The sequence below is a fragment of the Lolium perenne genome, chromosome 2 (genome assembly GCF_019359855.2).
Source record: "Lolium perenne isolate Kyuss_39 chromosome 2, Kyuss_2.0, whole genome shotgun sequence".
NCBI classification, from domain to species: domain Eukaryota; kingdom Viridiplantae; phylum Streptophyta; class Magnoliopsida; order Poales; family Poaceae; genus Lolium; species Lolium perenne.
The window spans coordinates 13,141,022-13,213,110 of NC_067245.2; the positions used below are offsets into that span (position 1 = coordinate 13,141,022).

At 42.5% G+C, this 72,089-nt stretch overlaps 2 protein-coding genes and 2 long non-coding RNA genes across 4 annotated transcripts; 3 read left to right on the forward strand and 1 right to left on the reverse strand.

Annotated features, from left to right (window-relative positions):
- The first annotated feature begins 9,877 nt into the window (after positions 1 to 9,877).
- On the forward strand, positions 9,878 to 13,623 carry LOC127331216 (uncharacterized). The gene is made up of 8 exons (XM_051357289.2): positions 9,878 to 10,024; positions 10,146 to 10,262; positions 10,361 to 10,438; positions 11,187 to 11,312; positions 11,410 to 11,514; positions 11,585 to 11,731; positions 12,169 to 12,295; positions 13,163 to 13,623. The coding sequence occupies exons 1-8, from the start codon at positions 9,914 to 9,916 to the stop codon at positions 13,375 to 13,377; spliced, it is 1,026 nt and encodes a 341-aa protein (XP_051213249.2). The 5' UTR covers positions 9,878 to 9,913; the 3' UTR covers positions 13,378 to 13,623.
- Positions 13,624 to 17,886: 4,263 nt separating this feature from the next.
- Positions 17,887 to 19,073, reverse strand: LOC127331218 (uncharacterized). The gene is made up of 3 exons (XR_007869668.2): positions 18,634 to 19,073; positions 18,228 to 18,502; positions 17,887 to 18,134 (listed from the first exon to the last, which is right to left on the reverse strand). It is a non-coding gene; the product is annotated as an uncharacterized lncRNA (long non-coding RNA).
- Positions 19,074 to 38,367: 19,294 nt separating this feature from the next.
- Positions 38,368 to 39,359, forward strand: LOC127331219 (uncharacterized). The gene is made up of 3 exons (XR_007869669.2): positions 38,368 to 38,940; positions 39,076 to 39,149; positions 39,254 to 39,359. It is a non-coding gene; the product is annotated as an uncharacterized lncRNA (long non-coding RNA).
- A 15,581-nt stretch (positions 39,360 to 54,940) lies between these two features.
- On the forward strand, positions 54,941 to 57,618 carry LOC139835123 (uncharacterized). The gene is made up of 7 exons (XM_071825097.1): positions 54,941 to 55,084; positions 55,210 to 55,326; positions 55,425 to 55,502; positions 56,258 to 56,383; positions 56,481 to 56,585; positions 56,658 to 56,804; positions 57,460 to 57,618. The coding sequence occupies exons 1-7, from the start codon at positions 54,977 to 54,979 to the stop codon at positions 57,616 to 57,618; spliced, it is 840 nt and encodes a 279-aa protein (XP_071681198.1). The 5' UTR covers positions 54,941 to 54,976.
- The last annotated feature ends 14,471 nt before the right edge of the window (positions 57,619 to 72,089 follow it).

The window sequence follows — 72,089 nt, forward strand, 5'->3', positions numbered from 1 at the left end:
CAGAGATAATTTTGTAGAATCAAATGGATAATGTGTGTTTGATAAAAAAAAGTTCAACTCTGCTAAAATAACAAGACCGAGTTTGAGATACAAATCATGAAATGAATTGAACACTATAAAGTTTTAATAAATAATTACTGAACAGATTCTTCAGAACCGAACAAAGCAGGAATCAATCATAAGTGTGAACTCACATAGGAAATTGGAGCAGACCCCTCGACACTGATCGTTGGTGTAACCCAGACGCTTGACGAACAACAAGACCTAGTCGATATGGATAACTCCTTTGAGTGGCACGCGGTCATCAGCAATGTCAAGGGATCTGGGAGGTTCCACCTGCTATACGGGCGTGGGATGGGCCTTGTAGTCCTGGCAGATGACGGTCTGGTCTTCACGGTCATCCCTTCCACCGCATCGATCGGCTGCATAGCCGTCTATGATTTCGTCTGTTTGATTTTTCCGCTATAATAAAATCGATTCACCTCGGTTAGCATCCTGGCATGCCTCATGCCATCTAGGCCCTGGTCTAGGTTAGCATCTTGACACCCTAGCTAGCTCTAGAGCTAACAAACACAGAGACAAGCGACAGACGATTGCTAGTATGAGATATTTGGATTCGCTTACCATGAACAGAGAGGAAAAAACGTCATTTGGATACACTTACCATGAACAGAGGATGAGATATCCTCACGCCATGGGAATCAACCTTCTTATATTTTTTTTGAAACTAACCTGCTAATAATCGGCTTTGACGGACTTCTTAGTGTCCTTACATTGTTCACAAAACTTACAGTGGAAGTTCCCCGACATGGCGCTCCCTCCCGACCCTGCGTTCCTGAGGTGCATGGACAACGGGTAATTGTCCGCCTCTAGCCACTTGACCTGCTCCCGGTGGTGGACGACCTGGCTATTCTCCTCGTATTCCAGGCATCACCGTTGATGCTCTACTACCGCCCTCTTCAGGATTGAGTTCTCCTCCATGGAGGTTCCTAGTAAGGGCTTGTTTGGTAGTGGAGTATTAGTGGGGATTAGTGGGAATAATCCCTTAGGGGATTGGTGAATCCCAACCCATCACCCGATCCCCACTAATCCATACTCCTAAAAACTGCTATTTGGTTGCCAGGAATTCGTGCACAAGGGAAAACCGATAAAACAATAAAAACCACCATACATTAGAAAGGTCAATTTTTTAATAGACGTGTGAACTCTAAGAAATATTTGAGCTTTAGCATACAATAAAACCAAAGAGTCACACACATGGTAACACAACCTGAATAAGTACATCTCGGATGATTGCCAGGCAAACGAGCTAAAGTTGCAAGAATTGAACAACAGCAAATGGATAGTGCTTGGTACTCCAAATTGCAAGATTAACATTGTTTATGAATATCAATGATAGCATCTTAACTCGAAGTGATCGCCTAAAACATAAATAAGATCAGAGACAATACATTAGTACTCCCAATTTTTTTTAAAGGAAATTACAAGCTACTAACAGTTCTACCAAAGGGAACCCACGTTTTACGACACCGAAAAATTATGGAATAGTTTCTTATAATGACAACCACCACTAGGATATTGACCAAATAATAGGACATCAAGCACAGTCTTCACTAAAGCCTGACATTATGGCTACTTTAGTTCAACTTATGCAAAATGTGCAGTCATCAATTCCGGCAACTAGTGAGGTACTCTCTAATCCAGACAGGTCTGTCGTCACTTATACATGACACATCTACAATTTCTAACATGGAAATATGTAAAATCAAACATTGACTTATATCTTATTATTCCATCAGATGGGTAATCTTCAGACCTGAAATTACCTTAAACCTGTAATGAATTTAAACCTACCATCGCCACCCCCACTCCCTAATCAAGAACCTAATTATGCTATGTCATCATCGGTAGCTGGACACAATTTGCTCACGTAGATGGACCAGCAATAGTATCGACTAGAGCAGTATTATGCACCTCAAAACAACTATGATTCGGTAGGAACATTTAGCCAATCAAACCTCCAGGCCGGCAATACTAACTTGCCAGTCCCTCCCCTGCCCCAAGTCAATGTTGGTCCTTTGCCGGCAAACAAGTAGATGGGGGCAAACCCAAATTTCTCTTCTTAGGTACAACAACAATAACAACAATAAAATGTCGCTTCTAGTTCTTCTCAAGCTCCTAGCTCACCAACAAGAAGTATCCATTATCAAATTTTATGCCCCTAGTAATTAACCTTGAATTTACTAGTCGCACATGACTTGAACGAATTCAGGTTGTCACATACATGTATTTGAAACCTGGGATCATTCTTGTTTAGATAATGGATACCTTTTTTTTTGCTGAGCTAGGAGCTTGGGAAGAACCAGAAGCATCATTTTGTTGTTGTTGTTGTTGTACCCGAGAAGATAAATTTGGGTTTGCCCCCATCTAGTTATTTGTTGGCAAAGGACCGTCATTGACTGGGGGCGGTGGAGAGACTGGGAAGTTAGTATAGCTGGCCTGGAGGTTTGAATGGCTAACTCTGCCTACCGAACCATAGTTGTTTTGAGGCGCATAATACTGCTCTGGTAAATACTGTTGTTGGTTCATTTTGCGTGGGTAAACTATGTCCACGTACCGATAATGACATAGCAGAATTAGGTGCATGAGTAGGGAGTGGGGGTGGTAGGTTTAAAGTCATTAGGTTTAACATCAATTCAGGGCTGAAGATTACCCATCTTCTCAAATAATAAGATAGAAGTCATTGTTTGATTTTTCATATTACCATGTTATAAATTGTAGATTTGTCATGTATAAGTGATGACAAATATGTCTTGATTCACGAGTACACGACTAATCATCAAAATTGCTAAGTGCACATTTGGCATAAGTTGAGCTAAAGTAGCCATAATGTCAGGCTTTAGTGAAGATTGTGCTTGATGTCCTAATATTTGGTTAGCATCCTAGTGGTGGTTGTCATTAGAAGAAACCATTCCATAATTTCTCTGTGTCGTAAACGTAGTTTCCCTTTAGAACTGTTAATATCTTGTGGGTGCCTTTAAAAAAATTGCGAGTACAATGTATTGGCTCTGATCTTTATTTATGTTTCAGGCGGGCACTTCGAGCTAAGATGCTATAGTTGCTAATCAGAGACAAAGTTATTCTTGCAATCTGGAGTACCAAACCAATATCCATTTGATGTTGTTCAATTCTTGCAACTTTAGCTCGTTTGCCTGCAAAACATCTAAGATGTACTCCTTCAGATATGTCTCAGAGTTCACATCTGTATTAAAAACTCAAATATGTCTTAGAGTTCACATCTCTATTAAAAATTGAATCTTTTCTACTGTATGTTGGTTTGCATTGTTTTATTCAGTTTTTCCTTGTGCACCAATCCCTGCCAACCAAATGGAAGTTTTTAGTAGTAGGGATTAGTGCTTAGTGAGTATCTGGCGATGGGTCGAGATTCACCCAATCCCCTAGAAAATTATTCCAACTAATCCCCACTAATACTTCACTAACAAACAAGCCCTTATTGAGAGCAGGTCAATGTAGGTGGGGATGAGGATGCACCGAGTTGGACATTTGTATGGTATTTATTTGTTAGTTGTATGGCTAGGCACACAAATATCAGAAGGAGGGATCGAGAGGTGGCAAAAATTTTGAGAGGAAGCGGACAAAAAATATAAGAGCATCTCCAGTCGTGTCCCCCAAAGCGTCCCCCAAAGGTTTTTGGGGTGCCGGACATTTAAATGGCCACAGTCACGCGCACCAAAGGACTTTTCCACCCGGCGCTGCCCAATACTCTGCCTGGCGCCCCGGGGCCATTCCCTCTCCACAGGGGACGCTCCGGACGCGCCGTACAAAGGGAGTGGCGGGCCCGACGCATCATTGACCCATTGAAATTTAATCAGTCTCCCGCCACGTTGCACCTCTCCCGCCACATCGCGCCCTCACGCCACTTCCCGCCGCCAGCTGCACATTTGTCTACCATGCCAAAAGATTTCACCCCCTCCCGCTGATTTGTTTCTCCCTCCAGCCGCGGATACTCTCTCCCTCCCTCCGTCGATACTCTCTCCTAGCCATGGCGCTGATAGGCCCCAAAAAGCTAGCCAAGAAATCGACCACCAAGCCACAGAGAAGTGGCGGTTGACGCGTATTTCCACGTCGAATGGGAAACATGGTGCCTTTGATCTGGATGCGCCACTCGTAACATCGGCAAGGAGTCCTATCGGCAACAAGGATGCCAAGGCCGCCTTGGCGGACACAACAACGACCGAGAAGACACATTCGTCGATCACCAAGTGCCTCGCCGAAGTCTCCTCGACCCTGCTCATCCGTGACAAAAAGGATGACGAAAGGTGGGCGACGCTGCTCAAAAGGAAAGAAGAGAAGAAGGAGCTCAAGAAATGCAAAAAGAGGACTTCTCCCTGTTGACCGCGTCGACAGTTGGAATGGATCCCCGAGCGGCGCACAACTTCTACAAAGGCATGATTCTCGATGAGATATACGCCAAAATGGTGGCGGCCGAGGCAGTGGCAACAACCCCACCCCCGGAGGCAGCGGCGGCACCAGTAGGCTCGTTGGCGATTGCGTCTGCTATTACACATGCGTCAGCATTGGCGTCGGCCTCGGCATTGGTGGCGGAGCAGTCAGCCCGGGCAGAGCACGAAGGGCCTACGTCGACTCAGGATGCACCGTCGACGTCGCCGAACCCCTTCTTCTAAATTATGTTCAATTTGCACCACCGGTCTGTAATTTGATCGCATCCAGTATTTTAATCGCGGCTACTTTGATCGCGACGACTTCATTGTGAACAATCTCTTTTGAATGTGAACCATTTGCATTTATGTTTGGGGGTGGTTTTAGGGCATGCGGCTGGAATCGGACGCGCCCCAAATGCGGCAAGAGCCGGCGGTGTCCCCCATTCGCTAAATCCGGCGCGTTTTGGAGGACGCTTTGGGAGACGTGACTAGAGATGCTCTAATATTGTTAAGATAAGGGTAAGTGCATATATTCTGAGATAGTTTTAGGAAATTTATTGGCGGTGGTATTTGATATGTAAATAGGAAGAAGTGTGACGCCATGTGAGGTGTGATACCACAACGACTTTCACCTTAATAGTAAAGACTAGTAAGGCCATATATAATGCACCGTAATCCCAGCCAATGGACCGTTACGTTTAAGATGGGTTGGTGCTATAAAGTGCCAATAGGTTGCGCCTTGGATTTCCGTGCACGATTAGGGTCCAAAAACTTTGTTTGGTAAGGGGCCATTGTATAGTACCACTAGAGTTTTCATGATAAGTATTTTCAGGATATATATCTTCATAATTACCTATTTGTTTGCATGAATATCAAATAGTTTAATGGAATTTAATCATTTCATATGAAACTATTAAAACTATCTGTGATAGTGTGCATGGTATTATTAGTATACAAATTGAAATTCTTGGAGATCCGTTTGCATGCAAACCGAAACAACTCTGGTAGTTTCCTAACGCAACACATGTGGATTTTCGATGATTGCCTACTAGGCGACGATGGATTATTAGCGGTTCATGGAGCTTTCCACATGTGACATAGCATTAAGTGTAGATAATTGGGTGTTAATTAAGCAATAATTGCATTCTTTTTAATTAGGATAACAATCATGGGTCATATGAGAAATACAATGTATGTACATGCCCTGCAAAAGACTAACATCAGAAGTCAACAATAAAATGTACTCACATCATACATTTGTTTATCACATTATAACATTGTGTGTATATCTTTGGCAGTTTTATGTTTACCCTGATGGGAGTACATGTATTCTCTAAAGAAGATGTATTGCTCTATGTTGAGGAAATGAAGATTAATGGATGTGATACATATGGACAATGCGACACAAACTGTCAAGATAATGTGTATTTCTTACCATCACTTGTTCCGCTACATAACTAACAATTTATATCTTAAATGATTTGAGATGCTCCAATTAATTTGTATTTTATATTGTAGATTCTAGCCTTGGTGGAGTTCAACTCATTTGTGTTGCCACAAGGATGGGTCAAAGAGATGGTATGCAGAAAAATAAGAGAGGGGAGAAGGAATGCTCCGGTATACATAAAAATGAAAACTAAATATTCCCTCCGTTTTGTATATAAGGCCACTAAGTATTTCAAGCCAAAACTTTGAATAAAAAGTAAGTTATATAACACCAAAAACATATCATTGGAAACATCTTTCAAATATGAATCCAATGGTATACTTTTGGTGACATATAATTCATATTATGTTAGTAAAATTGATAGCCAAAGTTTTACCTCGAAAAGCGTTGTGGACTTATATAATATAAAAACGGAGGGACTACCTTTGTTTCTATAAATTTTGTTTGAATCTTCTAATCATTATTATTGTGCAATACTATACGGATCCTGTTAGCCAATATGTCTTTCGTACGCTGACTGTCAGCTTTCTTGGAACTAGGAAAGCCACAAAAAACATCAGTTTATTCAAAAGACAAGTGTCCACCACTTGAACTCTTTTGAAAAAAATCTGTTGATCTGGTAATTGTGAGCCTCCATTTTATGTATATACTAGTAATATACTTACGACAATACCTCTTCCTAGAGTTATGTTTTCTTTAGACTTACTTGACTTAGCATAATATGAAATGTAGTCTTTTTCTTGTTCGCATTTATAACTCGCAATCAGTGAAATTAAAAGAATGTTCCATGGGAACATGCATATTTGAGAAAAACTATCACATCTTATAAAAATGAATAGGACAGGGACGCCCACGTGTATGTAGAATCGCTGCGTCGTAGACATTAGGGTTTAGAGAATGATTGCAAGTGAGCCAAGATGCCATCATGGTGTTTTGGGTAGGATAGCCTAGTCCCATGTGGGTCAGTTAACACTTACCTGGGAAATAGATTATCTCGTTCCGTATTGAATCATGTGGTGATGTGCATACTTCCTGTTTTTGCTTGCCCGATTTGGACTGCTGTAATTGACATTAATTATTTTGAGGGAAAAGTGTGCTTCTCTTCTACTCAACAGATCTTTGATATGCAACATTTTTCTTCTTATGTTCAGCATGAGGGGCATGGTTCCTGACCTTGCAGCAAGCTAGCTTCATGCACAGCTGTTGGTGCTACCAGAATCCCATCAAATGGCGTCGGTTCCGATTAGTTTTTCCACGCATGTAGAATGCAAAGTTAATTTGGTGTCTTCTGTTATGTTATGTGTTGCTTAGGTAACACATGATATATTGTTTGTTTTTAAATTTCTGTTGATCAGCTATTGCTCCTGCAGGCTGAAAAGATTTGTTCAATCGAAGCCAAACAGGTGGGTGTTCACTTAGAAATGGCAATCTTTACCACAGAAATGGTTTCAGTTGTTCACTGCTAGCAATAATGTGTATTTACAGGCTAAAAGATTGCCGTTCCTGTTTTACAGCTAGGAGCAATTATGTGATAAACGATGCATCTTCAGTTGCAAGGTTTCAACTTAACCTAGAATTTCCGAGCATTAGTGCTCATATGCCAATCTTAGTCCATGTGTGTAAATCAGCTGGGTTGAAGTTTGTGTGCTGTGTGACCCTGAAAAAAAATCCCTTGAGGATTCCATGCATAGTTTGGATAGTGGAGTTTGCACAGTTTTACTGGAATGACATACATGTCCTAACTCCTCCTTACCTGTTCTAAATAATAGTATCCCAGTGTTGTTGTACTAAAATTAGTATTTGCTAACTGTGAAGTACTTTTTCATCTATTTGAATGTTTAATTTACCTACATCCGTTGAATATGGTTTGCTCCTTGTACTTAAGTTTTTCTGTATCGGCATGAACTTTGAAATCACTTTGAGCCTCCAAGACATGTTTTATCTGCATGAACTTGTTTATTTGGTTCAGCTACCATCTTTACTCTGGACTGTGTTAGTGTGTTTACAATATGATACTAACTAGTGCCTTGTTTCTGCTTGTTAGCAATGTCAGTCCGTATGGAATCTTCATCTGTTATCATTTCTAGGGAAAAAACATGAGTACTGCCATGTTTACAGTTGAAACTCTCCTTTATTTTGTTGCCAAACTAAGAGGCCTTGTCAGCAACCATTGTGTTTTTATCAGTTCAAATTTGGCTTGGTGGCGTCTATTTGGAGTGTTTGCTTTGCTGACCATGCTTTGTTCTCCTTGTTCAAGGATAATATGGAGGACTAAACGACAGTCAGGGTAGCTGGACCATGTAGCCCGTCTGGCCCTAGGCTTTGATTTCTTCGCCCCTGGCCCTTGCTGCCATGTGATGGGCCTGATGGCAGAGGTGGCCTTCTTCTTTGACTCTCATGGGTTTTGGTAAGTTTGTGGTTTCGGGCCTCGAGCCGCTGACCCGAACTGGACTATATATTGAACTGTTTAGTGGCATGCCATGCATCAGGTGAGGTTGTTGTATAGGAGTGATGTGTACCCATTTCGTGGTACGGAAAGGTGACCACTTATTGAAATGTACAGAGTGGCATAATCTGGCTGTTTATTGCAACACAGCCTGTGGTGTTGTTATGGATGTGTGTGTCAGCAGAGCTTGTTTGTGTCGATTTAGCATTTTTATTGGCAGTGCTTGGGTTTAGTATTGTGTGATGATCTCCAATGGAAATTTGATTAGGCTGGTTAGTTTAGGTTCGGCTAGCTCACATGGTTTTGTAGCTATGCAATCTGGACGTGATGTAGCATGCTCGCCTCCACTGAATCTGCTTGTATGCACTCCTAGTGATCATTCAGCTATGTAGCAGTTCTGTACTTACTATAAATCATTTGTCTTTGTATATGGCAAATGCAATGCATGGCCTGTGGTGTTCTTATGGATTGCCAGTCTTATATATCAGCAGAGCTTCTTTTGTTGAAGAGCTGTAGAAATTTGCTCCAAGAACTTAATTGATTGTGTGTGTATGTGCAGGCACGGGAGGGTGACGTCCCAGGAGGCTTGGCCTCGTGTAGACTCCGCCGTGTGTCTTGGTGACTCTGGCTGCTGCTTTGCTCCGTCTTCTTGTGTTTATGCGCTGCTGCTGTGTTAACATAGTACTACCTCTGTTCGGTATTGATCGATGTTGGCACAGTATGATACGTATGTACACATTGGCGAGCTTTGTGTCAATTAAATGCGATCGGAGGGAGTAGGAGTGTTTTCATCAAGGCTAGCTCGTAATATTCAGTCGATTCCAGAACCTGCAATTTGTGTAATAGTTTCATCTAATCTTAAGTTGCATCAGTTGTCTTTAATCAAACATGTGGCTGGCTGGCTAGTTTGGCACATATAGTGTAGTCACTTTTATTCATCATTGTTTGGAAAAAATATATCAAAAAATCTGTGATGGTCATGTCAAAATTCGGACGCTCTTGGTAACTATTATTATTAGGTAATCAATCAATCTATTAATTAGGCTAACAAGTAGTTTGATTTTCTTAAAGAAAGTCGGCGTCTACCGTCTAGTTTGGAGAGAGAGAAATCTGGAATTCTGGATAGAGATCAGAGCTAGGTACGCATGCAAATGCTCATCGGAAGGCGGGAAACGAGATAGCGATATACTACAAAGTTAACAGGACCCGCGTTCCTATTACAAACCAGAATTTGGTTCTTCTGCCGAGTTAAGGAGCCCTTCTTTTTTTTGGAAAGGTGGGTAGGTTGATATTCGGCCTCTTTATTTTTGGTAAGAAACGCATGTCGATAGATTGCCTCACTCACACCCTTCCAATTTTGACCACCACAATAAATTGCCTGTGCATAGCTAGATAGATCGCCTCACTCAAACCCTTCCAATTTTGACCACCACAATAAATGAAATAGCTGTACATAAATTCCCTTGCTCCTCTATTTATATCTAGACTAGAGAGGGTTTAGGCTGACAGATAGAAGGGAGACAGTTTAGAGGGACTGATCGATCACAGACTGAGAGAATGAATGTCAAGAAGAACGAGGAAGAAGGTGTGGAGCACCGACCAGACTGGCTCCCCGATGGCTGGGTTATGGAGGTCAAACATGGTGAGGATGGGCTCCCTACCAGGTATGCCAACCTTGTATTCACCTGAGATAGATTACTTTTAACACCTGAACATTCTCTATACATGTTTTTTTTCTTCTGTTCTTCTGTTCTGTTTTTCAGATATGTAATTTACTTTTTCTTTCCAGTATTTCGTTTCTCCCGTGTCAGGGTCCGGATTCAGGATGAAGGCGGAGGTCCTGAACTATCTCTTCTCTGAGATGGATGAGCATTGGATACAATCTAAGAAGTCCGCTGCACTGGATGTATGTTTTTCTTAGTCTGGTGGTGAAGTCATTCTGTATTTCTGTTTTACATATAACCATGACCCTTGTGTGGATCACTCTGTTGTGGTAATATGCAGAAGGTGAACGAATGGCTTCCAAAGGGGTGGTTGGATGAGATTAGAGCTGGGGGTGAGAACATGGATAAGATGTTCAAGGTAATATTTTTTCTTCCTTTAAAATATCTTGTAGTACTATATCTGTTCCTCAATGAATGATTTTCTAGAAAGCACATAATCACTTTATTAATTTAACTACTAAGGCCATCTACAACTCGCGCAAGGGGGTATGGGGCTTAGCGTGGGCGCCAAGGTCGCAATCCCAGCCGTTTGAAATGGGTTGCCGCTATAAATTGCAAGTAGGTTGCGCCCTGGATTGCCGCGCAGGTCCAAAAACTTTATTTGGTAAGGTTCCAATGTATAGTACCATTAGAGTTTTCATGAGAAGTATTCTCGGAATATATATCTTCATGATTACCTATTTGGTTGCATGAACATCTAATCCATTTGACTTTTATCATGTCATATGGAAAATTATGAAAACTCATCTTTGATGGTATTCATGGTATAATTAGTGTACAAAGTGAAACTCCAGGACAACAGTTGCATTCAAACCGAAAAACTCTTGTAATTTCCTAACTCAATGCGTGTTGATTGTCTATAATTGCCTCTGGGGCGAGGAACGATTATCAACGGTTCATTCAGCTTTCCACATGTGAGAGCATTAAGTGTAGATGATTGGATGTGAATTAAGCAAGCATTATATGTTTTACTAGGCTAACAATCAAGGGTCATATGAGAAATAGAACGTATGTACAGTAAAAGACTAACATCAAATGTCAACAATAAATTTACTCATATCATACTTTTTTATCTGATTATAACATTGTGTGTATATTTTCCGCAGTTTTATGTCCACCCTGCAATGGGAGTACGTGTATTCTCTAAAGAAGATGTACTACTCTCTGTTGAGGAAATGAAGATCACTGAATGTGTTACAGATGGACAATGCGACACAAACTCTCAAGATAATGTGTATTTCTTACCATCACTATTTCCGCTACATAACTAAAAATTTATATCTTAAATGATTTGATACTCTGAAACTAATTTGTATTGTTATATTGTAGATTCTAGCCTTGCTGGAGTTCAACCTACCTGAGTTGCCACAAGGATGGGTCAAAGAGATAGTATACAGAAGAACAAGGACAAGGACGGGAATAAAGAAATATCTGGTATAGATAAAAAATGACAACTAAAAACCTTCGTTTTTGTTTGAATCTTCTAATCGCTGTTATTGTGCAGTACTATACGGATCCTGTTACCCAATATGTCTTCCGTACTCTGAAGGCTGCAATTAGATTTCTTGAAACGGGGGAAGTCACAAAACGTAAATTTATTCAAAAGACAAGTGTCCATGACTTGTACTCTTTTGAAAAATCTGCTGATCTGGTAAAATGAGCCTCCATTTTATATACTAGTAATTATCCTTACGCCAGTACCTCTTCCTAGATTTTTGTTTTGTTTAGACTTGCTTGACTTGGCAGAATATGAAATGTAGTATTTTTCTTTTCCGCGTTTATGACTCACAATTCGTGAAAATAAAAGAATATTACATGGGAACATGCATGTTTGATACAAACTATCACATCTTATAAAAATTGAATATATCCTTCAGTATGTATCACTTCATTTGCAAGTAATAAGGTATTGCAAAAGTAGGCGAAAGGTAAATCTTTTTCACATTTATTTCATGCAATTATCTTTTGTGCTATTTTCGGAATCAGTACACGCCTAGGCCATTTCAGATATTTCTGTTAACAAAATAATTTCTTTACAGATATTTGATACTTCATATAATGCATATGTTTAACTGACTATTTTCGTAGCATGAGAGTTTGCACAAGAGACTAGCAAATATTTTGAAGTATGCTAAAACACGTGCAAGTTCACCAAAACCAAGAGGGCCAGCACAAAGGGAGAAAATAAACTGCAATGGCCAAACATCATATAGCAGTAAGTTCCTCATTATCGGTGATATATCATAGTACCCTTTTTTATCCCTACATATGTTGCTCATATTCTCTTCCTTAGGTTCTTCCATCATGGGTAGTCCTGGTTAATACTTTTCTTGCATTACAAGGATATAGAGAAATTACCCTGTGATGTCAGAACATAGACGTCCAGTAACAAAGCAAATACCTCAAGCACACTACTGTACTTGTTAAATTTAACCATCTTCTTTATGTGTGAATGTGTTGCCTAAAGGTTCGATTGTTTGTTTTTTATAATCTATCTCATGGTATCCATTAGTACACTAGTCTAGTTTACATTCATTGCTCACCCGACTTTATGTAATCAAATATGAGCCTTTTAAAGTTACCCAATGCCTCTGTATGCCATTTTTCTAAACTTTCGATAAATATTTGATGTAAAGATATTATCTTCATGTCAAGTGTACAACTTGTACGTGCAGTTTTTTTCCCAACCAAATGTTGATCTTTCTATCCATTCGGCTCTATTTGGTTTCAAGTACATACAATCATCCATGTGCTTAGTTTTAATAAAGGAAGCCGTATGCATCACTTGATGCGAGGCTGGGGAATCCCCATTTTGAAAGAAAAAAAATGTGCTTAGTTTTGAGCAGTAGCAAAACATGGTATGATTTCTCTTGAAAACACTATTGGCTGAATCTGTAAATCTTCCAAGACCACTTTAACACCAATGTAATATTAGCCTTCTATCCATCTACCTAATACTAGTGCATACAGCTTGTGTGTGATTCATTTGGAAAATTGTGTGTGCAACTCTGTGGTAGGCCTAGTTGATCCAAGATCAATTTGTATGGCCTCCATAATAACTTATATTTTTATGCTGGTATAGGCGAGGACAGAGACACCGACGACGACACCTCTACAGGCTCGGACTCACCAAATGAGCACCAAAACATCAAGAACAAAACAATAAAGAATAAAAGGGGAGAATCAACAAGCTGGTCCGAGACTATCAAGCGTCCAAGAGGGAAACTTGTGAAAACAAACAGATCAAACACAACGAAGGTTAGCACCAAAAGAGAAGTCAAACAACATACGGGCTAATCAAGCAAGGAATGGCAGGACATGAAGCCATCGAGGGCAAAAACTATAGAAATCACTGGTTTTTGTATCAAATAGTAATATTTAGCCAGCATTTTGTTCCATTTTGCTTGCACAACTTCATTATACTTTAGACTAAAGAGTTCTATAATCTCTGTTGGGTTGTCCGAGGCTCGAACTGAAGGCATCAACTATATAGCAATAGCCATTATGTCCTAGGGCAGGAGACCCGCCGAGAGTCCTCGCACATGCCGCAATTCCAAATTACTAGTGGATTGAGTCTTGTTCTTTTTTGAATGGTATTGAGTTTTTTTTTTTTTTGGAAGAAGGTTCGATGATCAATTGGTCACCATCATCATTTAATAATCGAGCAAACGTCACGGCAAGAAATTGCAAACAGTTGGGTGAAGATGTCTTGAGAAATCGTGGCATGCGGCAAAGCTATGTGTTCCAAAGCTGGCGGCGCGCCTGTGGTCGCGTGCAGCTGGTCTTGCCCGCTCGAGTCTCCGTTCTCAGAACCTTTTAATACATCGGGAGCACTGAATTATGGAAGTCCGGCTCCCTAGTGCACGTGGTGTGTTCGTGAACCGTTTTCTTCTCGCTATGGCAATTTTAAGGGCGATCTAGGCTTTACCGTGGCGGCGGCGATGGCCGCATCTCTGGTGCTTTGCGAGGCTCCGTTTATGTCAATGTCCTGCTTGCATCTGACCTAGCCAAGTGCATGCAGTATATGTGTCGTATTTCTAGACCACGGGTTCTAGTACAGTCGAGTGTTTTGCCTAAGGGAAATGCTTGAGATCGGGCGACCGATCCCGCGCGCCGATCGCTCGTCCCAACTCGATCGCGCATGTAGTGCTCCCTCTCTCGCACGTTCTTTTTAGCGGACCCCACCTCTCCCCAACCCTGTGCTTTGACCCTTTGACGCTCAAGCAGGTCCACTTGCTCGGTCCTTTTCAGCTGAAATAACACGCATTATGGCATGAGCAGTACGACTAGGCATGCATGCAAAGCAGTTTCTTGTTTCGTTGGCCTCTACCATTACTATTTGGTTGCATGAATTCTTTTTTATCTACACGTGCATGCAATATTTTTTATAACCGATGTGTCACACATATCTACCATACTACTACCTATGTACGGGTTTAATTGAAGATGGCATCAGAATGTAACTCAGCTACTACATGTACACTCTCGCGCCAATATAATCAGACCGGAGCTCTGAGCAAAACTTCCTAAAACGGATTATATTATGGAACGGAGTGATACTTTTGTTTAGTTTATTATAGACTTTGGAGAGATGTACCAATAGAGATGTACCGACGAGCTGGAATCGTCGCCGACGAGATTGATACTCCAACACAATGAAGTCTGGATGATGCACATTTTCTATCACTGGCGCAAAGACCACCTAAATACTCGCCTCTTTGTGCACCACTTTTACGTAGTAATCATTTGTGACTTTCTATAAAAAAAAATAGTTGGTGTTTTTATTGTAATTTAATCTGTAGCAAATTAATTGTTGCTTCGCCACTTTGCATATTTTCAAAAACATATGGATTTTTGTTGTAATCATTTGTGACTTTTGTAAAATGAGTTGATGATTTTTGTTGTAATTCAATATGTATAAAATTAATTATTGCTTGGCCACTTTTGCATATTTGGAAACATATGGATTTTTGTTGTAATTATTTGTGACTTTTGTAAAGAGAGCTGGGGGATGATTTTTGTTGTAATTCAATCTGTAGATTAATTGTTGCTTGACGATTTTTATATTTTTTGCAAACATGTAGAACTTTTATTGTAATAGTTTGCGACTTTTGTAAAAGTATTTAGTGATTTTTGTTGTAATTCAATCTATAGAAAATTAATTGTTAATTGGCCACTTTGCGTTTTCTGCAAATATATGGATTTTTTGTTGTAATAGACTATTGTTTATGTTGTAATCATTACAGGTTTTTGTTAAAATTATTGACAATTTTAACTGTAAATCAAATTGCAATAAAAATGTTGCTTAACCACTTTTTGTAGCTTTGCTTTTTTATAATTCCTTGCGATGATTTGTTGTAATATTTTATTTTTTATAGATGTGGTGATGGATCTTGTTGTAATACTCACTAGATCATGAAAGCGCGCGTTGCAGCGCCCGTCCATCTCGAGAAAATAATAGCGTAAGCTATTTTAGAATAATTGGGTGCGGATCTTGTAAAAAAATGTACATTTAAGTTAAACATGCAAATATTCTACATTGATGCTACACAGAGCTTGTTTCACTGTTTACAACAACTGTTAAAGACTGGAAATACCATTCAGTCAAACAAAACCGAGGACTGAGTTGAAGTCCTTCCTGGTTGCTCCACATCCTTCTAAATTTTCTTGGTTGTCATGTCAAGTTTGTTCCCGCGCTTGCTCCAGGTAAATCAGCTTTAGAAAAGAACAATTAAATTTTGACAGGTTATTCCAGAACATAGCTCTATGAATTTGAGTCTATGTGAAACCTTGGTTGCATGTCAATGGAACCGGGGGGCTTTTTTTGCCCCTTTTGATCTAAAAAAAAAATGATAAATATCATGTACTGTGTATACAAAAATCTGAAGTCTAGGAAAGACAGTAAGTACACACAATTTTTCCTTGTATAGTAGTTGGACAGCAAATGAGACTTCTGGTCTGGAGGGAGACTACATAAAACGATACCAAGTCACCAGCACCCACCTTTTCTTACAATGCTTGTGCGCACAAGCAACAAGCAACACACACACATGCGCATTGTATGCTATCGTTATCAGTAGTGAACACAAGTTTGCTGCCAGCTAGGTTTCAGAAAGCAAGAATTTAGACACAGACAACATTTTTTTGTAAAACGGAAAAGGAACCAATGTAATTGTATGTTCTGCAAAAGGAAACCTATTGATTTCATGGCCTCTAGTATTTTGTTCTCGCCAAAATAGCAATTTTCAGGAAAAAAAATCCAGCTCCTCTTGAGTATATATGAATTAAGCTCTAAGAGAAGTCACATCATATTACAAGCCAGCTTGAAGGCTGAAGCGAAAATACAACACGAGATGAAAAAAAATTGCAGCTCCTCTTGAGTATATATGAATTGAGCTCTAACAGAAGTCACATCATATTACAAGCCCACTTGAAGGCTGAAGCGAAAGGACAACACAAGATGAAAAATTGAACCCTTATTTTAAGTCAGGGCTGAGATCATTTTCCAAAAATTAGACAGAACCGCTGGAACTCGGGCCGCTGCGGTGTGAGACACCCGTTCGCTGCGGCACTGCTACTTGGCGGCGGAGCAGTGAAGGCGGGCGGCGCGGGCAGGGCCTGCTCGGCCCAGATCTGGCCCAGGCGGGGCCCACATGGGCTGGGCGGGCTGCCTGCGTTTTCGGCGCGCCGGCGGTGCTCCCTGGCGGCGGAGATGGTGCGGCGGCGGTGGATGGGTGGCGGGAGGCCGGCCTGCTGCAGCTTGGTAGTAGGGCTTTACGGGCCAGTTTGGGCCCGGTCGGGCCAGTTCGGGCCTGGTTTGCCCTCGTTGCCATGTCTGGTCGGCGACCGCGAAAGCGGTGGAGGTAGTTCCCTCCCTCCCGGTTGTGGTACCGCTACCCCCATCCCTGATGCTTGTCGTCTCTCCCTCTAGGCCCTGTCCCGGTGACTATAGTGCGACGGCGAGGGTGACTACAAGACCGTGGTGGCGTGTGCTGGTTGGTGGCATGTTTGGTGGAGCACGTCGGGGCGTTCAGGGTGGTGGGTTTGGTGGTCAGGAGAAATCCGTGTCGGCATGTCCGACTCCGACGCGGCGACGCCTGCGGGTGCCGCCTTCCTTCCTGAAGGGCGTCGGATGTATTCCTCCCCAATCCCTTCCGCGTACCGGGGGAAACCCTAGGCCTAGTCCGGGCAACAACGGCGTCGGCGTCGTCGTTCCCTTGTTGAAGGTGCTGCTTGGTATGTGGTGTCTCGGCGTGCTAGGAGCGTGGTTGTACTTCTCCGGAGGGCGCAACGGTTACGGAGTCATCCTCGTTTTCGTCAATCTGCCTGTGTCGGCATTAGTTTCTTTTTCGTTTCTTTGTCTTTTCGTTTGGGCTCGGTTGTGCTGCGGCCCCAGCTGTTTCATTATATCGGTTGGTTGCTATATTAATATAGCGGGGCGAAAGCCCATTTTGAGGAGGAGAGATCATTTTCCAATGTAAATAAAAAAAATTGTGGACTGAGCTGATGGATTTATTCAATCTCTTAAATTATTGTCCTGGTGCAGCTCAAAGTTATGCTGTTTTTAAACAAGAAAATGTCAAAGAAAAATCATTGTCCCTAGATGAATGTAGCATACATGTAACATGATCACATGAATTCAGCTAATATTTTCATAAAATAATGAACGTATAGCCTTATACCAAGTAGCATAGCCCATCAATTAATCATAAAGATAGAACCATATCTTCTTGTAGTGATCATGAATACCACGCACGCTTATGCATTAATAATCTTATCAAATTACGTAACTTAGTTTTTGCCATTCCAAAGCAATATGTCAAAACATGAATGGTTATGTTACACCAAATGCTTATGCAGCTTCTAAAACTGGGCAGCAATGTGCTATGTAGACAAAAGAAACTTTTCTCATAGATATATGCCATATGAACTGATGTAGAACTATATACAGGATATCAGACCATTATCAAACGGATTGAAAGGAAGTAGCAACACTAAGGTCCACATGGTCTACTGGGTAATGTTGTCGTAATGAAGATTGCCGACACCTTCTCCTGTCAGACCCCAAGACGAATGAATCCACAACCAGATTGAAAACCAAAAAGTCACAATTCTAACTAATAGTAGATGTGTGGTCGTTGATTTACCTTAATAATGGCGAGGTGAGCAGATGGGATCTGGCGCTTGACCTGCATCATCTTCCTATGGAGTAAGTACTCTGGAGCGCCATGAAGCTGGAGGTGTCCACGCCCATCCCTGATCCTGTCGATACAGCGTACATAAATAAAGAGAATAAATAGCAATATGGATCAAACCTATCGGATTGGGAAGACAGATCGAGGTGAGGAATCGCAAAAGGGGAATCGAATGGCCGCTGCATCTTGAGGCCATCATGCCAAATCCATCTCCAATTGGACAAATCCTGAAACAATAACATATCAACTAAGATGGCTGAGTAACATTGGTTGATGAGGAGGGGCAGGGTGAAAGATCATATGGAAGCCGTGGCCCGTGGGCACGCACCATATATAGAGGGGGCAACAAGTAACATACCTTAACTCCTAGTAACAGTAACGGGAGGGAGACGGACGATCTTCATCACCATTACTTCGCCGCTTTTCATCTTGCGAATTTTATTTCGAGCGAGGTATCGCGATTTTGTTGCTTTGCACTGCAGCGAAGGAGGAGCAGCGGAAGAGACGGCGGCCTGACGGAAGGAGAAAGGCGCAGAAAACTAAGTTGGGCTAGAAAATCATCCGAGAGCGTAGCTACAGGCCAAAAAATAAGTTTTTAGTGTGGTGGCCCATCACAAATCAGCAGCTTCGACATTAAATCGGCCCGTTTAACCGGAAGTTGTCTAACTCGATCCCCGGAGAAGCAGCCCAATAATGACGAGCCGGACGGGAAGTGCGGGACGGAACGGTAAAACAGTTCGGGACCAAGTGACGATCTGAGACGTCCAGTAGCAAGATCCGACGGTTGAGAATGTCAAATGGCTGTGGTTGGTCCTAGCTAGGCTAGTTATAGTGTTAACTAATTTGAACACAAATATGCACTTAGATGACATTTTTGTTGTAAATATCGAAAAAATTCAGCACCATCCACCGACTAAGGCACCGTTCGGTGCGCGGGAATTTCGTAGGAATTTTACGGGCCTCGATTCCTCTGGAAACTTTTCCTGCAGCTGTGTTCGCTTCGCAGGATTCGATCAAGACTATTCCGTGGGAAAGTCTCGCTCACCTGTGCTTTTCAAGGGAAAAATAACATCTACCCAAACCAAAGGAAACGCTTAGAGAAACACTATGTCCGTCCGCTCCGTCTCCGTCCCGCCCGTTTCCGTCTACCTCTCGCCCAATCTCCCGCCAAATCCCATGGACGACCTGATGGGGTTCGTTGCATAGAAAACAAAAAATTTCCTACCGCAAAGACGAATAAATCCAAGATCTAATCAATGGAAAAGCCAAGATCTAATCTATGAGATCTGAACAACGAGATGGAGATGAGACTAACCCTCGAAGATTCCAAAGCCTACGAGATTAATCTCGTTGTTGGTGTAGACGATCGTCTCGGTGCTGCAATCCGGCAGCACTTCCGTACTCGGTCGCGCGTACGGTGTCGATGAAGCCCCTTCCTTTCCCCGTTCCAGCGGGCAGCGGAGGTGTGGTAGATCTCCACGGAATCCCAGCAGCACGACGGCGTGGTGGTGGTGGTCGAGAAGAATTACTGCAGTGCTTCGCCTAAGCATGAGCAGTATATGGAGGAGGAAGAGAGGGGGGCGACTAGGGTTTGTGGATGGGTGTGGTGGCCGGCCACCCCCTCCCCTCTTTATATAGGGGGAGGGGTCGGCCTAGGGTTCCCCCTTGGCCCCACCTATCCCTTGGCCGGTGCATGAGGGGTGACTTTTCTTCCCCCTCAAGCCTTCCCCTTATCTCTTCATTTAAACACTTTATTTTAGAGATAGATCTTATCTCTAGATTTAAACCATTTAAATTTAGAGATAGATATTATCTCTAATGGGTAGGATGGGCTAGGCCCACATGTCATAGTGGGCAGGCCCCACCATGCCATGTGGCGCCTATGTGGCCTCTCCCGGGGTGGTGGGCCCACTGGTGGCCCTCTAGAACCTTCTAGAAGCTCCGATCAAAACACCGGACTTTTTCCCGAACCCCAGAAAATGACTTCCCTTATATGAATCTTATTCTCCGGACCATTCTGGACCTCCTCGCGATGTCCTGGATCCCATCCGAGACTCCGAACAAAAACTTCGGACTCCATATCATATTCCGAATCTACTTATGCGATATCGAACCTTAAGCGCATCACCCTACGGTTCGCGAACTATGCAGACATGGTCGAGACTCCTCTCCGAGCAATAATCAATAGTGGGATCTGGAGATCCATAATGGCTCCCACATATTCAACGATGACTTTAGTGATTGATTGAACCATTTACATACAATGCCAATTCCCTTTGTCACACGATATTTTACTTGTCCGAGGTTTGATCATCAATATCTCCATACCTTGTTCAACCTCGTTACCGACAAGTACTCTTTACTCGTACCGTGGTATGTCATCTCTTATGATCCAATCATATGCTTGCAAGCTAATCGGACGACATTCCACCGAGAGGGCCCAGAGTATATCTATCCATCATCAGGATGGACACATCCCACTATTGATCCATATGCCTCAACTCACACTTTCCGAATACTTAATCCCATCTTTATAACCACCCATTTACGCAATGGCGTTTGATGTAATCAAAGTACCCTTCCGGTGTAAGTGATTTACATGATCTCATGGTCGAAGGACTAAGGCAACTATGTATCGAAAGCTTATAGCAAATTAAACTTAATGACTTGATCTTATGCTACGCTCATTTGGGTGTGTGTCCATTATATCATTCAACCAATGACATAACCTTGTTATTAATAACATCCAATGTTCATGATCACGAAACCATGATCATCCATCAATCAACAAGCTAGTTATACAAGAGGCTTACTAGGGACTCCTTGTTGTTTACATAACACACATGTATCAATGTTTCGGTTAATACAATTATAGCATGGTATGCAAACATTTATCATAAACACAAAGATATTATAATAACCACCTTATTATTGCCTCTTGGGCATATCTCCAACAGTCTCCCACTTGCACTAGAGTCAATAATCTAGATTACATTGTAAGGTACCTAACACCCATGGCATTCTGATGTTGGTCATGCTTTGCCTTAGGGAGAGCTTTAGTCAACGGATCTGCAACATTCAGATCTGTGTGTACTTTGCAAATTTATACTTCACCATCTTTGATGTACTCGCGAATCGAATGAAAACGCAGCTTGATATGCTTTAGCTTCTTGTGTGACCTTGGTTCCTTTGCATTGGCGATGGCACCAATGCACTAGGAACCACACCAAGTTCAACAATGAACCTCTTCATCCATACCGCTTCCGATGAAGCCTCTGAAGCCGCTATATATTCAGATTCTGTTGAAGATTTTGCCACCGTGCACTGCTTGGAACTCCTCCAGCTTACTGCCGCACCATTCAATATAAACACATACCCAGACTGAGACTTAGAGTCATCAGGATCGGTGTTCCAACTTGCATCGGTGTAACTGGTTAAAGCGAGCTCTAGGTCACTGCCATAACAAAGAAACATATCATTAGTCCTTTTCAAGTACTTCAGGATATTCGTGACCGTTGTCCAGTGTTCCATTCCTGGATCACTTTGATATCTGTTGGTCAAACTAACAGCATGTGTGATATCCGGTCTAGTACACAGCATGGCATACATGATAGAGCCTACTGCCAAGGCATAGGGGATCTTGTTCATCCTCTCTCTTTCATCTGCCGTAGCCGGACCTTCAGTCTTACTCAAGACCTTACCTGGCAACATAGGCAAAAACCCTTTCTTGCTTTCATCCATTCTAAACTTCTTTAGAATCTTGTCCGGCACTGCGCTACTCTGATCTACGAGAGAAGGTTCATCAACCTCGTCGAGTTCTACTTTCCTTCCAGTCACTTCTTTCGTGAGAAACTCCTTCTCAAGAAAGGATCCGTTCTTGGCAACAAAGATTTTGTCTTCGGATCTGTGATAGAAAGTGTACCCAATTGTTTCTTTAGGGTATCCTATGAAGACGCATTTCTCCTCTTTGGGTTCTCGCTTCTCAGGATGTAACTTCTTTACATAAGCTTCGCAACCCCAAACTTTAAGGAATGACAGCTTAGGTTTCTTCCCAGACCATAATTCATACGGTGTCGTTTCAACGGATTTAGATGGTGCCCTATTTAAAGTGAATGTGGTTGTCTCTAATGCATAACCCAAAACGATAACGGCAAATCGGTAAGAGACATCATAGACCGAACCATATCTAAGAGAGTTCGATTACGACGTTCGGACACACCATTGCGTTGTGGTGTTCCCGGCGGTGTCAACTGTGAAAGTATTCCGCATTTCTTTAAATGCATGCCAAACTCATAACTCAGATATTCGCCTCCGCGATCAGAACGCAGAAACTTAATCTTCTTGTTACGTTGATTTTCTACTTCACTTTGGAATTCCTTGAATTTCTCGAAAGTCTCGGACTTATGTTTCATAAAGTAAATATACCCATATCTACTCAGATCATCCGTGAAGGTTAGAACATAGCGATAACCACCACGCGATGCTACACTCATTGGTCCGCACACATCGGTATGTATGATTTCCAATAAGTCTATAGCTCGCTCCATTGTACCAGAAAATGGAGTCTTAGTCATTTTTCCCATTAGACATGCTTCGCATATGTCAAGTGACTCAAAGTCAAGTGACTCAAGAAGTCCATCGGAATGGAGTTTCTTCATGCGCTTCACTCCAATATGACCAAGACGACAGTGCCACATATAAGTAGAATTATCATTCAATTTAATTCGCTTAGCATCAATGTTATGAACATGTGTATCACTACTATCAAGATTTAACAAAAATAAACCATTCATCTCAGGTGCATGGCCATAAAAGACATTACTCATATAAATCGAACAACCATTATTCTCAGACTTAAACGAATAACTGTCTTGCATTAAACAAGATCTAGATATAATGTTCATGCTCAACGCAGGTACCAAATAACAATTATTGAGGTTTAAAATTAATCCCGAAGGTAGATGTAGAGGGATCGTGCCGACGGCGATCACATCGACCTTGGATCCATTTCCAACGCACATCATCACCTCATCCCTCGTCAGGCTTCGTTTATTCCGCAGTTCCTGTTTCGAGTTACAACCAGTATCAAATACCCAGACACTACTACGAGAACCAGTAAGATAGACATCAATAACATGTATATCAAATATACCTTTCTTCTTGACGTGGCCGCTCTTCAGATCGGCCAAGTATTTGGAGCAATTACGCTTCCAGTGCCCCTTCCCCTGGCAATAATAGAACATAGTCTCAGGCTTAGGACCAGCCTTAGGCTTCTCAGGAGGCGCCGCAACTTTCTTGCCGCCCTTCTTGAAGTTTCCCTTGTTAGGCTTGCCCTGCTTCTTGAAACTAGTGGTCTTGTTGACCATCAACACTTGGTTCTCCTTCCATATCTCTACTTTAGCAGATTTCAACATGGAGAAGAGTTCAGGTAAATCTTTGTTCATGTTCTGCATGTTGTAGTTCATCACGAAGTTCTTGTAACTTGGTGGCAGTGATTGAAGGACACGATGAATACCCAGCTGGTTACGGATCATCATCCCCAAGTCACTGAGCTTCTTCGCGTGTCCGGACATGGCGAACACGTGCTCACTAACGGAGCTGCCCTCTTCAATCATACAGCCAAAGAACTGTTTCGAGGCCTCATAGCTCTCCACGGCCGCATAAGTTTCAAAGATAACCTTGAGATCACGCATCATCTCACAAGGGTCGTGGTGCTCAAAACGCTTTTGGAGCTCTGCCTCTAGTTCCTCATTAGCAGTAAGTTCCTCATTATCGGTGATATATGGTAGTGCTTTTCCATACATATGTTTCTCATATTCTCTTCTTTAGGTTCTTCCATCCTGAGTAGTCCTAGTTAATACTTTTCTTCTATTACGAGGATATATAGAAATTACCCTGTGTCCGTTAACAACAAATACATCAAGCACACTACTGCACTTTATATATATATATAACCATCTGCTTTATGTGTGACTGTGTTTGATTATTTGTCTCAAGATATCCATTAGTGCACTAGTCTAGTATGCATCATTTCTCACCCGACTTTTATGTAATTAAATATGAGCCTTTTAAAATTACAAAATGCCTTTGTATGCCATTTTTTCTAAACATCCAACAATTATTTGATGTAAAGATATTATCTTCATGTGAAGTGTACAAATTATACGTACAGTTAACTTCCCAACCAAATGTTGATCTTTCTGTCCATTCGGCTCTTTTCGATATGATATTTAATGTACATACAATCATCCATGTGTTTAGTTTTGAGCAGTACCAAAACATGGCATGTTTCTCTTGAAAATACCATTGTGGCTGAATCCGTAAATCTTCCAAAACCACTTTAACATCGATGTAATATTACCCTTCTATCCATCTACCTAATATATACTAGTGCATGCAACTTGTGTTTTGTTTTTTTGGAAAAGGAGAATGAAATAAAGATCAACAAGATTCTTTTGACAATTATAAAGTGTGCAAGTCCATGACAGGCTTAGTTGATTAAATATGATATTTACATTCGTATTAACTTATATGTTTTTATGCTGGTATAGCCGAGGACAGGAACACCGACAGCGACACCACTACAGGCTCTGTCTCACCAAATGATCACCCAAACATCAAGAACAAAACAATGAAGACTCAAACGGGACAATCAAGCTACTTCAAGACTATCAAGCGTCCAAGAGGGAGACTTTTGAAAACAAATGGATGGACCACAACGAAGGCTAGGACTAAAAGAGAGGCCAAACAACATACCAACTAATCAAGCAAGGAATGGCAGGACATGAAGCGACCGAGGGCACAAACTATAGAAATCACTGGATTGGGTAGCAAGTAATATTTAGACAGCATTTTGTTCCATTTTGCTTTTACAACTTTTAAACTAAAGTGCCATAATCTCTGTTGGATTGTGCGAGGCTCGAACTTAAGGCAGAAGCTATATAGCAATTGTTATGTTCTGGGACATGCAGGATATCCCCGTGACACATAGTGAATCCATGCTGCTATTCTGGACTAGTGGATTGACTCATGTTTGAAGTTTTGATCATCATTAATTAATTATCAAGCAGAAGTCACGGCAAGTAGTCAAGCGGCTGGTTGAACGGAAGATGTCTTGAGAAAATCGTGTAGTGTTCCAAAGCTGGTCGTGCGCCTCTTGTGACGTTCAGCCGGTCTTGGCCTTAATACAACACGGCACTCAATAATCGAGATGGGCACGTGGACCCTTAGCACGTTGAAAATTCAACATCTCAGAGATTCGAATGTTGAACATTCATGCATTCAAAATAATAATTGTAACTCCTTATGGAGGTCGAATGGCCATGCCTTGGGGTCGGAGTGGAGTAGGCAGTCCTATGTCTTCCTTATTCCATCTACGTGCGCCAAGCATGCCGCGAGTGAGCCGAGTGGTGGTCATGAGCAAGCCGAGTGGATCTCCATGGTGATGTCGTAGTTGTCGATCCATGTCTTGGGATAAATGTTAGCGGTGTAGTTCTTGATTGCCCGCGGCCCTTTGAAGTTGGTGTGATACTACTCGCTAATCACTGCCGGTCCAAAATATCGTGTACCATCATTCATTGACTGCCGGCGCATAACCTGTGCGGGTTCTGGTGAAGCATTTTGGGCCTCATTCTGCCCTGAAACATGCAGACGTATGTCAGGTTGCGCCATAGTTGTTGATCCATGTCTTGGGATAAATGTTGGCGGTGTAGTTCTTGATTGCCCGCGGCCCTTTGAAGTTGGTGTGATACTACTCGCTAATCGTTACCGGTCCAAAATATCGTGTACCGTCACTCATTGACTGCCGGCGCATAACCTGTGCGGGTTCTGGTGAAGCATTTTGGGCCTCATTCTGCCCTGAAACATGCAGACGTATGTCAGGTTGCGCCAAAGTCGCATTCTGATAGGGCAAAGGTGTCCGATCTTTCGATGAGAATATGATACCGTCGATTTGTTGGTGGAGTTCGTGCTTGACGATCCGACTACACGTGCAAAGCTCATGCGTCAATGCAATCGCTAGGACAATCTCCGGGAGTTACTGATCTTGCGAAAGCACGATCAGCCTGACCAGTTAGGGTCTTAATTCCTACCTAAAATCGAGAATAAGTAAGAACTAATATTGCAATCAGAATATTGCGGATGGAAGATGAAAGCTTTATTGAATACGGTGGGATTTCGAATAGTTTGTCTTGTTCTCGGCGTTGGCCTCAAAAGAAGTATACGTGAGTTGCAACAATGGCTAACTTTTAGTCTAATCAAAATCCAAGTCTAAACGTGATGACTATGGGGGTATTTAAAGGAGGAAAAGGTGGGGTTTCGGCCAGTCATACGTATGGTGGCCGACCCAAACCCTAGAAGGCCTTTCCCCCTTCAATATGGTCTCTAAAAAGTGGCTGACTTATTTCTGCGAAAATGACATGGGCTTGGCCCAAAATTAAAGGTGACGCGGCACCATATTATGCTATGGACGAAATTATGAAGTATAATCTTGTATATTTCGTCCAAGTCTTCAATCATCATTATGATGGCTTCAAAGTTCTGAAATCTTCACTTGGGACGTTCTCTTCAATCCTCACACGTTTGCTGCCATCTCCTCCATGTGTGATCATGCTCCAATGTTTGTCCTCCTCATCCATGCTAGGTCCATCATTCTTAAGAGTAACAAACACATCTAATTTAGGCAGCATCATATTCTCATGTATGTGAGGAATAGTTCTAAAAAATGAAAGTACCTGATAGTTAAGTTGTTTGGCACGAGCTCGAGTGATTGTCCTTGTATTTGTTTGGCTATCGGTACATCGGTTGTATCAACAGATGGGATGTCCTCATCATATTCTTTGGTTGGCTCCCTTGGTTGTTAGCCTAAGCACTAGAGATAGCCGGCTCCTTGATAGGCTCTATCTTTAGCCAATGGCGAGCGGTTGGTGGACCATTGTGGCGACCGAGTTGGTACAACCTTCCCTCGGAGTCTTCTCCTTGAAGCGTGCCACCACCTTTTGGCAAAGTTGTGCATACAAGCTTCTTGGTGCTTCACGGCGCGACCTTGTTTTGAAAGTTTGGCTGTGGCCACGAGGTTCTTTACTAGTATTTTGAATAAAGGCAACCCATTGCTCGCTGTGTTATTAGCAAGACCCGCTGCTACCTCCCTTCGTGCCAGAATTGGCTCTCATGCGGTGTTGCTTGTCGCAGCACGACGGACATCACAATCCTGCTTTGTGGCCATTGGCTCGTGGGTATTCATGTTCAAACTTATTATCGAGAGCTCTTCCCTATTGGTTGGGGTTGGTGTGAGCGAATATGTGTCGATTCCTATAATCGGAAACAATGTTGTATTTCACTACAACCTCTCTATGTGCAGGCCGTCTCGCGATAGGCGTTGGCGCTCTTGCTTCGCGAGCAGCCCTTGTCGAATCATTTCCGTGTGTCTTCGGCATGATTAGTATGGTTAGTGGATCTAGGGAAGGCGGTGGTACTGCTCTCGCATTGGCGCCTCGAGTTGGAGCGACCTCCCTAGAATTCAGGGCATTGACACCTAGATTTAGTATGGTATGGGGCATTGGTGCTTGGATTTGACGCGTTGGCACCTGTTTCGGCATTGGTTGTGCCCTATCCCAGGGTTGTGCTGTTGTTTGTGGTCGTACTGGCGTTAGGCACCACATTCTCAATGGGATTGGCCATAAACGCCAATGCAAGGGTGTCGGTCCCACGCGAGATGGAACCATCCGAGACACCATTGGTCTTGTAGTCGAGGGTGGGGAAGAGCGATTCATTTTCACACTTTTCATCTAGGCCGCCACCCGTGGCCAGATTGGTGGTGAAGCTGCCATCGATGGGTGCGAAGAACAAAACAACGATGTTGGCGCCAAAGTTTATGTTGTCGATTGCGGCGAGGGTGATACGGGTTGTTGGCCCGATCTTTCACGTTGCACCTCCTTGATCCATAGGATCCGATAAGTCTCCCAATCACGTGTGCGATACACATAACCTGAAGATGGGGAATGCCAATCCGGCGAGCAACTCGACGAAGAACGCCGAACCTCAAGCAGAATAGACACGCCAAGCTCGATAACCCTCGATAGTTCGAGGACCTTCTCGCACGCACGATCACACTTGACAGACTCAAGAACTATCACGCCTTTATTGATAGATAACTGGACGAACATCCGAGACGCTGTCACACATGTCGATCCCATAGGGACGGTGATAACTCGAACTCAAGGTTCTACATGATTTGAATCAAAAACTAGACTACCCCTAACCCTAGCCGCATCTCCACCTTATATGAGGGGTGGTGGCCAGCCAAGCCCTTGTTGGGCCTAACCTAATTCGACTTGGACAGGCCCAAGTCAAATAGACACAACTTAAAACCCTAATTTGGCCCACCACATGACCTGGCTACATTATTCCATAATAATAATACTACGATACAATACTGGTACAACCTTAGACTTAATCATCGTATCAAGGCTTGTCCTAGTGTACCAGGCTGCCTGGATGTCCTCATCAGAGGGTGCTAGCAGAGTCAGTGATGTCACGACCGAGTTGCTGTCGTGACAAACTCGTTGGGGTATTAGCCCCAACACTTTCAGTTGCGCCAGTGAAGCAGAGGAACACATTAACGTTGTCGATCGGTATGATTGAAGCGTGCGTGATCGGCGTCGGGGCTGGCCGGTAGCCACGGTGTGAGATAAGACCATAGTCTCATATGGTGATCATGCAGCCAGTTGTGCTATCATTGATGACTGGGGAAAGTTATCCCGACAGGACCAAGACTCCATATGTATGTCAAGCGACGCCGCACAGTGGTCGCCAACTGTCGATGCATTGTTAAGGCAGATGCTATAGGGTTAGCTTAGATGAGGTGGAGAATGATGATGACATTGGATGTCTTGTATGAGATTGTCACATACACGATGCACCCAAGTTAGGCTCCTCTTGCTGGAGATCGGTAAAGACCTACTCCTGATTTTATTGTATTGATAGATGTGTTTACAAGTCACCGGGGAGGGAGATGGAGGCTAAGGTGGCGAATTGGTCTAGGGTGTGCATTACACAAGGACTACCACAGTTGGATCCTTGACTTGTTCTTCATGTTGTGCACCATTGAGTCAATATGGATCCTTGCGAGCAAGTTCATAAGGAGGCGACTGGTTTGGGCCACCCTGGTCTTTCATACTAACTCACTCCGGTTGGATATTTCCTCGTCAGAGCATGTCCAACACATGCGCTATATCAGACGCTGTATATTTGGATTTATAGCGCGCACTGTGCGGCGCTAGCGTAGCTTTTGCAAATGCGCTAAACCGCCGCGCCAAAATGCAGCGCAAAATTTGTCCATTTGCAGATGCGCTAAAATGCCGTGCCAAAAACAACATTTTCACACAATTGCATACGGAAAATGTAAAAATAAACTAGAAATATAAATATATTGCAAAGTTCAACCAACATTTGCTACAATCAAATTTATTTTAAAACTGGGCTAAACTACTCGGAATCCCAGTCTAAGTCGGAGGAGCCCAGTGTTGTCGATGACACCGGAGTCAACGTCCACTCGAGGGACGAGGAAGAGTCGATGATGATCGTCGACGGGCCAGCGCCATTTTTCTTCTCCTCCGGTTTCCTCGCGGTCTTCTCCTCCTTCTCCTTCTTCCTCGCCGCCTGCTTTGCCCTCCTCTCCTCCCGGTCCGCCTTCTTCGCCGCCTTAACCGCCGCCTTGGCCTCTTCCTTCTCGGCGTAGAAGGCTTCCATCGCAACAACATCCTCCGGGAACTGGCGCACCCACTCGAGGCGCATGCGCTCGTCGCACTCCGCGATGACGAGGCGCTGCTCGAGCTTGCAGTGGCGCTTCCTTGCCTCGCGCGTGACGGCTGACGGTGGCAGCGCGAGGACTTTCGCTTGCTGCTGCATCCAAACGTCGTCGAAGTTCTCCAGGGAAGTTGGTCTAGGCTAAGATTATCTAGAACATTAATACTCTATAAATATTATAGAGTATTAATACTCTATAATTATTTACCCCGGCATAATAACTTAGCACAGACCTCAGAAACGCTCCCCTAATACAAAAATGGATCAATGGAAGGTTCAACTTCCGGGGTACACTCAACAGCCCAACCTAGTTTGTGAAGAATTTAACATGAGTAAAGAAAATTTTAAAATCAGTGTTATACTCACAAATTAGCAATAACACCCACAATATAACGATTTGTTTCATATTTTCTGACAAAAAACAACACCCACACAGGAGAATGGTATGCCACATACGTTATGAGGACATTCTTTCAATAAAATTATCATGTATAAATACTGTTACAACACAGTTTGTTATAAAAGCGACAAGCAAATAACGAAAAATGATAAAGGTAAACGCAACAGAGACACAAGATTTAACGTGGAAAACCCCTTCCAACACAGAAGGGGAAAAAACCACGGGCGCCAGCCAGCAAAACTCACTATATCGGGGAGTGTTTACAAACTCCGTGGGTTATCTTATAATCTGATAAACCCTAGCCGACGGCTTACAAGATGTATATATATAGACGATGTCAACGATCCGTAGCCGGCGACGGGCCTCGCTCCGCTCGTCAGAAGTTAGCCTCCCTTTAGTATATGAATTTGGATCATAATATAACCCAGTTGACCATATGCACAACCACACATACAAAACCACCAAGATTGCAAATAGTGAGATTACCTAGACACCATGCATCCTTGACACCTTGTGCTCGGGGAATCATCCAGCACCGAAGAGTAGAACGATAAGGCATCCTATATGGTGGTTGGAGAGGTAAAAGGTAGCTCACGTGTGGAATGTACGTAGGAGCAGGCCAAGATAAGGGAGAAGTAACGTAGCTCTGTGAGAACATCTACAATCACGCCCTTGTACGCCATCCAAACAACATCGCCGAACGACCACTATTGGAGTGCCAACACATGTTGCCGCATATGAGGCCGCCTCCCCGGCCCCACCCCCCCCCCCCCCCCCCCCCAAATCATGTGCCATTTCATTGTCGCATGTTTTTCTATGGCCTTATTTTATGCTACACGATATTTATTAACAATCATCAATTATTTAATGTGGCATTTAGGTGTCATGCATTATTATTTTGTATTAGGACATATTTATTACCTATCATTTCACATGTCTTTTCATTGTCTAATGATCTGAGATACTTATTATCTTTCATTTCACTTTGCATTTCATCGATGTGGGTATGATTGTATGCTAAAAGGTAGTTATTACACACTATTTCATGTGCCATTTAAAATTTCAGACAGTTGTTGTACAAGAAATATGCTTGGAGGAAACCTTGGTGTCCGTGTTGTCTACCCACGCCAAAATCATGCTCGTCTCTCCTAGATTCACAAATGTCACCACCATTGCCATCAGACACTCTTTGTGGCATCAACACAACTATTCCGCCCTCGACGCTCCACCCTTTCCAGCCACCTCCACTGTCAACGCGCCTCCCCCGTTCATTAGGAAAGTGTGGATCATCTCCGATGTTGGCGTGCCCAAACCCACCGCCATGCTTCATCCATACCTCCATCTCTAATACATCAGCCCGTTTGGGTGGTTATGGTGAAACATGTTCGTATGTTGAGTTGTTTTGTTTTTTGGGCATGGGATGATTAAGCGGGGTGTAGTTATTGAGCTAGGGGAGTCGAGTCGGTATTTTGTGCTAGTGATAGAGAGGGTGCGAGTGTGAGCATGTTTAGTTCTTAACAGTGTTAAGCACATAAGAGAGTTTTCGATGGATACGAGGGATTGCCGTAAGAACGAGTTTTTTTTTTGTTCTCCACGCCGGATGTAGACTAATTTTGAACCTTAGTTTAATATTTTCTATTAGGCCAATCAAAGGACTGGATGCCTCATCGAGCTATGGAGTCTACATTGCGAAACAATGATGGATGCATCTTGCCTAGCTAGGAGGCACAAGGAGGCTACCATACATCGGACCTAGCTACTTGCAAGTACAAAAAATGATGATGATGAGTACTGACTTATATCTCAACTTCGTACATCATGCATGTCAATAAGTTTCGAAGGATTAAGGCATAGGATTCAAACAAATTTGATTTTGTCCGAGCAAGCACAAGCCAAAATTTGAGCTCAGCTGTGATAAACACGAAGTTAGGAGCGCTACTTCGTCTTGATGCTCACAACATTTCAAAAGCAACTTTGTGTGATCTAAAAATATCAGCATGGAAAGAAAATTCATTGGTAACTGGTGGATCAAGTGAGATCCCACCCAAGTTTCTATTATAGTTCAATTTAGTTTTTCTAGTGCAAATTTTATCTCAAAATTTACACTGAAAAGATAAATTTATAAATTTGCGCCATAAGTACGACTATCGCGGGATCCCACTCGACACCATAGAGTATACCTGGGCATTTCTCGGGCTAGGCCATGCTTCGGGCCAGGCGGACCCAACCACGAGGCAAGAAATCTAGGTCTGGTCTTCGGGCCAAAAAATCAGGCCCAGGCCCAACACATCGGAGAGAAGGCCCGCCGTGCTTAGGGCTCCGAGCCACGGGCCAGGCTTCTTAATAAACTGCAGAAAATCAAGGCCTAGACGTGACCGTCGGGTGAAAAATCAGGCCCAAACCCAACCCGATGGCATGGTTGAGTTGAGCCTGGCCCGGGATTATCGGGCAGGCTGGGCCAGGCGTCCCATGCCCAGGTATCATAGTTAGGGTAACCTGGAAGTCTCACGAAAATTTGAGTTTGGGAGCCAAAATTTTGTGCAGAGCAAATAGCTACAGCGTGGTCACCATCCATCCGACCGGCCAGCAACCCCCCACCTCGCCACTGATCGACCACCGCCCCCACCCACCGAATTATGTAAACGCCGTCCACCCCATACCTCCCACGTCCAGTCCCACCCGATCCCCGGCGCATCCGCGAAACCCTAGGTGCTGACCCTAGCCGCCACCGCCGCCGCCGCCGTCCGTCCCGCCGCCTCCCTTCGACGCACCATCCTTGGGAGACCATGTCTACGTCCGGGTGCAGCGCGGAGCTTTGCCCCACGAGGCAAGTGGCTACCGACGGCGACAGTACGTGCCGTCGAGGTCGCCCTTCCCGCTTCTCCCTTGGATCCGTCGACTGCAGCCTCTATCAGCCACCTGCTCGTGTGCGTCGGATCTGGGGAAGAAAGGTGAGTACGGCGGCCGTCGCAGTTCTGCCGGGTCAGCGCCTACCGCGTCAGCGCCTTGGGCAGGTACATGGAACCCCTAGGTCAGTCCCTCCTCCTCTTATGCATCCCCCATTGCTGCTCGGCTACAAGTACGCACCGCTGCACTGCTCATGCCGTTGCTGATCTGCTCACGCGTATTGTTCTCTGGTGTGTTGCAACACGGGGTGTTGAGGTCTGAATGTCTGATGCCGACGACCTATATTGCCGGCGGCCTTGTCCCTGAGGTCCTGCCGGTGGCCACGACTCCGACATGCCACTAACGGCCACCTCCCTAACAAGGTACTGCCGGTGAGCTCCATGGCCTCTTCCCATCCTGCATCTATTCTTGCTAATAATCGTTTCCTTTTTCAAGTTGAATTGAATGTTAGGGTTTAGGGAAAGGTTGCATGTGAGTCAAGATGCCATCATGTTGTTTTGGCTTCCTGTTTTTGCTTGCCCGATTTGGACAGCAGTAATTGACAATTTTTTGAGGGAAATGTGTGCTCCTCTTCTACTCAACAGATCTTTGATATGAAGCATTTTTCTTCTTATGTGCAGCATGGGGGGCTGTTGCTGACCTTGCAGCAAGCTAGCTTCATGCACAGCTGGTTGTGTTACGACAATCCAATCAAATGGCGTCAACACGCCGATTCTGATTACTTTTTTCCTCGTAGGTAGAATGCAACGTGAAATTTGGTGTTTTCTGTTGCTTGTTGTGTTACTCAGGTAACACATGATATATTGTTTGTTTTCAAGTTTATATTGATCAGCTACTGCTCCTGCAGGATGAGAAGATTTGTTCAATTGAAGCCAAGCAGGTGGGTGTTCACTTAGAAATGACAATCTTTACCACAGAAATGGTTTCATTTGTTCACTGCTTGCAATAATGTGTCTATACTCTATACAGGCTGAAAGATTGCCGTTCCTGTTTTACAGCTAGGAGCAATTCTGTGATCAATTACGTATCTTCAGCAGGAAAATACATGGATGCACTCGGGTGATATCTTTCCCTATATCTCACCAACCAACCTGTTTGAGATCTGTTCTACTATATTAGTATGTTGTGTTGTGTATATGCTAGTCATGACTTTTTTTGGTTTTTGTACTCAGCAGTATGAGCCTGCCACATTATCAGTGGGTCAATATTGATATTTATGGGCACCTGTCACTCTCCAACTACCGCCCGCATCTACTCTCTAAGAGTTAATCTACTCAGGTTAGAGTTTGTGCATACAGATTTTATGTCTTTACTAGATCATGAGGATACAAATTTGGGATATCGTGATTCAAAATAATGAAAGATATCATGTGAATATGTGAAAATGATTCTGATATACTAGTAAGTTGAAAACCACATTAAATTTGAGTCATCTTTACAACAACAACAACAACCAAGCATTTTAGTCCCAAACAAGTTGGGGTAGGCTAGAGTTGAAACCCATAAGATCTCGAAGCCAAGTCATGGTTCCGGAAAGCGGATAGCTAACTTCCATGCACCCCTGTCCATGGCTAAATCTTTGTCGATATTCCAAACCTTCAGGTCTCTCTTAACGGACTCCTCCCATGTCAAATTTGAGTCATCTTTGTTGTATATAATTTCTATTGCTTTGAAATAATTAGGAAAATAAATTTTAGGTTTTAGGTTACTTAGGCCATGGTAGATCTGAACATTAAATCTGAATATGTAACCTTTTTTTAATATCGACGCGGTCTCAAATTTAAATTGACCTGCACTAATTAAAATGTTTTGGATTTTTTTGAATAATCTACTTTCCGAGTTTCCTGTCTAAATTAAAAAAGCGGCAGCCTGGTGCATGAAGCTCTCCCTTTGCGTTGGTCCGGGGAGGGTTTGGACCACATTGGGTCATTGTATGCAGCATTTCCTTGCAATTTTTGAAAGTTTCAAAGTTTTACTAAGTGGCATGTCTTAAGTTTACTGCAAACATAGGATAATGCATGTTTAAAATCCCAGTAATATGTGTTTATTCATATTTCGGATTTATCAAAGAGATTTACAGAAAAGTCTAACTAAACTTCAAAAATCCATAATTCGTATTTCTAAAATGTTTTGCTTTTGAAACGATTATTTTCAAATGTTTATACATGTCTACCAAAATCAACTTTCTAATTAGGAATATCCAAAACACATGTTTAATTATTGGTGTTCGTAGGACAACCATGCTCCCCCGCATGTGTTTAAAAAATTCTGGCCGACACAATAAATGAACACCAGTGAGGTGAGCCTTTTGCTTTTAAGACAACGTCAATCCTGCCAACGAGAGAAATTAACTACTCGGGTAGTTTGCTGACTTAGTGTAGTGTGAACGCCATGGTTTTTGAGTCGAATAGTCTCTATATAGTCGCCGAGTCGTTTTCCAAAAATCACGGTGACTCGCGACTATACAACGACTTATGACTACTATACAACGACTTTGGTCGACTATACACTGAGTCTGAGTCGCAGCCTTGGCGACTCAATTTTGTGTCGCGACTCAAAAACCTTGGTGAACGCTGACTCGTACAACCAACTATCCCTGCTCTACATCAATGGTCTGCATGCAATGTCATGTATTAATACCATTTATTGAATCAGAAATTTATTAGTATTTATTTCCCCTTACTCTATGCACAGATCACAAAGCGTCACAATGTGGTCTAGATTTCAGGGACATGTGCCACCCGGTTCCATATGTCCGCGTCCATCTTCAGCATGGTTTTAAAGGTGTTAAGGTGTCTTAGGAAGGTTTGGGAGTGCTTTGATGCCTAAGCCACGACTAGGCGGGTGCTTTAGACGCCTAGGCGCTTAAAGCAGTCAATTTTCCTAGGCGGGGGAGGGCGCCTTGATGCCTAAGCATCGCCTATGCGACGTCTAAACAACGCCTTTAAAACCATGATCTTCAGTTGCAACTTGCAAGTTTGCAACTTTACCCATAATTTCCGCGCATAACTGCTCATATGCCAATCTTAGTCCATGTGTATAAATCAGCTGGGTTTAAGTTTGGTGTGTAATCCTGAAAACAATCTCTTTAGGATTCCATGCATAGTTTGGATATTCGAGTCTGCACAGTTTTACTGGAATGACATACATGTCCTTACTCCTCCTTCCCTGTTCTAAATAATACTATCCCAGTGTTGTAGCTATAAAATTAGTATTTGCTAACTCTGAAGTCCTTTTTCATCCATTTGAATGTTTAGTTTACCTACATTTGTTTAATATGGTTTGCTCCTTGTACTTAAGTTTTTCTGTATCAGCATGAACTTTGATTCACTTTGAGCCTCGAAGACATGTTTTGTCTGTATGAACTTTTTTATTTGGTTCAGCTACCATCTTTACTCTGGACTATGTTTACAATATGATCTTATCTAGTGCCTTGTTTCTGCTTGTTACCAATGTCAGTCCGTATGGAATCTTGATCTATTACCGTTTCTCGGGAAAAAAAATACTGCCATGTTTACAGTTGAAACTCTCCTTTGTTTTGTTGCCAAACTAACAGGCCTTGACAGCAACCATTATGTTTTGTTCAGTTCAAATTTGGCTCGGCAGCGTCTATTTGAAGTGTCTGATGTACAGCAGTATTTTCTTTGCTGACCATGCTTTGTTCTCCTTGTTCAAGGATAATATGGAGGACTAAATGACAGCCATGGTAGCTTTACCATGTAGCCTGGCTGGTTCTAGGTTTTGATTTCTTTCTCCTTGGCCCTTGCTGCCGTGCCATTGCAGCGGTGGCCTTCTTCTTTGACTCTCATGGATTTAGGTAAGTTTGTGGTTTCGGGCATCGAGCTGCTGACCTGAACTGGACTATATATTTGAACTGTTCAGTGGCATGCCGTGCATCAGGTTAGGTTGTTGTATTGGAGTGATGTGTACCCATTTCGTGGTACGGAAAGTTGACCAAGTATTGAAATGTATAGTGTGACATAAGCTGTTTGTTGCAACATGGCGTGTGATGTTGTTATGGATGTGTGTGTGTGTCACCAGAGCTTGTTTGATTTGATTTAGCATTTTTTCTTGGCAGTGCTTGGGTTACTATTCTGTGCTGATCTCCAATGGAAATGCTAGCCTTAGTACTTTGTAAGTTAGGAAATTTAATAAGGCTGGCATGCTTAGGTTTGGCTGGCTCACATGATGGTTTTGTAACTATGCAATCTGGCTACGATGATGCTCGCCTCCACTGAATCTGCTTGCATGCACTCCTAGTGATCATTCAGCTATGTAGCAATTTTGTGCTTACTATAAATCATGTGTCTTTGTATATGGCAAATATAATGCATGGCCTGTGGTGTTTTTATGGGTTGCCAGTCTTATATATCAGCAGAGTTTCTTGTGTTGAAGAGCTGTACAAATTTGCTCCAAGAACTTAATTGCTGGTGTGTTCTATGTGCAGGTAGGGGAGGGTGATGACTGACGCCCCGGGATTGCGGACTCCGCCGTCTGACTCGGTGTCTCTGGTTGCTGCTTTGTTCAGTATTCTTGTGTTGGTGCGCTGCTGTTGTGTTAACGTAATAGCCAGTAGGAGTGTTTTCATCAAGTCTCTTAATATTCAGTTGAATTCCAACCTGCAATTTGTGTAATAGTCTTTTTTTTCTAATCAATCTTTAGTTGCATCAGTTGTCTTTCATTAAACTTCTAGCTGGATGGCTGGCTGGCTAGTTTGGCACATGTAATGTAGCCGCCATATTTTTTATTATTGTTTGGAAAAGGAAGTGTCCAAAATTCAGACGATCTTGGTAATTATCATCTGGTAGTCAATCAATGGATTAATTAGGTTGACAAGTAGTTTAATTTTCTTAAAGAAAGTCGCGTCCAGATTGGAGAGGGAGCAGTCTGGATAGTGAGCAGCTCGTTTTCTTTACTTGAGGCAGGAGGGAATAAAAATGGAATTATGGTAAATGAAAAAAGAAATTAACAGCTGCTGAAGGTGATATTCTAAGATCGATTCATCAGGTAGATGAAATGATAGAAAGGGAAAATGCGACCTCAACATCTTCTATTTATCCTAGCTACTACCTCCATACCGGATTAATTTTGTGATATATATCTTATACTTTATTGACCAAATTAGTAGTCAAACTTGTTTCTCGAAGTGCGTAATTGCCCATTAATCCGGTATGGAGGTAGTAGCATAATTTGGTTCCTTCTGCTGAGTTAATGAGGCCTTTTAATGTCGTATTTAAAGTTTTAAATCGCCTTACTCACAGGTCACACCATTCCAGACCACCACAATAAATGTAATTGTGTGCTGAGTTAATGAGTACGTAGCTGTATATATACTGGGCTTTTTTTTTGTGTGAAGGAGAACAGGTCAATAAATGAAATTGTGTGCTCACACCATTCCCACAATAAATGAGAAATCGCCTGTACAGAGCTGTCCATCTCCAACGACGACTCTATTTATACATGCGGAAGGTTAGGCTTGCACAGAGAGGCGACAGTTTGCACTTTGCAGAGGGACTAGTGGATGTCGAGAAGAACGTCGAGGCTCCCTCCCAGGTATACCAACCCTGCAGTATTCATCTAAGATAGATTACTTTAACACTTACATTCTCTATACATGTTTTTCTTCTTACGTTCTGCACTTCTGTTCTGTTTTTTTATTAATATATGTGATTTGCTTTTCCTTTCCAGTATTTCGTTTCTCCGGCCCAGATTTAGGATGAAGGCGGAGGTCCTGAATTCCTCTTCTCCGAGATGCACTTACTGTATGTTTTTTTTTCTTTTTTCTGGTGGTGAGGCCATTATATATATTTGTTTTACCTATCCATGACCCTTGTGTGGTTTGCTCTGTCCTCGTAATATGGAGAAGGCGCACAAATGGCTTCTAGCGGGGTGGTTTGTTGAGATTAGATCTGGGGGTGAGAACGTGGACAAGGTAATATTTCTTCTGGAAAATTGGTGATTTACCCAGATGTTGATAGGCCTTGGACTATCTAGCCAAAGTTGTTGATTGTTTATTGGTAGTATATCCATTAGGGACTTGGAAGAAATACAAATTTACACCGAGACTTTCTCGTGATAACTGGACATAATAAAAGGATAAAACAACCATAACTAATGAAACAGAATTTGACACAAACGTAGCTTGGTCAGCTACCATTGACCAGATCGGAATCCCTTGTGCGCGTCTGCCGCCAACGTTCGTAACCAGCTTGAGCAACGTTGTGATGGTAGGCTCGTAGCCGTCCCCGACGCCGTCCACTGGTGAGCGACCCAATTGGTGCCGCCCCGGCGATGTCCGCTTGTACATCCTAGATCTTATTTTACTTCTTATTTTTTGGTGTTGTATACCACCGAGAATTCATGCATGTTGGGTACCGGGCGATACTGGTGAGTTGCAGCCAAAAAAAAGCTTGGTTGCACGCGAGGAGAGGGAGTGGGAGCTTTATCCGGTCAGGAACGGCAAGATGGACGAGCTTGTACTGTCTTACGGCTCCGCCTGACGTGGAGGGCTGGGCGCTGTCCAGAGCAGTGGCACGGTCGGCACAGCGGACGTGCCTAGACCTAGCAGCTTGCACACGACAGGTCACGGCGCACGGGCGCGCGCAGTATGATGCATTTGGCCGGGGCTGCAGCGAACGGCCACCAACACGCACGAGATTAAAATGGACAAGTGACGTTAGTTTTTTTTTTCTTGACTTCAGTTTGTCTAGTTTACGCAAAAATCCTTTTGGGTGAGTCGGACTGAGATCTAATCCTTGTAGTGGATATTTTACCAACAAACAATCAACTTCGGGTATATGATCAAAGAGGATCTCCAGCCGCGTCCCCCAAAGCCTCTCAAACGGCATCGGATCGAGCATTTAGAGGACGTATTTTTTTCGTGCCGCGTTTGGGGGACGTCGCTCCCCAGCCGCGTCACCCAAACGCCGCACCCAAACTTTTTTTATAGGGTTTACGAAAGCACAACCATTTATTAAACATAGCATACAAATAGATATGTTTGCCCAAATTGTTTTTAAATTAAAATACAACAAACAATTAAACAATTAAACAAATGTAATAAATGAGGTAGATCAAGGCGTCGCGGCATTCGCTGATAATCCTTTGATCCTCCACATATGCTCAACGAGACCATTTGACGCCGTGTTCTGGGATGCGCTGGCAAATCGGCGGCGGCGAAAAGGCCGGCGAGGGAGCCAGCCGCGATGATGGTGCCCGATTCAGAAGAGATTTGCCGTCGAAACGGCCGGCAAATCGAGCAGCGACGAAGGGGTGGGAGCCGCGGGAGGGAAGGCGCGACGAGAAATAAAAGGCGCGAACCAACCGTTATGGAAGTGGTCGCCGATGGGTGGGAGCCTACCTCGCTTTTCGTTGTGTTCGGCGTGCCCGACGCGTCCCCTGTGTAGCGGGGACGGGCTCGGGGCGCCGGACACCGTATTGGGCCATGCCGAACAGAAGAAGGCTTTAGAGCGCGCGGCTCGGAACGAAATTTTGTTCGACGCACCCTAAATCCCTTTGGGACGCTTTGAGGGACGCGGCTGAAGATGTTGGTGAACTTTTCTTTACCATATCATATCATGTACTGCTATCTCCGTTCCCCATTGAATGATTTTCTAGAAGTACATAATCACTTAAAAGATTTAATTACTAAGGCCATCTATAATGGACGCGTGGGGGTAGGGAGCTTAGCGTGGGCGGCAAGCTGGTAATCCCAGCTGATGGACCATTACGTTTAAAAATTCCCCCCGATTGGAACTGCCCTAATATCCACAAGGGGAAAAAAACTTCGATTTTTAACATGGGCACGGTGAAATTTCTTTTCTAATGGTGCGGCATGCTGGGGGGCCGTTCGATTTGCGCGCCATCCCTGACCTTGCCACGTGGTGTCGTGAATTGCCAGTGGGCTGCGCCCTAGATTGCCGGGCTCGATTAGGGTCCAAAAACTTTGTTTGATAAGGTGCCAATGTATAACACCATTAGAATTTTCATGAGAAGTATTTTCGTAATTATATCTTCATAATTACCTATTTGTTTGCATGAATATCCAATCCATTTAATGGACTTTTATCATTTCATAGGGAAAGTTGTTAAAACTCATATTTGATGGTGTGCATGGTACTATTAGTATATAGAGTGAAACTCCAAGACAACAATTTGCATGCAAACCGTAGTTTCCTAACTCAACGGATGTGGATTGTGTGTACTTTCCTGCCTACGGGGGCGACCAAGGATTATCAGCGGTTCATGCAGCTTTTCACATGTGACATATCATGAAGTGTAGATATGATTGGATGTGCATTAAGCAAGCATTATATGTTTTAGGCTAACAATTATGGGTCATATGAGAAATACAATGTATGTACATGCTCTGGAAAAGACTAACATCAAATGTCAACAACAAAATTTACTCGAATCATACTTTTCTATCAGATTATAACATTGTGTGTATATTTTTCGCAGTTTTATGTTCATCCTGTGATGGGAGTACGTGTATTCTCTAAAAAAGATGTACTACTCTATGTTAAGAAAATTAAGATCATTGAATGTGATACAGATGGACAATGCGAAACAAACTCTCAAGATAATATATTTTTCCTTCTATTGTTGGTCATTCTATATTTTTGTTTAACCTATAGCCATGACTCTTGTGTGGCTCGCTCTGTCCTCGTAATACGCAGAATCATACAAATGGCTTTCAAAGAGGTGGTTTGCTGAGATTAGAGCTAGGGGCGAGAACATGGACAAAATGCTCAAGCTAGGTAATCTTTTTTCTTCCTTTACCATATCATATCATTTACTGTTATCTTTGTTCCCTAATGAATGATTTTCTAGAAAGCACATAATCACTTTATAGATTTAGCTAGTGGAATACCCATGGTTGCGCAGGAAAAATAAAATAAGTAGATAGAACCAACCATAAGAGACTATTATATTCTGTGAACACGAGCGTCCAACCGCGACATAATTAGATAGAACCAACCAGCACATAATTTTATTTTTATGGCTCCACCTCTGCGGCCACGACATCACATTGCCGAGGGCCCTTCTACTCCAACCGCAAGCAGATAACGACATTCTCTTTCTCCAAAATTGCGCGCACACACACTCTCTCTGTCTGCCATTTGTACCCATGGTCACATGTCAAATAAACCCTTTTCAAATTCGAACTAAAAATTCTATGATGTTTTGTTGTTCGAGAGGAGGGAGGAGAAAAGCACCACCGACGCCAGACTCCACCAACCACTGTGGCCCACCCACCAGCATTGGCCAAGCAGATGTCATGCACTCCCCGTGGTGGGTTCCACTATTGTGTCACCTTGCCATCAGTTTATCGTGCCCTAGTTGGCTATCCTCTGGGCACATAGATATTCTCCGGTGTCGGTGTTCCCCTCGCCCCAAACTAAAACCTTCTTTTAGCCTCCTGTCTGTCGACTACCTTGATTTGGGTGGCTTATCCTTGCCATCATCAACGCCACCACGGGCGGCCAGCCTTGTTGGCCCAAACTTAGGCTCGATCTTCGGTGTGGAGCTCGTCGGGCACTAGGCCTAGCAAACGTCGCCGGAGCTCTGTGTATGCTGGTTGGTGACGTTGAAGCGTAATAGGTACCACTGCATTTATTTAATGGTGCGGCAGCTCTAGAAACTAACACTCATCTAATCATGGTGATGGGCTTAATAAGAATTTCCCTTTTCAAACATGTATGCCAAGAAGAATATTTTATTTACCAAAGCCAAATGTAAAGTCATTTAGTGCCAAGTATATCTAGGAATTTATTTGTTGGTTTAAATAACTTATAAATATTCATATTAACCTGATAACGACATGGCATATAGATCAAAATGACCTAGTAGAATTGATGAAAATCTCATACTCCACCCGTTCCAATGAATAACATGTTTTTTCTATGAAATATACAATTCATGATGTATCTTAACGTATTAACTTTACATTGTACATGTTAATAATTTATTCTAAAAATGGTCAAACTTTACATATTTGACTTCCTAAATAAAAAATAATCCTTATTCATTAGAACACGGTTGTAGTAGAATATACAAGCATGGATGGAATAAATAAAATATTACAAAATTGCTGGTCACAAATAAAGGAACCATTGTACCGACTTCTACCCAGTTAGAAGTTGCATGTACCATAGCCAATCCTTAAAGAAATACCCACTATTTTCCTTTACATCTTCTTAAACACAAACAAAAGGTAAACAAAATTGGCGAACAATGACGAAACTGGTGACCGCCTTAATAACTCAGGAACATAATCGTCCACGGATCCACATTCCAGAGGGAAAAGTAGATCCCAAGCCATACCTTTCTCTTTCTGCTACAATTTGTACAGATGTAATGCAATTGAAGAGTAGAGGTGGAAATACTATAACTCGTAAAATCTATTGCAGAGATAATTTTGTAGAATCAAATGGATAATGTGTGTTTGATAAAAAAAAGTTCAACTCTGCTAAAATAACAAGACTGAGTTTGAGATACAAATCATGAAATGAATTGAACACTATGAAGTCTTAATAAATAATTACTGAACAGATTCTTCAGAACCGAACAAAGCAGGAATCAATCATAAGTGTGAACTCACATAGGAAATTGGAGCAGACCCCTCGACACTGATCGTTGGTGTAACCCAGACGCTTGACGAACAACAAGACCTAGTCGATATGGATAACTCCTTTGAGCGGCACGCGGTCATCAGCAATGTCAAGGGATCTGGGAGGTTCTACCTGCTATACGGGCGTGGGATGGGCCTTGTAGTCCTGGCAGATGACGGTCTGGTCTTCACGGTCATCCCTTCCATCGCATCGATCGGCTGCATAGCCGTCTATGATTTCGTCTGTTTGATTTTTCCGCTATAATAAAATCGATTCACCTCGGTTAGCATCCTGGCATGCCTCATGCCATCTAGGCCCTGGTCTAGGTTAGCATCTTGACACCCTAGCTAGCTCTAGAGCTAACAAACACAGAGACAAGCGACAGACGATTGCTAGTATGAGATATTTGGATTCGCTTACCATGAACAGAGAGGAAAAAACGTCATTTGGATACACTTACCATGAACAGAGGATGAGATATCCTCACGCCATGGGAATCAACCTTCTTATATTTTTTTTGAAACTACCTGCTAATAATCGGCTTTGGCGGACTTCTTAGTGTCCTTACATTGTTCACAAAACTTACAGTGGAAGTTCCCCGACATGGCGCTCCCTCCCGGCCCTGCGTTCCTGAGGTGCATGGACAACAGGTAATTGTCCGCCTCTAGCCACTTGACCTGCTCCCGGTGGTGGACGACCTGGCTATTCTCCTCCTCGTATTCCAGGCATCACCGTTGATGCTCTACTACCGCCCTCTTCAGGATTGAGTTCTCCTCCATGGAGGTTCCTAGTAAGGGCTTGTTTGGTAGTGGAGTATTAGTGGGGATTAGTGGGAATAATCCCTTAGGGGATTGGTGAATCCCAACCCATCACCCGATCCCCACTAACCCATCACCCGATCGTGCACAAGGGAAAACCGATAAAACAATAAAAACCACCATACATTAGAAAGGTCAATTTTTTAATAGACGTGTGAACTCTAAGAAATATTTGAGCTTTAGCATACAATAAAACTAAAGAGTCACACACATGGTAACACAACCTGAATAAGTACATCTCGGATGATTGCCAGGCAAACGAGCTAAAGTTGCAAGAATTGAACAACAGCAAATGGATAGTGCTTGGTACTCCAAATTGCAAGATTAACATTGTTTATGAATATCAATGATAGCATCTTAACTCGAAGTGATCGCCTAAAACATAAATAAGATCAGAGACAATACATTAGTACTCCCAATTTTTTTTAAAGGAAATTACAAGCTACTAACAGTTCTACCAAAGGGAACCCATGTTTACGACACCGAAAAATTATGGAATAGTTTCTTGTAATGACAACCACCACTAGGATATTGACCAAATAGTAGGACATCAAGCACAGTCTTCACTAAAGCCTGACATTATGGCTACTTTAGTTCAACTTATGCAAAATGTGCAGTCATCAATTCCGGCAACTAGTGAGGTACTCTCTAATCCAGACAGGTCTGTCGTCACTTATACATGACACATCTACAATTTCTAACATGGAAATATGTAAAATCAAACATTGACTTCTATCTTATTATTCGATCAGATGGGTAATCTTCAAACCTGAAATTACATTAAACCTGTAATGAATTTAAACCTACCATCGCCACCCCCACTCCCTAATCAAGAACCTAATTATGCTATGTCATCATCGGTAGCTGGACACAATTTGCTCAAGTAGATGGACCAGCAACAGTATCGACTAGAGCAGTATTATGCGCCTCAAAACAACTATGATTCGGTAGGAACATTTAGCCATTCAAACCTCCAGGCTGGCAATACTAACTTGCCAGTCCCTCCCCTGCCCCAAGTCAATGTTGGTCCTTTGCCGGCAAACAAGTAGATGGGGGCAAACCCAAATTTCTCTTCTTAGGTACAACAACAATAACAACAATAAAATGTCGCTTCTAGTTCTTCTCAAGCTCCTAGCTCACCAACAAGAAGTATCCATTATCAAATTTTATGCCCCTAGTAATTAACCTTGAATTTACTAGTTGCACATGACTTGAACGAATTCAGGTTGTCGCATACATGTATTTGAAACCTGGGATCATTCTTGTTTAGATAATGGATACCTTTTTTTTGCTGAGCTAGGAGCTTGGGAAGAACCAGAAGCAACATTTTGTTGTTGTTGATGTTGTACCCGAGAAGAGAAATTTGGGTTTGCCCCCATCTAGTTATTTGTTGGCAAAGGACCATCATTGACTGGGGGCGGTGGAGAGACTGGGAAGTTAGTATAGCTGGCCTGGAGGTTTGAATGGCTAACTCTGCCTACCGAACCATAGTTGTTTTGAGGCGCATAATACTGCTCTGGTAAATACTGTTGTTGGTTCATTTTGCGTGGGTAAACTGTGTCCACGTACCGATAATGACATAGCAGAATTAGGTGCATGAGTAGGGAGTGGGGGTGGTAGGTTTAAAGTCATTAGGTTTAACATCATTTCAGGGCTGAAGATTACCCATCTTCTCAAATAATAAGATAGAAGTCATTGTTTGATTTTTCATATTACCGTGTTATAAATTGTAGATTTGTCATGTATAAGTGATGACAAATATGTCTTGATTCACGAGTACCTGACTAACTGTCAAAATTGCTAAGTGCACATTTGGCATAAGTTGAGCTAAAGTAGCCATAATGTCAGGCTTTAGTGAAGACTGTGCTTGATGTCCTAATATTTGGTTAGCATCCTAGTGGTGGTTGTCATTAGAAGAAACCATTCCATAATTTCTCTGTGTCGTAAACGTAGTTTCCCTTTAGAACTGTTAATATCTTGTGGGTGCCTTTAAAAGATTGCGAGTACAATGTATTGGCTCTGACCTTTATTTATGTTTCAGGCGGGCACTTCGAGCTAAGATGTTATAGTTGCTAATCAGAGACAAAGTTATTCTTGCAATCTGGAGTACCAAGCCAATATCCATTTGATGTTGTTCAATTCTTGCAACTTTAGCTCGTTTGCCTGCAAAACATCTGAGATGTACTCCTTCAGATATGTCTCAGAGTTCACATCTGTATTAAAAACTCAAATATGTCTTAGAGTTCACATCTCTATTAAAAATTGAATCTTTTCTACTGTATGTTGGTTTGCATTGTTTTATTCAGTTTTTCCTTGTGCACCAATCCCTGCCAACCAAATGGAAGTTTTTAGTAGTAGGGATTAGTGCTTAGTGAGTATCTGGTGATGGGTCGAGATTCACCCAATCCCCTAGAAAATTATTCCAACTAATCCCCATTAATACTTCACTAACAAACAAGCCCTTATTGAGAGCAGGTCAATGTAGGTGGGGATGAGGATGCACCGAGTTGGACATTTGTATGGTATTTATTTGTTAGTTGTATGGCTAGGCACACAAATATCAGAAGGAGGGATCGAGAGGTGGCAAAAAAATTGAGAGGAAACGGACAAAAAATATAAGAGCATCTCCAGTCGTGTCCCCCAAACCGTCCTCCAAAGGTTTTTGGGGTGCCGGATATTTAAATGGCCACAGTCACGCGCACCAAAGGTCTTTTCCACCCGGCGCTGCCCAATACTCTGCCCGGCACCCCGAGGCCGTTCCCTCTCCACAGGGGACGCTCCGGACGCACCGTACAAAGGGAGTGGCGGGCCCGACGCATCATTGACCCATTGAAATTTAATCAGTCTCCCGCCACGTTGCACCTCTCCCGCCACATCGCGCCCTCACGCCACTTCCCGCCGCCAGCTGCACATTTTTCTACCATGCCAAAAGATTTCACCCCCTCCCGCTGATTTGTTTCTCCCTCCAGCCGCGGATACTCTCTCCCTCCCTCCGTCGATACTCTCTCCTAGCCATGGCGCTGATAGGCCCCAAAAAGCTAGCCAAGAAATCGACCACCAAGCCACCGAGAAGTGGCGGTTGACGCGTATTTCCACGTCGAATGGGAAACATGGCGCCTTTGATCTGGATGCGCCACTCGTAACATCGGCAAGGAGTCCTATCGGCAACAAGGATGCCAAGGCCGCCTTGGCGGACACAACAACGACCGAGAAGACACATTCGTCGATCACCAAGTGCCTCGCCGAAGTCTCCTCGACCCTGCTCATCCGTGACAAAAAGGATGATGAAAGGTGGGCGACGCTGCTCAAAAGGAAAGAAGAGAAGATGGAGCTCAAGAAATGCAAAAAAGAGGACTTCTCCCTGTTGACCGCGTCGACAGTTGGAATGGATTCCCGGTCGGCGCACAACTTCTACAAAGGCATGATCCTCGATGAGATCCACGCCAAAATGGTGGCGGCCGAGGCAGTGGCAACAACCCCACCCCCGAAGGCAGCGACGGCACCAGTAGGCGCGTTGGCGATTGCGTCTGCTAGTACACATGCGTCAGCATTGGCGTCGGCCTCGGCATTGGCGGCGGAGCACTCAGCCCGGGCAGAGCACGAAGGGCCTACGTCAACTCAGGATGCACCGTCGACGTCACCGAACCCCTTCTTCTAAATTATGTTCAATTTGCACCACCGGTCTGTAATTTGATCGCATCTAGTATTTTAATCGCGGCTACTTTGATCGCGACGACTTCATTGGGAACAATCTCTTTTGAATGTGAACCATTTGCATTTATGTTTGGGGGTGGTTTTAGGGCACGCGGCTGGAATCGGACGCGCCCCAAATGCGGTAAGAGCCGGCGGTGTCCCCCATTCGCTAAATTCGGCGCGTTTTGGAGGACGCTTTGGGAGACGTGACTAGAGATGCTCTAATATTGTTAAGATAAGGGTAAGTGCATATATTCTGAGATAGTTTTAGGAAATTTTTTGGCGGTGGTATTTGATATGTAAATAGGAAGAAGTGTGACGCCATGTGAGGTGTGATACCACAACGACTTTCACCTTAATAGTAAAGACTAGTAAGGCCATATATAATGCACCGTAATCCCAGCCAATGGACCGTTACGTTTAAGATGGGTTGGTGCTATAAAGTGCCAATAGGTTGCACCTTGGATTTCCGTGCACGATTAGGGTCCAAAAACTTTGTTTGGTAAGGGGCCATTGTATAGTACCACTAGAGTTTTCATGATAAGTATTTTCAGGATATATATCTTCATAATTACCTATTTGTTTGCATGAATATCAAATAGTTTAATGGACTTTAATCATTTCATATGAAACTATTAAAACTATCTGTGATAGTGTGCATGGTATTATTAGTATACAAATTGAAATTCTTGGAGATCCATTTGCATGCAAACCGAAACAACTCTGGTAGTTTCCTAACGCAACACATGTGGATTTTCGATGATTGCCTACTAGGCGACGATGGATTATTAGCGGTTCATGGAGCTTTCCACATGTGACATAGCATTAAGTGTAGATAATTGGGTGTTAATTAAGCAATAATTGCATTCTTTTTAATTAGGATAACAATCATGGGTCATATGAGAAATACAATGTATGTACATGCCCTGCAAAAGACTAACATCAGAAGTCAACAATAAAATGTACTCACATCATACATTTGTTTATCACATTATAACATTGTGTGTATATCTTTGGCAGTTTTATGTTTACCCTGATGGGAGTACATGTATTCTCTAAAGAAGATGTATTGCTCTATGTTGAGGAAATGGAGATTAATGGATGTGATACATATGGACAATGCGACACAAACTCTCAAGATAATGTGTATTTCTTACCATCACTTGTTCCGCTACATAACTAACAATTTATATCTTAAATGATTTGAGATGCTCCAATTAATTTGTATTTTATATTGTAGATTCTAGCCTTGGTGGAGTTCAACTCATTTGTGTTGCCACAAGGATGGGTCAAAGAGATGGTATGCAGAAAAAATAAGAGAGGGGAGAAGGAATGCTCCGGTATACATAAAAATGAAAACTAAATATTCCCTCCGTTTTGTATATAAGGCCACTAAGTATTTCAAGCCAAAACTTTGAATAAAAAGTAAGTTATATAACACCAAAAACATATCATTGGAAACATCTTTCAAATATGAATCCAATGGTATACTTTTGGTGACATATAATTCATATTATGTTAGTAAAATTGATAGCCAAAGTTTTACCTCGAAAAGCGTTGTCGACTTATATAATATAAAAACGGAGGGACTACCTTTGTTTCTATAAATTTTGTTTGAATCTTCTAATCATTATTATTGTGCAATACTATACGGATCTTGTTAGCCAATATGTCTTTCGTACGCTGGCATGTAGCTTTCTTGGAACTAGGAAAGCCACAAAAAACATCAGTTTATTCAAAAGACAAGTGTCCACCACTTGAACTCTTTTGAAAAAAAATCTGTTGATCTGGTAATTGTGAGCCTCCATTTTATGTATATACTAGTAATATACTTACGACAATACCTCTTCCTAGAGTTATGTTTTCTTTAGACTTACTTGACTTAGCATAATATGAAATGTAGTCTTTTTCTTGTTCGCATTTATAACTCGCAATCAGTGAAATTAAAAGAATGTTCCATGGGAACATGCATATTTGAGAAAAACTATCACATCTTATTAAAATGAATAGGACAGGGATGCCCACGTGTATGTAGAATCGCTGCGTCGTAGACATTAGGGTTTAGAGAATGCTTGCAAGTGAGCCAAGATGCCATCATGGTGTTTTGGGTAGGATAGCCCTAGTCCCATGTGGGTCAGTTAACACTTACCTGGGAAATAGATTATCTCGTTCCGTATTGAATCATGTGGTGATGTGCATGCTTCCTGTTTTTGCTTGCCCGATTTGGACTGCTGTAATTGACATTAATTATTTTGAGGGAAAAGTGTGCTCCTCTTCTACTCAACAGATCTTTGATATGCAACATTTTTCTTCTTATGTTCAGCATGAGGGGCATGGTTCCTGACCTTGCAGCAAGCTAGCTTCATGCACAGCTGTTGGTGCTACCAGAATCCCATCAAATGGCGTCGGTTCCGATTAGTTTTTCCACGCATGTAGAATGCAAAGTTAATTTGGTGTCTTCTGTTATGTTATGTGTTGCTTAGGTAACACATGATATATTGTTTGTTTTTAAATTTCTGTTGATCAGCTATTGCTCCTGCAGGCTGAAAAGATTTGTTCAATCGAAGCCAAACAGGTGGGTGTTCACTTAGAAATGGCAATCTTTACCACAGAAATGGTTTCAGTTGTTCACTGCTAGCAATAATGTGTATTTACAGGCTAAAAGATTGCCATTCCTGTTTTACAGCTAGGAGCAATTATGTGATAAACGATGCATCTTCAGTTGCAAGTTTTCAACTTAACTTCCGAACATTAGTGCTGATATGCCAATCTTAGTCCATGTGTGTAAATCAGCTGGGTTGAAGTTTGTGTGCTGTGTGACCCTGAAAAAAAAATCCCTTGAGGATTCCATGCATAGTTTGGATAGTGGAGTTTGCACAGTTTTACTGGAATGACATACATGTCCTAACTCCTCGTTACCTGTTCTAAATAATACTATCCCAGTGTTGTTGTACTAAAATTAGTATTTGCTCACTGTGAAGTACTTTTTCATCTATTTGAATGTTTAATTTACCTACATCCGTTGAATATGGTTTGCTCCTTGTACTTAAGTTTTTCTGTATCGGCATGAACTTTGAAATCACTTTGAGCCTCCAAGACATGTTTTATCTGCATGAACTTGTTTATTTGGTTCAGCTACCATCTTTACTCTGGACTGTGTTAGTGTGTTTACAATGATACTAACTAGTGCCTTGTTTCTGCTTGTTAGCAATGTCAGTCCGTATGGAATCTTCATCTGTTATCATTTCTAGGGAAAAAACATGAGTACTGCCATGTTTACAGTTGAAACTCTCCTTTATTTTGTTGCCAAACTAAGAGGCCTTGTCAGCAACCATTGTGTTTTTATCAGTTCAAATTTGGCTTGGTGGCGTCTATTTGGAGTGTTTGCTTTGCTGACCATGCTTTGTTCTCCTTGTTCAAGGATAATATGGAGGACTAAACGACAGTCAGGGTAGCTGGACCATGTAGCCCGTCTGGCCCTAGGCTTTGATTTCTTCGCCCCTGGCCCTTGCTGCCATGTGATGGGCCTGATGGCAGAGGTGGCCTTCTTCTTTGACTCTCATGGGTTTAGGTAAGTTTGTGGTTTCGGGCCTCGAGCCGCTGACCCGAACTGGACTATATATTGAACTGTTTAGTGGCATGCCATGCATCAGGTGAGGTTGTTGTATAGGAGTGATGTGTACCCATTTCGTGGTACGGAAAGGTGACCAATTAGGGCATCTCCAGCGGCGCGACGTAAACGGACGCTGAGCGACCGTTTGTGTTCGCCGTGACCGGAAATGCGTCTGGCACCACCTCCAGCGGGGCCACGCAAAGTGACCGGACCGTCCGCGGAGACGCAAACCTGGTCCAAATATGCGCCAGGTTTGCGTCTCCGCGGACACTCGGCGGTCGCGGAAAATGTCCGCCCGGTCCTCGCACGAGCCCGCCTGGCAGAGGCACAACTGCTTCGTCTTCCGCGGCATTACTTCTGGGCGGCGCGCTGCAGCCTTTGCAGGGCCGCGTTAATGGCGTGCCTCGCCTTCCGCGAGCGTGCGCAGTGTCGATGCGTCTTCTCCGCCAGTACTGGCACAGAGGCGTCGCTTCGGCAGTCTGCGGCCGTGTTAATGGCGATGCCTCGCGTGGCTCGCGGCCGTCGCCTACCTCTGCGCACGTAGTAATGGCGATGCCACGCGTGGCGCGGCCGTCGCCCTGCCTCCACGCTATATATACAGGGGCGCGAGCATCTCATCTCCTCCCCACAAACCCTAGCCGCCGCTGCCGTAGCGCCGCTTCCTCTCAAGCAGATCCACCATGAGCAGCGCCAGATGCGGCCAGGCTGCCGCGCCTCCACCTCCACCTTCACCTCCCACTCCACCTCCTCCGGCGTCGAGCTCCTCCGACGAGTTAGACTCTGAAGACAGCACGGGCGACCTCCTTGACCCGGTCAGGGACGCCGCGGCCCTGGCACTCGCGGCGCAGGAAGCAGAGGAGGAGCTGGCGGGCCACGCGGCGTTGGACGCCGAGCTGGAACAGCGCAGGCTCGCGGCTGCCGCTGCAGCCGAGGACTCCGACTCGGAGATATCTTGGTCATCCGATGACCCTGATGCGCCGACGCCGGAGGAGAGGGCGGCGGAGCAGCGGGCCCTCGTCGAGTCTTTCGAGACGCTCAAGGACGAGGCCGCCAACGCGAGGCTGGAGCAGTGCCTGCAAGAGGACGCGGCGGCGCACCGAGCCATAGCGGCCGCGCGGGAGGCGGCGGAGAAGCAGGCGACGGAGCGACGCAACGACGGTGCCGGCCCGTCAGGAAGCAAGTAGTCTAGGCCTATGGATATACTTTGTATAGTTTTTATGCATTTTTATGTAGTACTTTCAATGTTTGTACTATGTTGCAATTCAAAAAATGGGCCGCCCCGGTGGGAGCACACAGACGCAAACGGACGAGCGGACAAAATATGTCCGCGGGGCAACGCAAACGGACGCTCGCGACCACTTTTGGGCGTCCGAAATGCGTCGCGCCGCTGGAGATGCCCTTATTGAAATGTACAGAGTGGCATAATCTGGCTGTTTATTGCAACACAGCCTGTGGTGTTGTTATGGATGTGTGTGTCAGCAGAGCTTGTTTGTGTCGATTTAGCATTTTTATTGGCAGTGCTTGGGTTTAGTATTGTGTGATGATCTCCAATGGAAATTTGATTAGGCTGGTTAGTTTAGGTTCGGCTAGCTCACATGGTTTTGTAGCTATGCAATCTGGACGTGATGTAGCATGCTCGCCTCCACTGAATCTGCTTGTATGCACTCCTAGTGATCATTCAGCTATGTAGCAGTTCTGTACTTGCTATAAATCATTTGTCTTTGTATATGGCAAATGCAATGCATGGCCTGTGGTGTTCTTATGGATTGCCTGTCTTATATATCAGCAGAGCTTCTTTTGTTGAAGAGCTGTAGAAATTTGCTCCAAGAACTTAATTGATTGTGTGTGTATGTGCAGGCACGGGAGGGTGACGTCCCAGGAGGCTTGGCCTCGTGTAGACTCCGCCGTGTGTCTTGGTGACTCTGGCTGCTGCTTTGCTCCGTCTTCTTGTGTTTATGCGCTGCTGCTGTGTTAACATAGTACTACCTCTGTTCGGTATTGATCGATGTTGGCACAGTATGATACGTATGTACACATTGGCGAGCTTTGTGTCAATTAAATGCGATCGGAGGGAGTAGGAGTGTTTTCATCAAGGCTCGTAATATTCAGTCGATTCCAGAACCTGCAATTTGTGTAATAGTTTCATCTAATCTTAAGTTGCATCAGTTGTCTTTAATCAAACATGTGGCTGGCTGGCTAGTTTGGCACATATAGTGTAGTCACTTTTATTCATCATTGTTTGGAAAAAATATATCAAAAAATCTGTGATGGTCATGTCAAAATTCGGACGCTCTTGGTAACTATTATTATTGGGTAATCAATCAATCTATTAATTAGGCTAACAAGTAGTTTGATTTTCTTAAAGAAAGTCGGCGTCTACCGTCTAGTTTGGAGAGAGAGAAATCTGGAATTCTGGATAGAGATCAGAGCTAGGTACGCATGCAAATGCTCATCGGAAGGCGGGAAACGAGATAGCGATATACTACAAAGTTAACAGGACCCGCGTTCCTATTACGAACCAGAATTTGGTTCCTTCTGCCGAGTTAAGGAGCCCTTCTTTTTTTTGGAAAGGTGGGTAGGTTGATATTCGGCCTCTTTATTTTTGGTAAGAAACGCATGTCGATAGATTGCCTCACTCACACCCTTCCAATTTTGACCACCACAATAAATTGCCTGTGCATAGCTAGATAGATCGCCTCACTCAAACCCTTCCAATTTTGACCACCACAATAAATGAAATAGCTGTACATAAATTCCCTTGCTCCTCTATTTATATCTAGACTAGAGAGGGTTTAGGCTGACAGATAGAAGGGAGACAGTTTAGAGGGACTGATCGATCACAGACTGAGAGAATGAATGTCAAGAAGAACGAGGAAGAAGGTGTGGAGCACCGACCAGACTGGCTCCCCGATGGCTGGGTTATGGAGGTCAAACATGGTGAGGATGGGGCTCCCTACCAGGTATGCCAACCTTGTATTCACCTGAGATAGATTACTTTTAACACCTGAACATTCTCTATACATGTTTTTTTTCTTCTGTTCTTCTGCTCTGTTTTTCAGATATGTGATTTACTTTTTCTTTCCAGTATTTCGTTTCTCCCGTGTCAGGGTCCGGATTCAGGATGAAGGCGGAGGTCCTGAACTATCTCTTCTCTGAGATGGATGAGCATTGGATACAATCTAAGAAGTCCGCTGCACTGGATGTATGTTTTTCTTAGTCTGGTGGTGAAGTCATTCTGTATTTCTGTTTTACATATAACCATGACCCTTGTGTGGATCACTCTGTCGTGGTAATATGCAGAAGGTGCACGAATGGCTTCCAAAGGGGTGGTTGGCTGAGATTATAGCTGGGGGTGAGAAGATGGATAAGATGTTCAAGGTAATATTTTTTCTTCCTTTACCATATCTTGTAGTACTATATCTGTTCCTCAATGAATGATTTTCTAGAAAGCACATAATCACTTTATTAATTTAACTACTAAGGCCATCTACAACTCGCGCACGGGGGTATGGGGCTTAGCGTGGGCGCCAAGGTCGCAATCCCAGCCGTTTGAAATGGGTTGCCGCTATAAATTGCAAGTAGGTTGCGCCCTGGATTGCCGCGCAGGATTAGGGTCCAAAAACTTTATTTGGTAAGGTGCCAATGTATAGTACCATTAGAGTTTTCATGAGAAGTATTCTCGGAATATATATCTTCATGATTACCTATTTGGTTGCATGAACATCTAATCCATTTGACTTTTATCATGTCATATGGAAAATTATGAAAACTCATCTTTGATGGTATTCATGGTATAATTAGTGTACAAAGTGAAACTCCAGGACAACAGTTGCATTCAAACCGAAAAACTCTTGTAATTTCCTAACTCAATGCGTGTTGATTGTCTATAATTGCCTCTGGGGCGACGAACGATTATCAACGGTTCATTCAGCTTTCCACATGTGAGAGCATTAAGTGTAGATGATTGGATGTGAATTAAGCAAGCATTATATGTTTTACTAGGCTAACAATCAAGGGTCATATGAGAAATACAACGTATGTACAGTAAAAGACTAACATCAAATGTCAACAATAAATTTACTCATATCATAATTTTTTATCTGATTATAACATTGTGTGTATATTTTCCGCAGTTTTATGTCCACCCTGCAATGGGAGTACGTGTATTCTCTAAAGAAGATGTACTACTCTCTGTTGAGGAAATGAAGATCACTGAATGTGTTACAGATGGACAATGCGACACAAACTCTCAAGATAATATGTATTTCTTACCATCACTATTTCCGCTACATAACTAAAAATTTATATCTTAAATGATTTGATATTCTGAAACTAATTTGTATTGTTATATTGTAGATTCTAGCCTTGCTGGAGTTCAACGTACCTGAGTTGCCACAAGGATGGGTCAAAGAGATAGTATACAGAAGAACAAGGACAAGGATGGGAATAAAGAAATATCTGGTATAGATAAAAAATGACAACTAAAAACCTTCGTTTTTTTGTTTGAATCTTCCAATCGCTGTTATTGTGCAGTACTATACGGATCCTGTTACCCAATATGTCTTCCGTACTCTGAAGGCTGCAATTAGATTTCTTGAAACGGGGGAAGTCACAAAACGTAAATTTATTCAAAAGACAAGTGTCCATGACTTGTACTCTTTTGAAAAATCTGCTGATCTGGTAAAATGAGCCTCCATTTTATATACTAGTAATTATCCTTACGCCAGTACCTCTTCCTAGATTTTTGTTTTCTTTAGACTTGCTTGACTTGGCAGAATATGAAATGTAGTATTTTTCTTTTCCGCGTTTATGACTCACAATTCGTGAAAATAAAAGAATATTACATGGGAACATGCATGTTTGATACAAACTATCACATCTTATAAAAATTGAATATATCCTTCAGTATGTATCACTTCATTTGCAAGTAATAAGGTATTGCAAAAGTAGGCGAAAGGTAAATCTTTTTCACATTTATTTCATGCAATTATCTTTTGTGCTATTTTCGGAATCAGTACACGCCTAGGCCATTTCAGATTGTAATATGTGACTTCTGTAGGATTCTCAGAACCTACAAAATATGACTGATTTATTATGTGGTGGTTTAACAATATAACAACACAAATCTACAGGCTATGTTTCTTACACAATTCGTAGATACACATATTCCTTAATAATAATTTGAAAAACACATGAAAAGTTTTGAATTGACAGCTTTGCAAACAAGCGGAATGATTTAACGTTAATAAGGTTTCCATTTTTGTTAACAAAATAATTTCTTTACAGATATTTGATACTTCATATAATGCATATGTTTAACTGACTATTTTCGTAGCATGAGAGTTTGCACAAGAGACTAGCAAATATTTTGAAGTATGCTAAAACACGTGCAAGTTCACCAAAACCAAGAGGGCCAGCACAAAGGGAGAAAATAAACTGCAATGGCCAAACATCATATAGCAGTAAGTTCCTCATTATCGGTGATATATCATAGTACCCTTTTTTATCCCTACATATGTTGCTCATATTCTCTTCCTTAGGTTCTTCCATCATGGGTAGTCCTGGTTAATACTTTTCTTGCATTACAAGGATATAGAGAAATTACCCTGTGATGTCAGAACATAGACGTCCAGTAACAAAGCAAATACCTCAAGCACACTACTGTACTTGTTAAATTTAACCATCTTCTTTATGTGTGAATGTGTTGCCTAAAGGTTCGATTATTTGTTTTTTATAATCTATCTCATGGTATCCATTAGTACACTAGTCTAGTTTACATTCATTTCTCACCCGACTTTATGTAATCAAATATGAGCCTTTTAAAGTTACCCAATGCCTCTGTATGCCATTTTTCTAAACTTTCGATAAATATTTGATGTAAAGATATTATCTTCATGTCAAGTGTACAACTTGTACGTGCAGTTTTTTTCCCAACCAAATGTTGATCTTTCTATCCATTCGGCTCTATTTGGTTTCAAGTACATACAATCATCCATGTGCTTAGTTTTAATAAAGGAAGCCGTATGCATCACTTGATGCGAGGCTGGGGAATCCCCATTTCGAAAGAAAAAAAGTGCTTAGCTTTGAGCAGTAGCAAAACATGGTATGATTTCTCTTGAAAACACTATTGGCTGAATCTGTAAATCTTCCAAGACCACTTTAACATCAATGTAATATTAGCCTTCTACCCATCTACCTAATACTAGTGCATACAGCTTGTGTGTGATTCATTTGGAAAATTGTGTGTGCAACTCTGTGGTAGGCCTAGTTGATCCAAGATCAATTTGTATGGCCTACATAATAACTTATATTTTTATGCTGGTATAGGCGAGGACAGAGACACCGACGACGACACCTCTACAGGCTCGGACTCACCAAATGAGCACCAAAACATCAAGAACAAAACAATAAAAAATAAAAGGGGAGAATCAACAAGCTGGTCCGAGACTATCAAGCGTCCAAGAGGGAAACTTGTGAAAACAAACAGATCAAACACAACGAAGGTTAGCACCAAAAGAGAAGTCAAACAACATACGGGCTAATCAAGCAAGGAATGGCAGGACATGAAGCCATCGAGGGCAAAAACTATAGAAATCACTGGTTTTTGTATCAAGTAGTAATATTTAGCCAGCATTTTGTTCCATTTTGCTTGCACAACTTCATTATACTTTAGACTAAAGAGTTCTATAATCTCTGTTGGGTTGTCCGAGGCTCGAACTGAAGGCAGCAACTATATAGCAATAGCCATTATGTCCTAGGGCAGGAGACCCGCCGAGAGTCCTCGCACATGCCGCAATTCCAAATTACTAGTGGATTGAGTCTTGTTCTTTTTTGAATGGTATTGAGTTTTTTTTTTTTTTTTTTTTTTTTGAAGAAGGTTCGATGATCAATTGATCACCATCATCATTTAATAATCGAGCAAACGTCACGGCAAGAAATTGCAAACAGTTGGGTGAAGATGTCTTGAGAAATCGTGGCATGCGGCAAAGCTATGTGTTCCAAAGCTGGTGGCGCGCCTGTGGTCGCGTGCAGCTGGTCTTGCCCGCTCGAGTCTCCGTTCTCAGAACCTTTTAATACATCGGGAGCACTGAATTATGGAAGTCCGACTCCCTAGTGCACGTGGTGTGTTCGTGAACCGTTTTCTTCTCGCTATGGCAATTTTAAGGGCGATCTAGGCTTTACCGTGCCGGCGGCGATGGCCGCATCTCTGGTGCTTTGCGAGGCTCCGTTTATGTCAATGTCCTGCTTGCATCTGACCTAGCCAAGTGCATGCAGCGTATGTGTCGTGTTTCTAGACCACAGGTTCTAGTACAGTCGAGTGTTTTGCCTAAGGGAAATGCTTGAGATCGGGCGACCGATCCCGCGCGCCGATCGCTCGTCCCAACTCGATCGCGCATGTAGTGCTCCCTCTCTCGCACGTTCTTTTTAGCGGACCCCACCTCTCCCCAACCCTGTGCTTTGACCCTTTGACGCTCAAGCAGCTCCACTTGCTCGGTCCTTTTCAGCTGAAATAACACGCATTATGGCATGAGCAGTACGACTAGGCATGCATGCAAAGCAGTTTCTTGTTTCGTTGGCCTCTACCATTACTATTTGGTTGCATGAATTCTTTTTTATCTACACGTGCATGCAATATTTTTTTATAACCGATGTGTCACACATATCTACCATACTACTACCTATGTACGGGTTTAATTGAAGATGGCATCAGAATGTAACTCAGCTACTACATGTACACTCTCGCGCCAATATAATCAGACCGGAGCTCTGAGCAAAACTTCCTAAAACGGATTATATTATGGAACGGAGTGATACTTTTGTTTAGTTTATTATAGACTTTGGAGAGATGTACCAATAGAGATGTACGACGAGCTGGAATCGTCGCCGACGAGATTGATACTCCAACACAATGAAGTCTGGATGATGCACATTTTCTATCATGGGCGCAAAGACCACCTAAATACTCGCCTTTTTGTGCACCACTTTTACGTAGTAATCATTTGTGACTTTCTATAAAAAAAATAGTTGGTGTTTTTATTGTAATTTAATCTGTAGCAAATTAATTGTTGCTTCGCCACTTTGCATATTTTCAAAAACATATGGATTTTTGTTGTAATCATTTGTGACTTTTGTAAAATGAGTTGATGATTTTTGTTGTAATTCAATATGTATAAAATTAATTATTGCTTGGCCACTTTTGCATATTTGGAAACATATGGATTTTTGTTGTAATTATTTGTGACTTTTGTAAAGAGAGCTGGGGGATGATTTTTGTTGTAATTCAATCTGTAGATTAATTGTTGCTTGACGATTTTTATATTTTTTGCAAACATGTAGAACTTTTATTGTAATAGTTTGCGACTTTTGTAAAAGTATTTAGTGATTTTTGTTGTAATTCAATCTGTAGAAAATTAATTGTTAATTGGCCACTTTGCGTTTTTTGCAAATATATGGATTTTTTGTTGTAATAGACTATTGTTTATGTTGTAATCATTACAGGTTTTTGTTAAAATTATTGACAATTTTTACTGTAAATCAAATTGCAATAAAAATGTTGCTTAACCACTTTTTGTAGCTTTGCTTTTTTATAATTTCTTGCGATGATTTGTTGTAATATTTTATTTTTTATAGATGTGGTGATGGATCTTGTTGTAATACTCATTTGAACATAAATATGCACTTAGATGACATTTTTGTTGTAAATATCGAAAAAATCCAGCACCATCCACCGACTAAGGCACCGTTCGGTGCGCGGGAATTTCGTAGGAATTTTACGGGCCTCGATTCCTCTGGAAACTTTTCCTGCAGCTGTGTTCGCTTCGTAGGATTCGATCTAGACTATTCCGTGGGAAAGTCTCGCTCACCTGTGCTTTTCACGGGAAAAATAACAACTACCCAAACCAAAGGAAACGCCTGGAGAAACTCTCTGTCCGTCCGCTCCGTCTCCGTCCCGCCCGTTTCCGTCTCCCTCTCGCCCAGTCTCCCGCCAAATCTCATGGACGACCTGATGGGGTTCGTTGCATAGAAAACAAAAAAATTCCTACCGCAAAGAAGAATAAATCCAAGATCTAATCTATGGAAAAGCCAAGATCTAATCTATGAGATCTGAACAACGAGATGGAGATGAGACTAACCCTCGAAGATTCCAAAGCCTACGAGATTAATCTCGTTGTTGGTGTAGACGATCGTCCCGGTGCTGCAATCCGGCAGCACTTCCGTACTCGGTCGCGCGTACGGTGTCGATGAAGCCCCTTCCTTTCCCCGTTCCAGCGGGCAGCGGAGGTGTGGTAGATCTCCACGGAATCCCAGCAGCACGAGGGCGTGGTGGTAGTGGTCGAGAAGAATTACTGTAGTGCTTCGCCTAAGCATGAGCAGTATATAGAGGAGGAAGAGAAGGGCGGCTAGGGTTTGTGGATGGGTGTGGTGGCCGGCCACCCCCTCCCCTCTTTATATAGGGGGAAGGGTCGGCCTAGGGTTCCCCCTTGGCCCCACCTATCCCTTGGCCGGTGCATGAGGGGGGACTTTTCTTCCCCCTCAAGCCTTCCCCTTATCTCTTCATTTAAACACTTTATTTTAGAGATAGATCTTATCTCTAGATTTAAACCATTTAAATTTAGAGATAGATCTTATCTCTAATGGGTAGGCCGGCCTAGGCCCACATGTCATAGTGGGCAGGCCCCACCATGCCATGTGGTGCCTATGTGGCCTCTCCCGGGGTGGTGGGCCCACTGGTGGCCCTCTAGAACTTTCTAGAAGCTCCGGTCAAAACACCGGACTTTTTCCCGAACTCCGGAAAATGACTTCCCTTATATGAATCTTATTCTCCGGACCATTCTGGACCTCCTCGTGATGTCCTAGATCCCATCCGAGACTCCGAACAAAAACTTCGGACTCCATATCATATTCCGAATCTACTTATGCGATATCGAACCTTAAGCGCATCACCCTACGGTTCGCAAACTATGCAGACATGGTCGAGACTCGTCTCCGAGCAATAATCAATAGCGGGATCTGGAGATCCATAATGGCTCCCACATATTCAACGATGACTTTAGTGATCGATTGAACCATTTACATACAATGCCAATTCCCTTTGTCACACGATATTTTACTTCTCCGAGGTTTGATCATCAATATCTCCATACCTTGTTCAACCTCGTTACCGACAAGTACTCTTTACTCGTACCGTGGTATGTCATCTCTTATGATCCAATCATATGCTTGCAAGCTAATCGGACGACATTCCACCGAGAGGGCCCAGAGTATATCTATCCGTCATCAGGATGGACAGATCCCACTATTGATCCATATGCCTCAACTCACACTTTCCGAATACTTAATCCCATCTTTATAACCACCCATTTACGCAATGGCGTTTGATGTAATCAAAGTACCCTTCCGGTGTAAGTGATTTACATGATCTCATGGTCGAAGGACTAAGGCAACTATGTATCGAAAGCTTATAGCAAATTAAACTTAATGACTTGATCTTATGCTACTCTCATTTGGGTGTGTGTCCATTATATCATTCAACCAATGACATAACCTTGTTATTAATAACATCCAATGTTCATGATCACGAAACCATGATCATCCATTAATCAACAAGCTAGTTATACAAGAGGCTTACTAGGGACTCCTTGTTGTTTACATAACACACATGTATCAATGTTTCGGTTAATACAATTATAGCATGGTATGCAAACATTTATCATAAACACAAAGATATTATAATAACCACCTTATTATTGCCTCTTGGGCATATCTCCAACAGTCTCCCACTTGCACTAGAGTCAATAATCTAGATTACATTGTAAGGTACCTAACACCCATGGCATTATGGTGTTGGTCATGTTTTGCCCTAGGGAGAGCTTTAGTCAACGGATCTGCAACATTCAGATTTGTGTGTACTTTGCAAATTTATACTTCACCATCTTTGATGTACTCGCGAATCGAATGAAAACGCAGCTTGATATGCTTTAGCTTCTTGTGTGACCTTGGTTCCTTTGCATTGGCGATGGCACCAATGCACTAGGAACCACACCAAGTTCAACAATGAACCTCTTCATCCATACCGCTTCCGATGAAGCCTCTGAAGCCGCTATATATTCAGATTCTGTTGAAGATTTTGCCACCGTGCACTGCTTGGAACTGCTCCAGCTTACTGTCGCACCATTCAATATAAACACGTACCCAGACTGAGACTTAGAGTCATCAGGATCGGTGTTCCAACTTGCATCGGTGTAACTGGTTACAACGAGCTCTAGGTCACTGCCATAACAAAGAAACATATCATTAGTCCTTTTCAAGTACTTCAGGATATTCGTGACCGTTGTCCAGTGTTCCATTCCATGATCACTTTGATATCTGCTGGTCAAACTAACAGCATGTGCGATATCTGGTCTAGTACACAGCATGGCATACATGATAGAGCCTACTGTCGAGGCATAGTGGATCTTGCTCATCCTCTCTCTTTCATCTGTCGTAGCCGGACCTTCAGTCTTACTCAAGACCTTACCTGGCAACATAGGCAAAAACCCTTTCTTGCTTTCATCCATTCTAAACTTCTTTAGAATCTTGTCCAGGTATGTACTCTGTGAAAGGCCTATTAGGCGTCTTGATCTATCTCTATAAATCTTGATGCCTAAAATGTACGCTGCTTCACCTAGGTATTTCATTGAAAAAGACTTATTCAAATAACCTTTAACGTTGCTTAATAGTTCTATATCATTCCCAATCAATAATATGTTATCTACATATAATATCAGGAACGCTACAGAGCTCCCACTCACTTTCTTGTAAATACAAGCCTCACCATGAGTCCGTATAAACCCGAAGTCTCTAATCACCGTATCAAAGCATCGGTTCCAACTTTTGGATGCTTGCTTCAGTCCATAAATGGAACGCTGAAGTTTGCATAGCTTTTCAGCATTTTTAGGATCGACAAAACCTTTGGGTTGTACCATATACAACTCTTCCTCAATGTCACCATTAAGGAACGTCGTTTTGACATCCATCTGCCAAATCTGATAATCGAAAAATGCAACTATTGCTAACAAAATCCTCACAGACTTTAGCTTCGCTACAGGTGAGAAAGTCTCATCGTAGTCAACTACTTGAATTTGTCGAAAACCCTTTTGCGACAAGTCGAGCTTTATAGACAGTAATATTACCATCAACATCTGTTTTTCTCTTGAAGATCCATTTATTCTCGACAACCTTGCGGCTATCAGGTAAGTCTACCAACGTCCATACTTTGTTATCATACATGGATCCCATTTCGGATTTCATGGCTTCTTGCCATTTGTTGGAATCTGGGCTCACCATTGCTTCTTCATACGTCGCAGGATCCTCATCATTGTTGTCCACCATCATGACATTTACACAGGGATCATACCAATCAGGATTGGTACGTTCCCTCATCGATCTGCGAGGTTCAGTAGCTTCCTCGTTCGAAGTTTCATGATCATCATCATTAGCTTCATCTCGTATCGGTGCAGGCTGCGCAGGAACATCTTCCGGCACTGCGCTACTCTGATCTACGAGAGAAGGTTCATCAACCTCGTCGAGTTCTACTTTCCTTCCAGTCACTTCTTTCGTGAGAAACTCCTTCTCAAGAAAGGATCTGTTCTTGGCAACAAAGATTTTGCCTTCGGATCTGTGATAGAAAGTGTACCCAATTGTTTCTTTAGGGTATCCTATGAAGACGCATTTCTCCTCTTTGGGTTCTAGCTTGTCAGGTTGTAACTTCTTTACATAAGCTTCGCAACCCCAAACTTTAAGGAACGACAGCTTAGGTTTCTTCCCAAACCATAATTCATATGGTGTCGTTTCAACGGATTTAGATGGTGCCCTATTTAAAGTGAATGCGGCTGTCTCTAATGCATAACCCAAAACGATAACGGCAAATCGGTAAGAGACATCATAGACCGAACCATATCTAAGAGAGTTCGATTATGACGTTCGAACACACCATTGCGTTGTGGTGTTCCCGGCGGTGTCAACTGTGAAAGTATTCCGCATTTCTTTAAATGCATGCCAAACTCATAACTCAGATATTCGCCTCCGCGATCAGAACGCAGAAACTTAATCTTCTTGTTACGTTGATTTTCTACTTCACTTTGGAATTCCTTGAACTTCTCGAAAGTCTCGGACTTATGTTTCATAAAGTAAATATACCCATATCTACTCAGATCATCCGTGAAGGTTAGAACATAACAATAACCACCACGTGATGCTACACTCATTGGTCCGCACACATCGGTATGTATGATTTCCAATAAGTCTGTAGCTCGCTCCATTGTACCAGAAAATGGAGTCTTAGTCATTTTTCCCATTAGACATGCTTCGCATATGTCAAGTGACTCAAAGTCAAGTGACTCAAGAAGTCCATCGGAATGGAGTTTCTTCATGCGCTTCACTCCAATATGACCAAGACGACAGTGCCACATATAAGTAGAATTATCATTCAATTTAATTCGCTTAGCATCAATGTTATGAACATGTGTATCACTACTATCAAGATTTAACAAAAATAAACCATTCATCTCAGGTGCATGGCCATAAAAGACATTACTCATATAAATCGAACAACCATTATTCTCAGACTTAAACGAATAATTGTCTTGCATTAAACAAGATCTAGATATAATGTTCATGCTCAACGCAGGTACCAAATAACAATTATTGAGGTTTAAAACTTATCCCGAAGGTAGATGTAGAGGGATCGTGCCGACGGCGATCACATCGACCTTGGATCCATTTCCAACGCACATCATCACCTCATCCCTCGCCAGGCTTCGTTTATTCCGCAGTTCCTGTTTCGAGTTACAAATGTGAGCAATTGAACCAGTATCAAATACCCAGACACTACTACGAGAACCAGTAAGATAGACATCAATAACATGTATATCAAATATACCTTTCTTCTTGACGTGGCCGCTCTTCAGATCGGCCAAGTATTTGGAGCAATTACGCTTCCAGTGCCCCTTCCCCTGGCAATAATAGAACACAGTCTCAGGCTTAGGACTAGCCTTAGGCTTCTCAGGAGGCGTTGCAACTTTCTTGCCGCCCTTCTTGAAGTTGCCCTTGTTAGGCTTGCCCTGCTTCTTGAAACTGGTGGTCTTGTTGACCATCAACACTTGGTTCTCCTTCCATATCTCTACTTCAGCAGATTTCAACATGGAGAAGAGTTCAGGTAAATCTTTGTTCATGTTCTGCATGTTGTAGTTCATCACGAAGTTCTTGTAACTTGGTGGCAATGATTGAAGGACACGATGAATACCCAGCTTGTTAGGGATCATCATCCCCAAGTCACTGAGCTTCTTCGCGTGTCCGGACATGGCGAACACGTGCTCACTAACGGAGCTGCCCGCTTCCATCATACAGCCAAAGAACTGTTTCGAGGCCTCATAGCTCTCCATGGCCGCATAAGTTTCAAAGATAACCTTGAGCTCACTCATCATCTCACAAGGGTCGTGGTGCTCAAAACGCTTTTGGAGCTCTGCCTCTAAGCTGCACAGGATGGCACACTGAACTTCGGAGTACCGAGTCGCCCGAGTCTCGTAAACATTATTTACGTCCTCGGATACTGCAGGAGGTGGTGGGGGACCTAGCGGTGCATCGAGCACATATTGCAGGCTTCCACCAGTGAGGAAAATCCTCACATGACGGAACCAGTCAGTGAAATTGCTACCATTGCTCTTAAGCTTTTCTTTCTCTAGGAACTGGTTAAAATTGATGGAGGGGGGCGCCATGATCTACAACATATTTGCAAAGAGTTTAGACTAAGTTTATGATAAAATGAGTTCAATTTTAATTCTTAAATTAACTAGGTGAACTCCCACTCAAAACAACATCCCTCGCATTGTCTTAGTGATTACACAAACCAAATCCAGTACACCAAGTTCGATCTTCACGAGAAAAGATGTAGCTTCAAATGCGAACACTCAAAGTGTTCATCATATCATTCATATGACTCATGCTCTACCTTTCGGTATCCCGTGTTCCGAGACCATGTCTGTACATGCTAGGCTCGTCAAGGCAACCTTAGTATCCGCGTGTGCAAATCTGGCTTGCACCCGTTGTATGCACATGTAGAGTCTCTCACACCCGATCATCACAAGATGCTTCGAAACGACAAGTCTTAGCAACGGTGCATACTAAGGATGAACACTTTATTATCTTGATATTTAGTGAGAGGGATCATCTTATAATGCTACCGTCGCGATCTAAGCAAAATAAGATGCATAAAAGGATTAACATCACATGCAATTCATAATGTGTGATATGATATGGCCTTTCTTCTTGTGCTTTTGATCTCCATCTCCAAAACACGAACATGATCTCCATCATCACCAGCATGGCATCAAGGTCAGTGGCGCCGCTTCATGGTTGTCCATCACTTATAGCTAATATAACAACTACTTGAAATAAAGCTATTACATGATGAATAGACACGCAGGTCTTTAACAAAAATTAAAGACAACCATTAGGCTCTGATGTCTACGCCCCCTCCTTTTCCTGTAGACAGTGTTGGGCCTCCAAGAGCAGAGGTTTGTAGAACAGCAGCAAGTTTCCCTTAAGTGGATCACCCAAGGTTTATCGAACTCAGGGAGGAAGAGGTCAAAGATATCCCTCTCATGCAACCCTGCAACCACAAAGCAAGAAGTCTCTTGTGTCCCCAACACACCTAATAGGTGCACTAGTTCGGCGAAGAGATAGTGAAATACAGGTGGTATGAATAAATAGTAGCAAAGATAGCAACGGCACTTAAAAGTGCTTTGCCCAGGACAGTAAACAAGCAGTAGTAACGCAGCAGTAGTAACGCAGTAAAACAGTAAACAAGCAGCGATAGCAGTATTTAGGGACAAGGCCTAGGGATCAGACTTTCACTAGTGGACACTCTCAACTTTGATCACATAACAGAATAGATAAATGCATACTCTACACTCTTGTTGGATGATGAACACCATTGCGTAGGATTACACGAACCCTCAATGCCGGAGTTAACAAGCTCCACAATTCAATGTTCATATTTAAATAACCTTAGAGTGCATGAAAGATCAATACGACTAAACCAAGTACTAACGTAGCATGCACACTGTCACCTTCATGCTAAGAAAGGAGGCATAGATCACATCAATACTATCATAGCAATGGTTAACTTCATAATCTACAAGAGATCATAATCATAGCCTACGCCAAGTACTAACATGGATGCACACACTGTCACCAATACACCGTGCAGGAGGAATAAAACTACTTTAATAACATCACTAGAGTAGCACATAGATGAATAGTGATACAAAACTCATATGAATCTCAATCATGTAAAGCAGCTCATGAGATTATTGTATTGAGGTACATGGGAGAGAGATGAACCACATAGCTACAGCGGAGCCCTCAGCCTCAGGGGTGGATTACTCCCTCCTCATCATGGAGGCAGCGATGGCGGTGAAGATGGCGGTGAAGACGGCGGTGGAGATGGCTCCGGGGGCAATTCCCCGTCCCGGCAGGGTGCCGGAACAGCGACTTCTGTCCCCCGAATTGGACTTTCGCGATGGCGGCGGCTCTGGATGGTTTTCTCTGTTTCCGTCGAACCTATCAGGGTTTTCGCGATGGAGGCTTTAAATAGGCGGAAGGGCAAGGTCGGTGGAGTTTTGGGGGGCCCACACTATAGGGGGGCGCGGGCCCCCCCTTGGCTGTGCCGGCCTAGGGTTTGGTGGCCCTGTGCCCCCTCTCTGGCGGTTCTCGTGTGTTCTGGATGCTTCCGGGCAAAATAGGAACCTGGGCGTTGATTTCGTCTGATTCCGAGAATATTTCGTTACTAGGATTTCTGAAACCAAAAACAGCAGAAAACAGGAACTGGCACTTCGGCATCTTGTTAATAGGTTAGTTCCAGAAAATGCACGAATATGACATAAAGTGTGCATAAAACATGTAGATATCATCAATAATGTGGCATGGAACATAAGAAATTATCGATACGTCGGAGACGTATCAGCATCCCCAAGCTTAGTTTCTGCTCGTCCCGAGCAGGTAAACGATAAACACAGATAATTTCTGGAGTGACATGCCATCATAACCTTGATCATACTATTTGTAAAGCATATGTAGTGAATGCAGCGATCAAAACAATGTATATGACATGAGTAAACAAGTAAATCATATAGCAAAGACTTTTCATGAATAGTACTTCAAGACAAGCATCAATAAGTCTTGCATAAGAGTTAACTCATAAAGCAATAATTCAAAGTAAAGCATTGAAGCAACACATAGGAAGATTAAGTTTCAGCGGTTGCTTTCAACTTGTAACATGTATATCTCATGGATATTGTCAACATAGAGTAATATAATAAGTGCAATATGCAAGTATGTAGGAATCAATGCACAGTTCACACAAGTGTTTGCTTCTTGAGGTGGAGAGAAATAGGTGAACTGACTCAACATAAAAGTAAAAGAATGGTCCTCCATAGAGGAAAAGCATCGATTGCTATATTTGTGATAGGGCTTTGATTTTGAAAACATGAAACAATTTTGTCAACGGTAGTAATAAAGCATATGTATCATGTAAATTATATCTTACAAGTTGCAAGCCTCATGCATAGTATACTAATAGTGCCCGCACCTTGTCCTAATTAGCTTGGACTACCGGATCATCGCAATGCACATGTTTTAACCAAGTGTCACAAAGGGGTACCTCTATGCCGCCTGTACAAAGGTCTAAGGAGAAAGCTCGCATTGGATTTCTCGCTATTGATTATTCTCAACTTAGACATCCATACCGGGACAACATAGACAACAGATAATGGACTCCTTTTTTATGCATAAGCATGTAACAACAATTAATAATTTTCTCATATGAGATTGAGGATATATGTCCAAAACTGAAACTTCCACCATGGATCATGGCTTTAGTTAGCGGCCCAATGTTCTTCTCTAACAATATGCATGCTTAACCATAAGGTGGTAGATCTCTCTTACTTCAGACAAGACGAACATGCATAGCAACTCACATGATATTGAACAAAGAATAGTTGATGGCGTCCCCAGAAACATGGTTATCGCACAACAAGCAACTTAATAAGAGATAAAGTGCATAAGTACATATTCAATACCACAATAGTTTTTAAGGCTATTTTGTCCCATGAGCTATATATTGCAAAGGCGAATGATGGAAATTTAAAGGTAGCACTCAAGCAATTTACTTTGGAATGGCGGAGAAATACCATGTAGTAGGTAGGTATGGTGGACACAAATGGCTTAGTGGTTGGCTCAAGGATTTTGGATGCATGAGAAGTATTCCCTCTCGATACAAGGTTTTAGGCTAGCAAGGTTATTTGAAACAAACACAAGGATGAACCGGTGCAGCAAAACTTACATAAAAGACATATTGAAAACATTATAAGACTCTACACCGTCTTCCTTGTTGTTCAAACTCAATACTAGAAATTATCTAGACTCTAGAGAGACCAAATATGCAAACCAAATTTTAGCATGCTCTATGTATTTCTTCATTAATGGGTGCAAAGCATATGATGCAAGAGCTTAAACATGAGCACAACAATTGCCAAGTATCACATTTATCCAAGACATTTATGCAAATACTACATGTATCATTTTCCAATTCCAACCATATAACAATTTAACGAATAAGAAACTTCGCCATGAATACTATGAGTAGAAACTAAGGACATACTTGTCCATATGCAACAGCGGAGCGTGTCTCTCTCCCACACAAAGAATGCTAGGATCCATTTTGTTCAAACAAAACAAAAACTAAAACAAACCGACGCTCCAAGCAAAGCACATAAGCTGTGATGGAATAAAAATATAGTTTCAAGAGAAGGAACCTGATAATTTGTCGATGAAGAAGGGGATGCCTTGGGCATCCCCAAGCTTAGACGCTTGAGTCTTCTTGATATATGCAGGGGTGAACCACCGGGGCATCCCCAAGCTTAGACTTTTCACTCTTCTTGATCGAAGTATATCATCCTCCTCTCTTGACCCTTGAAAACTTCCTTCACACCAAACTTCTCATAAACTTCATTAGAGGGGTTAGTACATAATCAAAAACTCACATGTTCAGAGGTGACACAATCATTCTTAACACTTCTGGACATTGCTCAAAGCTACTGGAAGGTAATGGAACGAAGAAATCCACCCAACACAGCGAAAGAAGCAATGCGAAATAAAAGGCAGAATCTGTCAAAACAGAACAGTCCGTAAAGACGAATTTTTAATAAATACTTCCGTCGCTCAGATCAGAAAACTCAAAACTAATGAAAGTTGCGTACATATCTGAGGAACATGCACGTAAATTGGCATATTTTCTGAGTTACCTACAGAGAAAACAGCCCAGATTCGTGACAGATAGAAATCTGTTTCTGCGCAGAAATCCAAATCTAGTATCAACCTTCGATTAGAGGCTTCACTTGGCACAACAAAACACAAAACTAAGATAAGGAGAGGTTGCTACAGTAGTAAACAACTTCCAAGACACAAATATAAAACAAAGTACTGTAGCAAAATAACACATGGGTTATCTCCCAAGAAGTTCTTTCTTTATAGCCATTAAGATGGGCTCAGCAGTTTTAATGATGCACTCGCAAGAAATGGTATTTGAAGCAAAAGAGAGCATCAAGAGGCAAATTAAAAACACATTTAAGTCTAACATGCTTCCTATGCATAGGAATCTTGTAAATAAACAAGTTCATGAAGAGCAAAGTGACAAGCATAGGAAGATAAAACAAGTATAGCTTCAAAAATTTCAGCGCATAGAGAGGTGTTTTAGTAACATGAAAATTTCTACAACCATATTTTCCTCTCTCATAATAACTTTCAGTAGCATCATGAGCAAACTCAACAATATAACTATCACATAAAGCATTCTTATCATGAGTCTCATGCATAAAATTATTACTCTCCACATAAGCATAATCAATTTTAGTAGTTGTAGTGGGA

Excerpts from the sequence above, each read along its gene's own strand:
- LOC127331216 (XM_051357289.2), top strand. The coding sequence starts at position 9,914 with ATGAATGTCAAGAAGAACGAGGAAGAAGGTGTGGAGCACCGACCAGAC. Across the intron at positions 10,025-10,145 it reads ATGGGCTCCCTACCAGGTAT|TATTTCGTTTCTCCCGTGTC; the intron begins GCCAACCTTGTA and ends TTTTCTTTCCAG. Across the intron at positions 11,313-11,409 it reads ACACAAACTCTCAAGATAAT|ATTCTAGCCTTGCTGGAGTT; the intron begins GTGTATTTCTTA and ends GTTATATTGTAG.
- LOC139835123 (XM_071825097.1), top strand. The coding sequence starts at position 54,977 with ATGAATGTCAAGAAGAACGAGGAAGAAGGTGTGGAGCACCGACCAGAC. Across the intron at positions 55,085-55,209 it reads AGGATGGGGCTCCCTACCAG|TATTTCGTTTCTCCCGTGTC; the intron begins GTATGCCAACCT and ends TTTTCTTTCCAG. Across the intron at positions 56,384-56,480 it reads ACACAAACTCTCAAGATAAT|ATTCTAGCCTTGCTGGAGTT; the intron begins ATGTATTTCTTA and ends GTTATATTGTAG.